This window comes from Haliotis rubra, unplaced genomic scaffold (genome assembly GCF_003918875.1).
Source record: "Haliotis rubra isolate DU_JTF1 unplaced genomic scaffold, ASM391887v1 Scf2236, whole genome shotgun sequence".
NCBI classification, from domain to species: Eukaryota; Metazoa; Mollusca; class Gastropoda; order Lepetellida; family Haliotidae; genus Haliotis; species Haliotis rubra.
Genome location: NW_025766266.1, coordinates 1 through 52,907, shown reverse-complemented (window position 1 = coordinate 52,907; position 52,907 = coordinate 1). Strand labels below are relative to the sequence as shown.

At 39.9% G+C, this 52,907-nt stretch overlaps 1 long non-coding RNA gene across 1 annotated transcript; it reads right to left on the bottom strand.

Annotated features, from left to right (window-relative positions):
• Window positions 1–25,313: 25,313 nt before the first annotated feature.
• LOC124277579 lies at window positions 25,314–30,599 on the bottom strand. Its single transcript, XR_006898863.1, has 5 exons — window positions 30,091–30,599; window positions 27,666–27,947; window positions 27,102–27,414; window positions 26,847–26,957; window positions 25,314–26,585 (listed from the first exon to the last, which is right to left on the bottom strand). It is a non-coding gene; the product is annotated as an uncharacterized LOC124277579 (long non-coding RNA).
• Window positions 30,600–52,907: the final 22,308 nt, after the last annotated feature.

Genomic DNA, 52,907 nt, shown 5'->3' with positions numbered 1-52,907 from the left:
AAAGGATTGTTATATTAGGAATTATAAAGTGTTGGCTCCAGACATATAGTTTAAATATTTGCTCTAAAATTGACAGCTTTCGAACCTCCAAACTCTACATATTTCATTTTTTTCAAATACCGGGAAATTTCCCATACAGGGAAATAATATCAATTTAACCGTTTGAGATCTCGTCGAGATGTATCATGTTAAATTGTGAAACTTCAGGACTGTGGGGTATGAAGGTGCCCGGCAGCAATATTAAGTTAAGAGAGAGCGTTTCGATCGTAACGTACCCCTGAGTACTTGCTGACGTTATGGAGGCTGGAGTCGCTTTTTTGAGGTTTTGTTTGACCAATGGTGGAAGGTACAATACTGGTTGAGACCTGTGTACTCTTACGATCTGAAAAAAGGATACATTCTAAACAATTCAAGTCTGTCAAGTTTTTATTCCTCCTTATAAACTAAGGATTTTTATTAGAATACTGACAACTTTAGTGATGTGATCTCCCCATTCTGAATCTACATCTAAAACATGGTAGTTTAGCTTGATAATTTGTTTGACAAATGAAAAACATGAAGGTTCTTTAGCAGTGGCCACATACCTGTTTCCACGTACATACACATATGACGATATTTTTACTTTCAACTTATTTTTGAAGGATGCAAAAGCCACTATTTATTAACCCTAATAACCTCTTAGTTACCCTGCCAAGGAGAGAGTCGTGTGTTTTGTATTTCAAAACAACTTCCTGGTAAAACTGATCAACTGCATCCAATACAGTTTGTCCTGTAGTACCGTTGAACATATCTTGAGCCCAAACTGGTTTTGCATCACAGCGATTTTCAATTGCACATGTGTAACATTGCCCAGAATGTGTTATCGTAGGACGTCAGGTGTAGATGCCGTAGGACAAAGAACGGCACTCTTTAAGTTGGTAATGTTTTTAGATATTCAAACACATACTCGAGAGACTTACCAACAATAACAAGGTTGTGGCCACCATAAAATGATTTTCGCTTGACATCGCTCAAGTAATAACGGCCACCGTCATCCTTCTTCGTAACATTGCAGATCACCAACTCAACTGTTTTCCGGTAGGATGAAGTGATCAGTCTGATGACCTTCACTTTCGATCGACTGTTTGGCCAGATATAGATATATATAGATTGTATGGTGGCAATGAGTCCACCACTAGGAGACCAAAACCTCTTCACATCATCCATCTCCCTCCATGTCAGGAATATGGCGACATCCTCACCTTCACTTGCAGTTGTGGTGGTATTAGATGGGACTGAAACATTGAGAAAGTGTCCTTTAGCAATTGGCAGACAACAAAAATATGGCCATGGTTTTGCATAAATGTATGTCAGGGTATGTATGTTTTAACGGCAGTGTTTATTGTGAATACCGATGAATATTGTTCCATTATAAGAGCATAGCATGTAATGTTTATATGGGACGTTGCACAGGAATTGTCCGCCCTATGGTTCTTGACTCTTTGTTCAATAATGATGATACCTTAAAATAATTATATCGGTCTCACCTTCTTGTCCAAATATGTACTCCTCAGTGTTTAAGGAAGATGACCATGTTCCAACTGCCACTTCAACCTGACACATGTATCTCCTTCCTTCATCTGTCAGCCTCGTGTCTATAACTGTCAGAGCATTGGTGTTGTATATTTGTATATGGTGTTTACAAATGACCTGGACCCTGATCTGATCCCCTAATTCCCTCCATGGATTAATCGTTCATCATGTTTTCTTCCACGTGAAGGAGATGAACGTGAAGAACACTTTACTTCAATTAAAATACAGCATGTCAGGTTCACATCACTGCCATACTGGACTCTCTCTGGAGACACGATGTAAGGATCTTGCATGTAATCTGTAAACACAGACATCACAGACATGGTAATACAGATTGTGGCAGCCTCAAAGGGTAAATGTAACATATCGCATTTAATACAGCTGTTTTACTCGATACATGTGTGATACTCTATTCATATTGAAATTATGCTTACGAATAAAACTTATAGGATTTGTTATATTTGTAAGTAGGCTGTATTAAAATGATATAACACAGCGATACCAATATAACATAATAAGTGTGGAACTATTTCCCGATAAAGTTACAGATTGCTTGCAACGCACTTATGTGTAAGTGAATCTACAACAATAAAATCGACTTACTTTTGCGTATCTGGTCCACATCCAGCTACAATCCCAGAAACACAAAAAGCCAGCAAGTATCCACATCCAGATGAATTTGTTCCCTCACTTTGACCTAAAAGAAATATTTTGTATCCTCAACTCCACATTGTACTGCATATCATTACCGTCATATTTACAGTTTGGAATAAATTATCTTAACAAAGTATACCAGTTTGACCTCCCTCTGTCTGTCCACACACTTTCTCTCTCAAAGGCGATCCCAATCGAATTGTATGATAATGTTCATTGAACGAAGAAATGATCTTACCAGGTCCATGGCAGCTCATGTATATTGTGAAATTAATATGCTAAGTCAGAACATACTTCCTTATGAAAGTTTAAGGTCTGATAGTACAATATCAACATACTATCGGCATGTTGTTCAACGACAAAGCAGGAAATATTAAACAAAAGACATTCTGACACCGCTGGTCAATGTGATCCATGTCAGGGCAAAATGCAGCATTTATTTAGAAAATAAGATTTTCGATTTTTCAAGCTTGCTGAAATGCCGGATGTTTGAAAAGAAGGTTAAAGGAGTATACTTTAATTTTACTTTAAGCATGTATGAGCATACTCTGGGTGATGAAGAATGGATGGTTACAAATGATTAAGAATCTGAAACAACGACAACGCTTTCTAATGTGACTTTTTTGTGTCGAAGCTTGGATTTTGATGGGCTCCTGGACCCAAGGGGACACATGCTCGTCATATCATATCATATCTGATCATATCTTGCCAGGTGATATAATGGCCACTTTAAGATAAGATCGATGACCCATTGTATGATGTTGATGCGCTAAATTAAATAGGGGCCCTAAAGGCAGGTCACGACACTTCGCGAGACCTTATTACTTCCAGTGACAAACAACGTTTGATACACTTTCGATCGGTCTCATGGTTTGTCACCGGAAGTACTAAGGTGTCGGACAATATGAAACAGATAATCCTTACAGAAATAACAAAGTGAACCATCCCAGAATTGGCCAACTATTACGACTGTCAACAGCTGGTTGTACACCTGATCCAGTCTAGTAAAGTCATATTTGGCGGTCGCGCAATTTAGAACCAGAACTGGTTCTTGAATATACGCCTATCACTGGAAATCTGGTACCGTAAAGTACGCTGGGCCCCGTCTCGCATACCGTAAGTTGGCACGCAGAGGCTGGCACTGGGAGATGCACCTATTGACCAAGTGTGAATACATATTTTGTATTCAGTGTACTTCCAATTCACTCCCCACCCCCACCCCCATTCAAACACTCGAGTCGGGGTTTCTCACAACCCTCACACAACGTCCTTTAAAGGGCCACTGATCCAGAGCAATTTCCGTGGACTGATTGTTGCTTTTGTTATTGTTTATCTCCCGTGAGTACCGGATGATATCCCAGGTGAATTCTCGACTGGTTCGTGACCTCTGCTGCGCCACCCAAATGCGCAATTTACAGTACATGTATTAAAATTAATACAGACTAAAAGTTATAGCAACAATGTCAGGCTATTACCTTGTTCGAGGAATGTATCCATCAATATCCACATAAAGGAATGATATGCCATTCATCTGCAGCTGACAAAGCATCCTGTTCCATATCATGCGTCTTTTATCAATCTAATGTGCGAAACGGTGATACATCGTTTCAGGTTTTTCACATTGGTGTATAGTCTCATTTGTCACCCAAAATAGCACACCTGGCACCTAATGATGTCCGCTATACTTTAAAAAGTAATTGTGCTAGCCTATAATGAGCAATCTAATCAATGTATTGGCAGTTAATCCCTTTGAAGGACGTTTTTACAGAGGTACTTTACGACAGGGTGTATTCAGTATAGATAAGTTAATCTACATACTTAATACCTATGACTCCTGCTACTTGTTTAATGCTGCCGGTGTCACTGCCCTGCTATTGAATTTGTACTACCATTCAATTGTGCGCTGCCATAGCAATGGTTTTCCCATTGAATGTTGTACTCCAACTCTACTGTATTGCAATTTCAGTTACATTGTAATTTCCTGCTTTGATTTGTAAATTTATTTCATTTTACAACTGAGGTGATAATTGTGCAACATGTGTTTTGTAACTTGATGGTTTCACACACTGAATAATTTGCGTGCGTATTTCAGGGTCAACTTATTGTTATTGCAATTATTTACTTGTATGTTAGTGGATGAGCTTCCTAAGATCAGTCCATTATATCAAGGGTTCATTTTGTCATTTTAATTAGTAAGATACCGTATTTCCTATAATAAGAGCCCGGGCTTTTTCATCGGATTTCCACTGCGCTTATTAGAGGCCCGGCGCTTATTTGAGACGCTTATTTGGGGTACCGTAATTAATTGTCAGTGAGCGTTACGTCAAATTTAGGGACCATTCCTGAATAAATATGTTTTGGATCAAGGGAGAAAACATTTATAACAAACGTACCCGTCGCTTATTAGAGGAAATACGGTACATTGTGACTGGAAGATAATGGTAAAGAAAGCTCTCGTTGCACATAATTTCGTATTACCCCGTTTTGAACAATCTATCAAATATGTATTCAGGGAGTCAGATTTGTCACGTTATTGAGACTTACTATCATGTTAATCAAATGATCACAGCCATTGTTATATCAAAATATAAGCGAATATCGTAACTTATAATTATGAAGTTTCAGGCACCCATGAAGGGCCACCTCCTCGTGGTGGGTGCTGGGTCACGCTAAGCGCCCTTCAACCCCCGTTGTGGGACCCGGGGATATTAGGTCCACCAACCCGTTTGCCGTTTGCCGGGTTGCGCCCCTGTGTCGGTGGAGGACGGATTCTGGTGGTTGAGGGCAAGGGCTCCAGGAACAGTGTTCCTTTGCCCAATACACCACTTCGACCCTTACTTCACCTAGACGGGTGGTAGAATGGGCCCGGTTCTACCAATCGGCTGGTCATGCCGAGCCCTGTGCATGTTACTTGTTTTGCACAATATTGATATTTTCTAGTGCTTGCCATGGGGTCTTGGTCAAATCACTTATAGACCTACAATGTATATATTGATTCTACATAGATCAAAATGTAATTACCTAGAGTCTTAATGCCCAGAAGGCGATGGCTCATGGGTCAATCTGGTGGATTTATTGATCTTGAATTGATACTTCTGCTGGAGTATATCATCCCAGTATCCTTGGTGCTGCTAGTTGACACCCACTGGCATATGGCATTGTCTTCCTGATACTCCGTGGTGGGTGGGGAGCTGGGATGATGAACCTTTATTAACTTACCATGATACCTCCAAAACAACTCAAACGTACTTTAGAAGATAGTACATCTTCTGATGATGACACTGTCTCAAAAACAAATCTGACCATTGGTCTCGATTTTTGGTGATTTCTTCTCCGGATGATGGTCCATTGAAATTGAATCCGTTTGTTCTATCAAAAGCGATTTATGGTATCGCTGGTGATGTTGTGTCAATGAAAAGGATGCGATCTGGCTGTATCTTACTAGAATGTAAATCAGCCTTCAATCAGCTACACTATTGGCTGTCAAACATCTTGTTTCCGTACCAGTTACTGTGTCACCACACAAAACTCTCAACAGTTCCAAGGGCATTGTCAGAGATAGAGACTGTTGTCTTGCAGACATGTCTGAGGATGAGATAGCTTCTGAACTGAACGACCAGGGTGTAACGTTTGTGAAACGTTTTACAAGCAGGCAGAATGGTCAAACTATTAAGTTGAATACTTATCTGTTTACCTTTTCTGTTCCAGTTCCACCACCATCCATCAAAGCAGGTTACTGTAATATTGGTGTAGACAAGTACATACCAAATCCACTTCGGTGTTACTCATGTCAAAAGTTTGGTCATGGTGCCCAATCATGTACCAATAGCAAGAAATGTCACCGTTGTGGAGAACCTGCGCATGACACTTTAGACTGCCCAAACAGCCCTAAATGTGCTAATTGTTCTGGGGACCACGCTGCTTCATCAAAATCCTGCCCAGTCTGGCAACTACAACATCAAATTGTTAAACTGAAGCATGAAAAGAGTATCTCTTTTGCAGAGGCTAAACGTTTGGTAACATCTGCTAACACTCCAACTGCATCTGTATCATACTCTGCAGTAGTTACCCGTCAGCCTACTAAGACTGTTAAATCTGTAGAGTGCCAGACCGATATCACCTGGGTGAAGACTGCGAAATATTCAATACGTGAAACGAAAAATGTTGCATCTACGCAAACAAAATCACCATCGCGTCAACAATCTCGTTCACCGTCACCTGTAATAGTAAATGCCAGCAAGTCAGTCAACTATTCCAAAAAATCGGATCGAGTACCGAAAGGTCAACGGGATCCGGTACAAATATTTAACAAATATCAACTTCTGGAGGACATGGATGTCACTCCACATCACCGTGTGCGTCACAATAGTCATTCGCCACGGTCCAGATCCCCTGTACTACCACCTAATATAACATGAGTCAGGGTAATACACTTATCCAGTGGAACTGCAGAGGACTTAGAGCCAATTTAAATGAACTACAATTATTAGTACAAGATTTTCAGCCATCAATTTTCTGTCTCCAAGAAACATACCTTAAACAGACAGATACATTTGACTTACGTCAATACAATTCTCATCATTCCTTTTCACCCCCGGGTGGCAAAGCCAATGGAGGCTCCTCTATCTTAGTGAGGCAGGGCATAATACACAGCCCTGTTCAACTTACTACGAATCTTCAGGCTGTTGCAGTCCGACTAACTTTACACATTGCATTTACTGTATGCTCTTTATATATCCCTCCATCTTCAAACCTCCAGAAATCTGAACTTCAATCTCTATATGACCAGCTCCCTCAGCCCTGCATACTCATGGGGGATTTGAATGGACATAATCCTTTATGGGGAGGTAATGGTATTAATACCAAGGGCAAAGTATTGGAGGATTTCATTTCTGACAATAGTCTTTGTATTTTTAATGATGGTACTCATACATATTTACACCCTGCAACGGGTAGCTATTCTGCCTTGGACCTTACACTCACTGATGCGACCCTTCTACATGAATTTTCGTGGTCAGTTCATGATGATTTATGTGGCAGTGACCACTTTCCTACATTTCTAACAGTAAATAACCTGTCTGACGTTCCACCCTCATCAAGGTGGAATTTTTCAAAGGCTAACTGGTCTCAATTCAGTTCGTTATGTACTGAGAAATTGAAACATGCAAAGTTCCAGAATATTGCTGACCCCATTCAGTTGTTTTCAGATGAACTGAATGCTATAGCTACCGATTCCATTCCTAAGTCCTCTGCAAATCCATTACATTCGTAAGCCATGGTTTGATGGCGACTGCAAACAGGCTAGGAAAAATAGGAAAAAAGCGGAAAAATATTTCCGCAAGCATCCAACTGTACATAATTTGAATAACGTTAAGGTAACCAGAGCTAAAGCTCGCCGTACCTTCAAACAAAATAAACGTCAATCATGGAGAACCTACGTCTCCAAGATTAATTCCCGCACACCTATATCAAAGGTGTGGAATATGGTCCAAAGGATCAAAGGCAAAGGTTCTAAACCGAGTGTTAAACATATTAAGGAAGGAGATCACTTTCTTGAAGATGCTTCCGACATTGCAAACAAACTTGGCGAAACATTAGCTCAACACTCGGCTTCATCAAACTATCTTCCCGAATTTCAGAAATATCAGAAAACTGAGGAAAAGAAAAAAATTAATTTCCACTCCGAAAACGGAGAAGATTACAACGAAGTATTTTCACTACATGAGCTACAAGCTGCCCTTGGGCAGGCTCATGATACAGCAACAGGGGCTGATAATATTCACTATCAGCTCCTGAAACATTTGCCTGCATCATGTCTTGAAGTGCTTTTAGACATTTTTGATGAAATTTGGACTTCAGGGAAATTCCCTCCTTCTTGGCGAAATGCTATTGTTGTTCCTATACCTAAGCCTGGCAAAGACCATTCAGATGCATCTAATTATCGACCTATATCCTTGACTAGCTGTGTTTGCAAAACTATGGAACGAATGGTAAATAATCGTTTAGTGTGGTATTTGGAAACCAATAATCTCATTACTAATATTCAATGTGGTTTCCGAAAAACTGAAGTACTATCGACCATTTGGTACGATTAGAATCCTATGTAAAAAAATGCAATTGTAATAAACAACACGTAGTATCAATTTTCTTCGATCTGGAGAAAGCGTATGATACTACTTGGAAGCATGGCATTTTGAAAGATTTGCATGATTTCGGTTTAAGAGGTCGTTTGCCCCATTTTATCTCACAATTTTAAAAAGACAGGCACTTTCAAGTCCGAGTGGGTTCAACCTTGTCTGACCATTACAATCAGGATCAGGGTGTCCCACAAGGCAGTATTTTGTCTGTCACTTTATTTAGCGTAAAGATCAACAGTTTATCCAAGGTTTTAAACGATTCAATTGATGGATCACTTTTTGTGGATGATTTTAATATTTCATGTCGCGGTAAGAAAATGCATACTATTGAACGGCAACTGCAGTTGTGTTTAAACAAGATAAATAAATGGTGTCTTGAAAACGGCTTTAAATTTTCAAAATCCAAAACTAATTGTATACATTTCTGCCGTAAATACAAACCGCATAAAGACCCTGAACTCTCTAAAATGGCACTCCCATTAAAGTTGTGAAGGAGGCCAAATTCTTGGGTATTATTTTTGACTCGCACTTAACGTTTCTGCCACATATTAAATCCCTTAAAAACTAAATGCCTGAAGGCACTTGACTTGTTGAAAGTTGTTTCCAACACAAAGTGGGGAGGGGATCAAGCTACCCTCCTCCACCTATATCGCTCATTGGTCCGCTCGAAACTTGATTATGGCTCCATCGTATATGGTGGAGCTTGCAAAAGCAATCTAAAACTACTTGATTCTGTCCACCACCAAGGTCTGAGACTTTGTCTTGGATCTTTTAGAACTTCTCCTGTTGACAGTCTCTACGTCGAAGCAGATGAGCCTTCTCTTCCCATCGACGTATAAAATTATCTTTACAATATCTTACAAAACTATATTCTAACGAATCGAATCCTGCATTTCATTGTATCTTTAATCCTCTTTTATGAGGATTTGTACAACAATAAATCTTCTCTTGTTCCGCCCTTGGGGCTCAGAATGAAGCCATTCAATACTGCTGCCGGCATTGAGCTGGAGAATATAGCTCCTTCCCGTCTTCTTTCTTCTCCTCCTTGGCAATTGGTTAGGCCTGAAGTTGACCTAACTCTGACAAAATTTAAGAAATCTGGAACTAATGAATTACAGTATAAACAAGAATATAATCAATTAAAAATCAAATATAACACATACAAATCCTTATTTACAGATGGGTCCAAGGACGGTGGCGCAGTGGCATGTGCCACTGTCATTGGAGCCAGAACAATATCTTCTAGACTACCTGATAACAGCTCTATATTTACAGCAGAAGCAAACGCCATCTTAACAGCTCTTAAATATATTCAAAGACATCCAAAACATAACCAGTATATAATATTTTCTGACTCTCTTTCTTGCCTTCAGGCTATTAAAAATCTCTCTGCAAACATCCACTTTTAATTGAAATAATCGAATTATATAATGATCTTGCTACAGGCCAGTGCGACATCGTCTTCTGTTGGTTACCCAGCCACGTTGGCATTTCTGGGAATACAATGGCCGATCTTGCTGCCAAGGCAGCACTCAATAAATCTGTGACACCACTTCTTCTTCCTTACTCTGATTACAAAGCTTGCATTAGAACCTACATCCGTGATCTGATGCAGAAGAAGTGGACACCCAAGTAGGTATCAATAAATTACATGCAATAAAACCCTATATCGGTTACACTTACTTGGGTTGTCAGTCCAGATTTGAAGAGGTCATCATGCGACGATGTCGTATTGGCCATACAAGGTACACTCACAAATATTTGTTAAATGGTGAAGATCCTCCGTTTTGTATCCCTTTGTGATGAGAGAGTCACGGTCAAGCATCTCCTGCTTGACTGTGTTGAATTCTCCATCATAAGGGATAAATATTTCAATGTTAAAACTGTTAAGGATCTTTTTAATTCTGTTCATCTTCATTTAATTCTTGGTTTTTTAAAAGAAATTGATTTCATTAATGAATTTTGATTAATATGTTCTGTAAATAGCTGTGTTTTAATAATTGGTAGTTTGATTAGTAACTTAGATTGTTAGTGGCTGTACTCTCAAGGGGGGTTGAAGAATCGTAAAAATATTGTCCCCCTGAGAGGGTACGTAAGTCCAAAAACTTCGAAAGTCAATTTAAACTTACCAGGATTTTTAAACGTAGCATTTTTGTCATTTTAATTGTAGCTAACATTTCTTACAATCGCCAGCAGCTGAAGGGATGGTGTAAATCCAACTAGGGTCCATGCAGGTAGCCAAGGTACTGTAAGTCCCCATGGTCCCTAGTATGGTGATCGACCTTCAGTTGTTGGCGATCTATAGCCTGTTTTTATCTTGTATTGTCCTAATAGTGCTATTAGTTTTAACCTTCCACACTAGTTTTAAATCCAAGTGTGATATTCTAGTTGTTTTACTGTCCTTCGATGACAGGTTTTATAATATATACATATTCCATTACAATGTCAAATGTTCTCGTCACGATATGGCTGAAATATTGCCGATGTGACGTTAAATAATAACTCACTCACTCTGATTTTGTATCAAATGCAAATTATCACAGCATGTCACAGTCCAGTAGTGGATGTTGTTTCCCACAGTCCCATCTTCTAAATATAGAACGTCAGTGCAAAACAATATCCTACAGACATTGAATGCTTTGGATTTAAATTAGACTGTGATAATTTCGGTAGAACAATTAGTAGCATTCGCTTCTATCAATGCATTATTTTCTATTCCCATATGATGCACATATTTACATAGTCGACACAAAACAAATTAAAATTACAAGGAAACCGCTATAATATTATGTCACTAACAGAAATATTAAAATATTTCAGTCATATCGTGACGAGAAGAATATATATAAAAATAAGGAGTACGTTGAGACTATAAAACCTCTCTAAAATTGACAGTAAAACACCTCAAGAAATAGAGGATATTATATGAGTGCCCATCAGTATACTATGTTTACGACACGAGTGCCTAAATGTTGGATATGCCGATATTTAGGCACGAGTGTCGTAAACATAGTATGATATTCTGTTTATTACCGAAGTCGTCAAATTGAGGGAAATAAACCCAAATCTACTTTCAAACACAGGTTGGCTACCCGCCGTCGCCGCATGTAGAACGCAACGTCACAGAAGAAACGTGACGTCATAGCCTTGTTCATGACGTCACGTCACCATGACAAAGTGATATTTTGCCCCAGCGTTGGCACACAACGTTTAATCAACGTTGACTTTAGGTTGTTTGGTTGATCAACCTTCATAAGCGTTGATTCAACGTTTATCATGCGACCAAAGAAAATTAATCGAGATTCGTTTAGTTGTCAACGTTGTTTCAATGTAAGGAACCAACAAAATGTCAACTAATTGTTTCCTTTGGCAAATTTGATACATAATTTATATTAGTAATAGGCATCCAACTTAGCAACTATCATTTCTGAACATTAATTTCATAAAAGATCCAGATCGACCTAGTGACAGAGATATAATCTAATATATTGTTTGATTGTGCATCGATCAACGGACGGAGAATCTTTCTCAGATCATGCAACAATGATTCACATCAAAATGTCTTGTGAAAGTCTCTGTGAAGGGTGAAATTGTATATAATTTATTTGAACTTTTAATTTATTTACAAAATGTGTAACTTCACTAATTAGTTTTTGATGGGACAATTAACAAAACTGCACCCATAGACTTTCATTCTTACTCTGGTTTGGAAGGGATGTGTTGATTTATATTTCTTAATGGTTAAAATGTTACATATAAAAGAAGTAATTTAGTGAGGAACAATTAATTATTAAAAATAAGATTTATTTTTAATGGAATTTGCAAAAATCTCATTTTCGACGATTGGGTGGAATTAATTTTGTGGATGACATGAAAGGAGCAATGCTAAGGGAACAAGTTTTTAACATTTCACTTGTTTGCCAGTATATCCATCACAAAGTTGAAGAGAAAGATGATAATGCTCTTTCATTACCACCCACTTTGTTTTCATCATTTAATGTAAAAATTGCTTTTGTTACAATTTATGACTCCTGTTAGCAAAATTGCTACATCAGTACAACTCCTATTTAATTTGAAATAATCATTTCCGGGAATCTCTAAAGAAAACTAAATGTGACAGAATAACAACAAACTTCCATTGTTTTGCAGGACAATGTCAAACAATTTGATGTCAAGAATGAATGTTGATGCGCAAAACGGCAAGTTTTCTTTTAAGAATACAAAATTGTATTCAATCATCTCTGGTATGTTCATTACCAAATGCTCTTTGTCAGCATTTTCATCATGACCATAGCAAATAATATATGACAGTAAAGCATTGTCTAATTCCTCATAATTCATAGTCTAATTGAATAATCAACTTGCAATTGAGCATTTTCTTTGAAAATGTTTTTCTTAATTTGGAATACTCTTTCCTTGTTACTGGAATTATACGTCCAACTGACATAAAACTTAAATAAACATTACATTGAATGTGGAATTTTAACCAAGTATTTTATCAGGTAAATAATTTTGCTGTAATTTTCTGTTTGAACACTGTTTATTGCAGGTAGCTTTTTGGGGCATTTTAACTGGATGCAGGAGTTTGGTGCTACTTTAGTGTAGTTTAAAGTTGAAGTGCGAGTCTATTTACAGGAAAGCGAAATACAAGTATTGTAACCTTGGTTGAATTTCGATGTGTTTACGTTAGATTTCTAAAAAGAACTCCCATACACAACCACGGAACAAACCATTTTCACCGTTAATAATATTTCAAACTTCAACGTTGATTCGACGTCGGATATCTACGTCTAAAACTTTCATATACTTTTTTTCAACGTTGATAATAGGTCAGCTTCAACGTTGATTCCACGTCGGATATCAACGTCTAAAAACTCATATACAACCTATTTTCAATTTTTTAACGTTGAGGACCAACCTATTCTCAACGTTGAAACAACGTTGATGTGCCCGCTGGGGCCCTAGGGCATCGTATGAAAAATATTAACCCCGATATGTTCGCCTTCGTAGGTAATAAATACATTTACGTAACTTGCCACCAGTATTAGACTACAAAAATCTTTTGACAACTGACAGGAAAAACAATCTCATAATATCTACATTATGTACAGTTTACTTATAACAGCTTTCTGTATTTAGTAGCACATTTTCAACATGTTAAAACACATGCATGACAATCTTTATTTGTATTTAAAGCTAAACAGGTTAATATTCACAGACATTAACTAAACATCTAAACAAAGAGCACGAAGCACTTGGTCTGCACATAAGACGGAGAGATAACTGTATGCATTCTCCTCTCCTTATCTTTCTAAGTGCTTGTAACAAACATCAAACTGCTAAAAGCTGGTTATACCACAATTTTAGCATCAATATTTTCTATTCCCATATGAAGCAAATATTTACACTACAACACTAACACAAATCACAAAAGAAGACATGATATAGTTCATTGTAAACCAAACGTCACCGTGTTCTTAAATCTGATTGGTTAAAAATCATGATCGAATGGTATTCGATTCCCGGAAATTGCAAGACTATTCACTGCTTATTGACACGTACAAATATCGCACACAATTCTACTGTTGCGTTGTCAGCAGTGGTGACGTCATTCAAATCATACTATGACGTAATGTCGGAATGACGTCACAAATGAGCAGTTCCAGATGCTACCATGGGAACCAGCTGAAACGGCCTGCTGATGACTTTTCACTCTTCAAAAGCAGGTATTGCTCCATTTTGGGGCCAACCAGTATGGTTGGATTTGGATTTTGACGTGTCATGTGATTATATATAAAGTCAAACTTTAGAACACCTACTATTAACCTTCCTCAGAAACCGGTTTCGTTTGGTGTGAAGGAAAAAACAGCTTTGAAAACCATATGAATGGACGGTGATGACATCAGATCTTATCTAAATGGGAAGACATGTCCCGCCCTATTCGACATTCACATAATTTGCTTAAAAGATGCAGGTACTAATAAACTATACAGATTTAGGTTCAGTGTTTCAGTTACCAGAATCCTCACAGAATCAATAGCTCATCTTTACGTCCTCGCACTTGAGTGTTTAAGGATTCAAGTTTCTCCTTGCATGAATGGAAGTATAGACGTAAACAAGAAGCTGTGAAAGTCTACCTTTTCATCTTTGGATTGTAGTTATGTTTGTTGACTTCAATCTTCTGATTAAGGGGTGGGGAGTGGTGGTGGTGGTGGTTGGGTTGGATGGAGCTTTACTCGGGTCTAGTGGGGTCCGGGGGCATACTTTATTCCCCGGGAATTTTTCAAAATAGATGTTCTCAGATGCAATTTCCTGCTTTCTGAAGTTAAAATTACTCCATTTATGTCATGTCCAATTTTACATAAAATATTAATTTCTCCTGGTACGTTTGACCAAGCTTTTTCATGTTTTTATATTTTCAAACAAGATTCTTTGCTCAAAATTGTAGGATCTGTACGTAATGTTCTGAACGAAACTTCATAAAAATGTTTAGACATATCTGTATATATGCAAAACAACCGTTTTGTTCAGTTTAAGTATTAATATACAATAGTTATATTATTGCATTCAGTTGACAGTCCATAAATTACATGTGCCATTTACATCATATATGCATGATATCGTCAGGATTGTACAATATTGCTCACTTACTCAGTTTAGTCATTGCAACGTAAAAAGATAAGTCAGTCAGAAAGATTACTTTATCTATGATCAACCATGAAACCATGAAATTAACACATTTACATTGTACAGTTCCAAGAGAATATCAACAATGATTTTGTCTCCTTTATAAAATTTTAAAATTAACGACATTAGAACCTATATCGAAACGTCGCCTCCACAGAATAAAAGAAGTTGTATATCCATAATAATTGTCATTAGTCTAATTTGATTGACTGGTAAATCAGTCTATCCTGGTCACAAACATTTAAGATGAGATTCGTAACAATATCTATATAAACTATCAGGCAAAAGAAAGAATACGTCCGAGCTTAATGGTAATGAGTTGAAAAAGAACCGGTTTAGAATTGGTTTTCAGCAAGTCATGCTTGTGAGAGGCGACTAACGGGATCGGGTAGTCAGATTCACAGACTTGGATCATCAATGCTATCGTATCCCCATTGTCGCAGATTGAAGTAATAATATCCTTCACTGATTAGTATAAACATTAAAATGCCGATAAGGCAATGCCGGAAATTGTGCGGTGTAGGGTTTCTGCCTTACGATCGGGAACTATTCCAAGAAACGTCAATGCAGATATAGCAGTCACTTTATAACACAAGCCAGTCACTTGTGGGTGTGTTTGAACCTAAAACCACGTAGTGCATGGGCTCCACGTCATGTTCCACCGAAGTCCAAGTTTCTGTGAATTCCCTTGCACATGAAATCTAGGTTCCTGTTTACATCACTAAACTAATAATAAAACATGAACAGTCAGTGCGATAGAAGGCCCAGTTTTGACAAAACACAGAAACCCATTTGGTGTAAAGGACAAAATTACTTCGTAAATAGTCTAACCAAACCCCCAAGATCAACGTAGACCCAAGGTGTAAGGGTGTCTTGTTCAACCTGTAGTACCAGCCATTCACACCCGTGTCTGGAAAGTCAGTATTGGTATCCCGACGCCTCACACCAGTGGCATCTGGCGGCATCCTGAATAAAACCAAAGTCACGTGATTGATCAACCAGAACATCTAATTTTGAAATACGATTATATTGTAGAAGTTCAGAAATTCCGTAGCTTTCAATGACAGATATAAGTTTTCGAAATGTATTTGTTTTCAAACACTCTGTTTACATTTTTTTCAGACAAAACATTATTTCACAGGTGATTCAGCAAAGCCTCAGGGCCAGGCCAATTTTATACGTAAAATCACAATGACGTTGGTGAGAATCATCACACCCAGGTGACAGAAACCCATGGTGTTTGTTTTCACCATTCTTTGTGTGATCGGGTGAACTTTGTGTCAGACATGTAACAACATGTAAATGCTTGTGACGTGGGAAGAATGTATGGAGTGAAACCTACAAGTGTAGATATAGTGCTGAGGCGCCCATGATCGTTATTGGAGAATCTCAAGATCAAACCCAACCAATTGTTTGCAACTACACAACAACACGCGCATCAGTTCAAAGTTTAATTGAACCAAATAAAACTGATACCATCAATCATATATGAAAGTATCAAACTCATGAAATTCATCCCGCTAAGAGTATTTCAGCATCACCAATATTATTGCTATTGTCTTGATGAGGTTAGCAGTGCTAACATGAAACCTGCACTAAACTGGAACAAGAACCTAAATGACCACATGGAACACTGGAATGTATGGTGCTGCTGTCAATGTAAGGCAACACTGAAACTGGGGCAACTGTAATATCAATATAAACGTTGAATGATAACTTATGTTTAATCATGGACGATTACAATCATCTTGTGACTGGACTCGTTAGATTGGAAAACATCGTTCAGTGTGTGATGGAGGTTCATTCTATAATATGATCGCGTCCGGTCCAGGGTTAAATATTGTTAAAACCTGGTTTCGGCTTTCTTTCATTTCATTCAGTATTGAGTCCTGACCAGGGCCTAGATTTTCGAAGCTCTCTTAGCGCTAAGATAGTCGTAAGTGCCATACATTAACATTAACTTACGACTCATACTCTCAAGAAACTTGTGAAGGGTCGCTAATAAAGGATCCGCTCCCAGGTAAACACACACTTATATGTTATGTTTTTACCCGTGTGAAACTTCAGTTTGTACAGTTTGTACAATTGGAGTATCTTCCGGTTTCCGTTTTGAAACATGACTTATCGTTCCAAATGTGCCTCGGTTATTGAAACCATGACTCAACCTGCATAGTTACAGTGGGGAATGAGTCAGTTTAGTTTCACTCAGCTTTTAGCAAAGGTCCTGCAATATCACCGAGTGGGACATCAGAAATGGGCTTCACACATTGCACCCATGTAGGGATTCGAACCCGGGCGTGACCCGCTTAGCTACGGACTGATATTCCTCCAGTCGGAATGCTTGTAGAATGTACTGTGTCTGACAGAGGTGCTCTTCTTATGAACATTGCATCATATTATTTAGATAAGGAAAGGATGTCGGACTGACGATTGAGACCTATAGTACACATCAGGAGATACAGTAACATGTTATCTCTCACTGGAAGCAATTCATAATATTAAACGAATTCACAATAAATGAAATGAACACATGGGTAGCTTGAGTAAAACGGGTGAAGCTTAAGTGTAAACATGGGATGCTTAAGGTGAGGTGAAATTGGGTTTAACGTGGCGCTTGAGAATATTCCGCTCATATGACGACGTGCTTGCGTGTGTATGTGTATGTGTATGTGCGGCTGCTTGCACTAGCCCAGACTTATGCTGGTTTTATAGTGCTAGCCCACTGAGATACCATGCCGCAGTGAAGCATGAACACCCAACTCAGACACATTATACTGACTCCGAGCCGACCAGTCCTTGTTGTACCCATTAATGCTGAGCGCCAGGCAGGGACCAACAAGTACCATATTTTAACGTGATGGTATGACGCGGTCGGGGATCGAAACCGTGACCTTCCGCTCTCCGGACGCTCTAACCATTACACCACGTAGGCGGTCCGGGGATGCTTAAGTGTAAATGTGGGTAACTTAACTGTACCCGTGTGTAGTTTGAGTGTAAACGTGAGTATCCTGAGTGTAAATGTGAGTAGCTTGAGGTGTACACGTGTGTAGCGTGAGTGTAAACGTTGGTAGCTTTAGTGTAAACGTGTGTAGCGAGAGAGTGTACACGTGTGTAGCGTGAGTATAAACGTGGGTAGCGAGGCGTAAACGTGTGTAGCTTGTAGTGTAAACGTGTAGCATGAGTGTAAACGTGTGTAGCATGAGTGTAAACGTGCGTGAGTGTAGCGTGAGTGTAAACGTGAGTAGCGAGTGTAAACGTGAGTAGCTTGAGTGTACGTGTGTGTAGCTTGAGTGTAAACGTGTGTAGCTTGTGTAAACGTGTGTAGCTTGAGTGTAAATGTGAGTGTATAGCTTGAGTGTAAACGTGAGTAGCTTGAGTGTAAACGTGTGTAGCTTGAGTGTACACGTGTGTAGCTTGAGTGTAAACGTGTGTAGCTTGAGTGTACACGTGAGCTTGAGTGTAAACGTGAGAGTGTAAACGTGTGTAGCGTGAGTGTAAACGTGTGTAGCGAGTGTAAACGTGTGTAGCTTGAGTGTAAACGTGTGTAGCGTGAGTGTAAACGTGTGTAGCTTGAGTGTAAACGTGTGATAGCTTGAGTGTAAACGTGGGTAGCTTGAGTGTAAAACGTGAGTAGCTTGAGTGTAAACGTGTGTAGCGTGAGTGTAAACGTGTGTAGCGAGTGTAAACGTGTAAACGTGTGTGGGTAGCTTGAGTGTAAACGTGTGTAGCTTGAGTGTACACGTGTGTAGCGTGACACGTGTAAACGTGAGTAGCTTGAGTGTAAACGTGAGTAGCGAGTGTAAACGTGTGCGAGTGTAGCGTGAGGCTTGAGTGTAAACGTGAGTAGCTTGAGTGTAAAAACGTGTGTAGCTTGAGTGTAAACGTGTGTAGCTTGAGTGTAAACGTGAGTAGCTTGAGTGTAAACGTGGTAGCTTGAGTGTAAACGTGTAGCTTGAGTGTAAACGTGGTGTAAATTGAGTGTAGCGTGAGTAGCATGAGTGTAAACGTGGGTAGTTTGAGTGTAAACGTTGGTAGCTTGAGTGTAAACGTGAGTAATTTGAGTGTACACGTGTGTAGCTTGAGTGTAAACGTGTGTAGCTTGAGTGTAAACGTGAGTAGTTTGAGTGTAAACGTGAGTAGCGTGAGTGTAAACGTGTGTAGCTTAAACGTGAGTAGTGTAAACGTGGGTAGCTTGAGTGTAAACGTGTGTAGCGTGAGTGTAAACGTGAGTAGCTTGAGTGTAAACGTGTGTAGCGAGTGTAAACGTGTGTAGCTTGAGTGTAAACGTGTGTAGCTTGAGTGTAAACGTGTGTAGCTTGAGTGTAAACGTGTAGCTTGAGTGTAAACGTGAGTAGCTTGAGTGTAAACGTGTAGCTTGAGTGTAAACGTGAGCTTGAGTGTAAACGTGTGTAGCTTGAGTGTAAACGTGTGTAGCTTGAGTGTAAACGTGTGTAGCGAGTGTAAACGTGAGTAGCTATGAATGTGTACGTGGGTAAACGTGTGTAGCTTGAGTATAAACGTGAGTAGCTTGAGTGTAAACGTGTAGCTGAGCGCATAAACGTGAGTAGCTGAGTGTAGCGTGAGTGTAAACGTGTGTAGCTTGAGTGTAAACGTGTGTAGCGTGAGTATAAACGTGAGTAGCTGAGGTATACACGTGTGTAGCGTGAGTGTAAACGTGAGTAGCGTGAGTGTAAACGTGATTAGCTAAACGTGAGTATGTACGTGTGTAGCGTGAGTATAAACGTGAGTAGCTTGAGTGTACACGTGTGTAGCATGAGTGTAAACGTGTGTAGCTTGAGTGTAAACGTGAGTAGCTTGAGTGTAAACGTGAGTAGCTTGAGTGTAAACGTGTGTAGCTAGCGAGTGTAAATGTGTGTAGCGTGAGTGCATGAAAAACGTGGGTAGCTTGAGGTGTAAACGTGTGTAGCTTGAGTGTAAACGTGAGTAGCTTGAGTGTAAACGTGTGTAAGCCTGAGTGTAAACGTGTGTAGCGAGTGTAAATAAACGAGTAGTTTGAGTGTAAACGTGTGTAGCGTGAGTGTAAACGTGTGTAGCTTGAGTGTAAACGTGGGTAGCGAGTGTAAACGTGTGTAGCGTGAGTGTAAACGTGGGTAGTGAGTAGCGTTGTAGCATGAGTGTAAACGTGTGTAGCTTGAGGCGTAAAACGTGTGTAGCTTGAGTGTAAACGTGTGTAGCCTGAGTGTAAACGTGAGTAGCTTTAGTGTAAACGTGAGTAGCTAAGTGTAAACGTGTTTAGCGAGTGTAAACGTGGGTAGCTTGAGTGTAAACGTGAGTAGCTTGAGTGTACACGTGAGTAGCTTGAGTATAAACGTTGGTAGTTTGAGTGTAAACGTGAGTAATTTGAGTGTAAACGTAAGTAGCATGAGTGTAAATGTGAGTAGCTTGAGTGTAAACGTGTATAAACGTAGCTTGAGTGTAAACGTGAGTAGCTTGAGTGTACACGAGTGTAAACGTGAGTAGCTTGAGTGTACACGTGTGTAGCGTGAAACGTAAACGTGAGTAGCTTGAGTGTAAAGTGTAAACGTGTGTAGCTTGAGTGTAAACGTGGTTAGCGTGAGCTGAGTAGCTTGTAAACGTGAGTAGCGAGTGTAAACGTGTGTAGCTTGAGTGTAAACGTGAGTAGCTTGAGTGTAAACGTGTGTAGCAGTGAGTATAAACGTGTGTGTGTGCTTGAGTATAAACGTGTATCTTGAGTATAAACGTGTGTAGCTGTAAACGTGTGTAGCTTGAGTATAAACGTGTGTATCTTGAGTATAAACGTGTGTAGCTTAAAAGAGTATAAAAAGTGTGTAGCTTGAGTATAAACATGTGTGTGTAGCTTCAGGTATAAACGTGTGTAGCTTGAGTATAAACGTGAGTATCTTGAGTGTAAACGTCAGTAGCTTGAGTAAAAACGTGAGTAGCTTGAATTTAAACGTGTTTACCTTGAGTATAAACCTGGGTGGCTTGAGTATAAACGTGAGAAATTTCCGGTGTACACGTGAGTAGCTTGAGTATAAACCTGGGTAGTTTGAGTATAAACGTGAGTAATTTGAGTGTACACGTAAGTGGGTAGCATGAGTATAAATGTGTGTGTAGCTTGAGTATAAACGTGTGTAGCTTGAGTATAAACGTGTGTAGCTTGAGTAAACGTAAACGTGTATAAACGTGTAGCTTGAGTATAAACGTGAGTAGCCGTAGTTAGCCTGAGTATAAACCTGGGTAGCTTGAGTATAAACGTGAATAGATTCAGTAGACTCGTGAGTAGCCTGAGTATAAACGTTAGTAGGTTCAATGTACACATGAGTAGCGTCAGTGAGAAACAGTTTCCGGAATATTTTGATCCGAGAGTTACATTTGTCACTACATTAAAATGTATTTAAAAGACGACAAAAATGTTTTACGCAAAACACTGCATCTGATGAAAATTAGGCAGCTTTTTCATCTTTTAATTTGAGATATTAGATTAATGAATATGTATCAGCACTGACTAAGTTGCAACGATCGATAAGTCAGTAGTTTCTTTGTGTTTGAAAAAGAAAACCCTGCTATAAATGATGCATCTCTACTACCAGTATTTGTTCCGTCCAGGATTCAAGAATATAAGATACATAGTGCATAGTGTGTGTGTGTGTGTCTGTGTGTGTGTGTTTTCTGGTTATTATGTTCAAAACTAGACGGAGTGTATCTAATAGTATATGTTATTCACTTTATATATATGACTCTACCAAATTCAATGTGCGAATCAAAACGGAAATGTTAATGTTGCGAATGATGCCAGTTTTAGTCTCCGGGTGAGTCAAGCGATTTTCTGTCTGCCACTTAAGGGTTTGTTAGAATCGTGTTTTACATTGTTGCACTGTCGTAGGTATCTTATAAGTTGACAACAATACAAATTTGGTATTTCTGGTGACAAGTTAGGTCCACAATCAAATTTCGTTGACACACAAACACATACAAGGAACCGTTTAAAGTATTTATTAAAATACACAGTTGAATACAAGCCGGAACAAAAGCTAATGTAATGTAAATGTAAACAGGAAATCATTCTCATAATGAAACAGATCAGTACATGCAGCGTTACAGGTGTTGCCCAATCATCGAAAGCTGAAACTAAATTTTAACTTGGGAACAAAGTAATTCTCTCAGTGACTATGTAATACTTTGTGGCATATGTTGAAACTATTACAAAACAAATAATTTATCAAATAAATGTAATTATATGTATCAGTTAAATGTACATATTTCTGTTGTAGAATTCGTAAAAAGATACTTTATACTAATCTACATCGTCGGCGTGTTTATGACGAGAAAGTAAATGTTTCACTACATTGTTTGAATATTTTTCAAATTAAACGTTCTCAAACTCAGATTTCCGAAAGCTCGCACCGTATTATCATTCTGAACAGTTTGTAATTTGAGAGTTAATGATACACACGTTATGCTCCGGATCATGAATGCGGAATATCATGTTCCATGTAATTGAGAACAATTTGCATAATAAAAGGAATATGTTAACACCATAAAAATACGGTCGAGAATTGACAGTGAGTTAAAATGTATAGTCACATCGGCAATATTTCAGCCATATCGTGACTAAATCAAATTATAGATTTATAATGATAAAAAAGTAAATCAACGAAGGACAGTTAAAACAACTAGAGTATCACATATATTAATTTTAAAATTTGTAATTTAATCTTAAAGAAGATAACTATACACGACGATACAATATAAAAACAGGCTATTGATCGCCAAGAACCGAAGGTAGATATCCACCCAAGTGACCATGTGTACTTATAGTACCTTTGCTACCTGCATGGACCCTAGTTCGATTTACACCATCCCTTCAGCCGCTGGCGGTTGTAGGAAAAATTAAACCGAACTTTAAGAGAACAAATATACTACGTTTACAAATTTGCTAAGCTTAAATTTAACCCACGTACCCTCTCAGGAGGACAATAATTTTACGATACTTTAACCCTCTTCGAGGATACAGCTACGAACAATCGCAGTTGCTAATGTATATTACCATGTTTAAAATACCATTTATCTATCTATTGTCACTAAATGACACTTAACATTATGAAAGAGATCCTTAATTGTTTTGACTTTGAAATATCTATCTATCCCTTGTGATGGAAAAATCAATACAGTCAAGGAGAATTGACAGTAAAACATCTGATAATATATACGGTATGTACAGTTTACTAAAACAGCTTTTAGTATTCAATAGCACATTTTCATTATGTTAAAACACATACATGAACATTTGTAAATAAAGCTAAACTGATTAATATTTGAAGAAATAAACAATCTGCAATATATCTAAACAAAGACTACAAAACACTTAGTCTACAATAAAGACAGATAACTTTATCTTACCTTCATGTAAAATACTTTAATTTCATTGGTCAATGACGCTTTAACAAGTTTCCGTGTCACCCCTCAGGAGGAGGGTGACAACTGGAAAAATATTACCCGCTACCACGGTAACCACCAAACTCTCCGCGGAGAAGCTGTATCGCTAACAATCGTATGACGTCATACTATGATGCATGCAATGTCCGGAGTTCGAAAGCCGTTCGATTAGCTGTTTTTGAGTTTACAATGTACAGATTTATTTTACGGACTTTCACTGCTTTATTTAAACTATTCTATATATTGAATCGTTTGCACACTCAACTTAGACATAATTAACAATTTTATAGCAGTTTTAAGCTTGTCAGAATATGTTTCACTGATTTTAAAATTCCAGTCGAGAGGCAGACGCCATTTTGTTTACATGTCATATAGTCAGTGGCGATCTTCAAAATAAAATAAAATGATATTTTGTACATTTAACATGGCAGTAAGATAAATACGCTGTATGCTTCTCCCTCGGGTAATACGGTCTGAGGTACGCCTCTTTGTAGCAGTGTCATCCCTCGCCTTCCGGCTCGGGTAACACTGCTACAAAGAGGCGTACATCAGACCGTATTACCCTCGAGAGAAGCATACAACTTATAGTATGCATTCTCCTCTTCCCAGCTTTCTAAGTGCTTGTAAAACAGCAATCTGCTAATTGCTGGTCAAACCACAATAGCATCGGTATTTGGCACATAATCTGTGTACATTTTATACAGTTTATAATATATCAACACAAACATACACAGAATATATACTGAGAGCTATAAAAGAATGTCAAAATGATAAACTCTCTGGGCCTTATCGCAAAGCACTCATTACAAAAACACAGAGTGATACACTTGTGTGTACCCATCGGATGTATATTCATACGAAGTACTTGTAACACATGTCAGAGTACCCGTCATGCCTCAGCTCAGTACAGCACTGTATATGTGCAATGGATTTCTTACACGGTTTTATACAATTTGTGACAGTTGTCCTTCGATGAATGCACACAAAACGTAAAGCAATTCTTTAATACAAGTCATGTTTTGGTCATAGTTAAACTATGTACAGTTAACGCATATGCACACATTTTCTCCATGTAAACAAAGCTACAAAAATATACCTTGTATGCCATGTAGTGATAGCAAAACATATTAACACCCCAAAAATAAACACTTGGGGTTCATCTGAATGTCGGAGCAAATTCTATTTGGTTCAATAGAAACATGTACGTATACTCAATAAAATCAGCAACTTGACACTCACATTATTGGATTGCAAGCGCACAGACATTGTTAACCAGGAAATCGCATCGAATATTACAAATTTAATCAGAAATTAAATTCAAAATATGCTGTGAGACAGTCCCCAGCGTGAGAGTGCCACGAGCTTGGTTAATGCTGGACAATGCCTTGCCTGGACGAACCTTGGGCTGTAGTCGTCAGATAATAACATTGAAGAATATACAGTCAGGAGTTGGGATTTAGAACAAGACAGGGCCAGGGAGGCCAAAGACGTTTACTACTACGGATCGCCGGCGACTTGGTCAGATTGTGACCAGGGGAAATTTGAAAAACGTTGAGAATATCAGAAATGAGATGATTAATAGAATACGTCCTTAGGTATGTAATGAAACCCTCTGACAAGAATTACACAGACTTAACTGTGTGAAAAAGTGCAGAATTCCCTCACTATTGATGAAAGATGCACAAAAAGAAAGATGTTTGAACTGGTTTAGGGCCTACGAAAACCAAGATTGGGAAAATGTTTTCTTTTCTGATGAAAGTTCTGTCTGGCTTTTTCCGAACTGGGTGAAAATTTGGACGAAAGATACCGTGAAACCTACATGTACCTATCAACGCCCAAAACATAGCCCGAAATTTCACATGTTGTGTGGGATATCATTATGTGGAGTGGCGCCGTTGTGTATTTTCACTGGACATGTGACGAAGGAATGATATCTTGACATCTTAAATGATCACCTCCTTGCAACGGCCCGAACACTGTATGAAGATAATTGGATTTTCCAGCATGATAACGACCCAAAACACACTGCGGTCTACACAAAACAGTGGTTGTCGGACGAAAATGTTCAGCTTTTTAGACTGGCCTAGCTACAGCCGTGATCTTTATATACATGTATTAGATATTTGCCGAAACGAAATTTCTCAATAATGTCTGGGAATACTATGCATCTATTTTCATAATAAAGCACACACTACTTCCATTGTGTGATTAAATTGAAAAAGTCTCGCATTTGAATTCTGATTGGGTAAACTTCCCTCTTTTAGAGGCTTTACACAGTAGCTTGTGACACATGTTTGAGTACTAATCATGCATAATGTCATCATCTTTGTCCAAGGCTGTGTAATTATCTTGAGATTGGCGCGGCATCAGACTCTCATATCTGTTGAAAGGCAAATCATGCTGTTCACTTTCATCAAAATCCTCTCTTAATTCCACCAAAGGCTCAGTTGCTTCTGCCTCAGTTGCCGTCACCCCATCTGTTCCAAAATACATTCCACTGGCCGTGGGTAACTTGTCAGTGTCTGTTTCATCAGGTACGTGAGTCATGAAGCTTGTTTCCGCAGACTGATTTATTATCGCTGCTGCCATATTTCCAGATTCTCTTCCACCAGCCGACCAATCAGCAACTACAATCCTGGGTTCTGAATGAGTATTGGAGCCAGATAATGTCATGAACATCTCATCCGTGTCTGGCTGCCACATTTCAGGTCTCCTTTCATGATCCTCTCTGTGTTCCTCACTGTTGATAGGGTCCAGTGGTCTCACCTCTTCATATTCATCATCTTCACCTTCCAGCTGCTGCCGTTCCAGTCTGTGACTTGCACTGCATGCCGGTGGAATGTTGTTATCATCCGGGACATTAACAACAGGTTGCACAATGCTGCCTTCGCCACGTCAGGTAAATCAGCATCGTCGATTTCAGCATACTCTCGATCATCGATATGTTCTGGCATGTTCTGCATGGGTGTGATGTACGATCGAAACCTATGGATTATAGTGGGATTAGCAGAACGTTCTCTAATGCATGCATAAACACGATCACACTTTATTATATATGAAATGTTCAAACAAATGAAGAATAACGATATACTACTTGCCTTAGGTTCCAATAGTCTGAAACATGAGAAAAATTAATGAAAATACGTGTAATACTGAAAATGCTCGAAGATAATTAAAACACGAAATCAAGGTTGGACGGATGTACACGATATTCTGAAAAATGATCTCTATATTGCTTTCTTGATATCTGTTAGAAACACTATGGTTTTATAGTAATTTACATTTCAGATTTCCGTTGTGAAATATCACAAGTATCATATCTCACAAAGGGTAATGGTGTAAATTATTTGTTATTTGAAACGGCATTTATCTTACCTCTTAACTGGTTGAGTCGTGACATTATCACACCAGCAATGATGACCATCGTTACAATTGCAGCAACGACTGAACAACCGACAACCAGAGGAAGACTCGATTCTGGAGTACCTGCAAGTGTACCAACATAATTTGCTACAGGCTTAATACCACCACTTGAATATGCAACTACAAAGTTGCCAGTTGGCATGTTTTAGAGATTCACTTACATCCAGGATAATTTATAAGTGGATATATGATTTAACCTCTTCGTACCTGTTATTCTGGAGGCAGGAATAATGAAATCAGTTGAAGAGTGATTATATTCCACACTGAATATGTATACCCCAAAGTCTGCGTCGGTGATATTATTTAAGACATGAGCGAATATTCAAATACATTGTGTTTTATATTCTTGCTTTCCAGGTGACACTTCTTCAGGTCAGTGATGTCTCTTAGATTTCCTGACTGTGTGAAACGCAATGTTGGTTTCGATGGTGCTGGGTATGAACACAGCGTAATATTGATGACGATTGAAGGAGTCTTTCCATTGGTCACAAAACATGTGATGCTGCTTTTCGTGGCATTCCTGAAAGGAAATGTGTACATTCATATTATCATCCATGACACCAGGAATGTACTTCACACATTGTACCCATGTGATTAATCGAACACTAGGCTTCAGCGTGATCATCATATATCTATCCTACTGTATATATAATAACGAAGAGAGAATGGTTGGAGGAGAAATAGAAGCGTTTGAGGGTGTAAGTATTTAAATTTCTTCTACTATGTTGAAAAGAATGACCATGACATATGGATTTTAAGACGGCGACACACCTTTCAAGACAACTGTATGTTGTTCATCTTCTGATGTACCAGCAACATTCGTGGCTCTACAAGAATACACCCCAAGCCGAGAGCACTTCCGTACAACCATAGCATGTTCATACACATTCTGTTGTTTCTTCCACATATTCACTGATGCCAAGCTGTTTTCCTGAATAAGAAATACAGCTGGGGATAGATAATCCTGAACCATGCATCTGAAGACGACAACTTGATTTTCTTTCACAGTTATATACTCTGTTCCATTCACTGTTAGCTCTCCAACTTCAGGTTCTGGGGAAAATGAAATCAAGAAAATAGATTCATTGAACATTGTGGTGAATACGAGCAGAAGTAATATTTCTGTCCCAGGGCTAACAGTTTAAGGTCCGTTGATTACCTGACGTAGTAATTGTTTTAGAGTGCATGTAACACTCACACGACATCGTGGTTGATAAGAGTGAAAACGAAAAAGCTCTATCCTTGCGCTGACATTTTTAACCCAGCAGTTTTCCTAAAATCGAAAGTAGTATTTGATCATACATGGAAATTGATATTTCAATTTATGTTACGGTTACGGTTATAACTCGAGGAACTCTTTATCCTTGCTACTATGGTATCACTGACGTTATATAATGCAGATACTTCAGGACATCGCCTCGGCATGTCATACCAAAGATTTGAGTTCCATGCTTAACGAAAATAACATTAGGCTTGTATCTTGTATTCCTTTCACGGGCACAAATACATCCATCTCAGCAGAAAGTGCTTACATTAGTGAACATTAAAAGTCGAGGCACATGTAAGATGAAACTTCTTCTAAATCCTTATTTCCACAAAGGTCTTATGTTGGTACCTTCCAAGTCGCAAGCTATGGATTGCTGGGTGAAAATACGTCGCCACATTATGTACCAAGACAGGGCACAGCACATGGTTTGTAAGCAGCAAGGCGTTGTGTAGCATATTACATTCAGGAGTACACCTCTTCAAACTGATCTGCTTTTATTGCACTCTTAATATATATGGACTATGACCACAAAACAGCAATACCATGGAATCACAGTAATTCGAATCTCGTTACCTTCTAAAACTTTCTTTAAATTCAAAAGATTATTTAGAATGTGTAAAAACTTCGACCCGGAACACGTGAGCTTTGTTGAGAACAGCGCACCACGCATTTCCTTAGGTTTTATTTGAAACGGAACGTTTTTGACTGCTTCTATAGTCCGTTTGGCTCAAAAGCGGACCGATGAATTGCAAACACAGGAACAGAGTACAAAGACAGGAACAGCAAGGCATACGGCAAGCACGCGCACAAGTGCCGAGAAGTTATATATTCATTTACCTGTGTTGTGCCGTCTCCATCCTTTCTCGCACACCTGGCTGTCCCTTTCTTAGCACTCCTCCCTCGTAAAAACTTATGAACTGTTTCAATATTTTAATGATTGTTTTTCATCAAATGTTTTATGTTAAGGACATAAAGTCTGCAAAAAACTCACAGAGTTGGTATGATGTTTTGATTATGATCAGCGTTTCATTGAGTATTATAGGTAATAGTTTTTAGTTAGATTGCAATTCATCGGTCCGATTTTGAGTCAAACGGACTATGACTAGTTCTCTCATGCCTCTCAATGGATTGTTTGAGCTCTGTAATTTGTGTTCCCGACACGTCAGATTTGGCAATGTCTTCTACATGTTTTCTGTAACACTGTCATAAAAATGGAGGACATCGTGACAAGTAGCCATTAGTGAATTCACCATGCATCATGCTTACAATCCTGATTGTAAATCCACTTCACAGCTGGACAAATTCGAATTGAGATCATACCAACCTAGCCGTGTTCGTATTTACATGCCGTGACAGTAGGTAATCGGTAGTTCCGTTTAAAATGAGTGCTTTTATGAGCATCTGATAGCTAAACTATCAGTGTGTGCTGTTCACAATAAACCGGGTATTGTAAATAGCTATCTGAATTCGAGAAGCCCTCGTGAATAGTATTGAGAAATACATTTCATTCATTTCAAAATTAATGAATTTCCATTGAACTTTTCACCGTATGTATATAGATATTTTATTTTAGAAAAAATGCATCTGCGATTTTGTGTACTTTATTTGAAATCCTAAAAACCGTATCAACATTTACTTTTGTACGTGTACAAGGTTGTGTCACGTGAAGGTAATTGTATCGTCTCTCACAAGGTATTGTTTGAGCCGGTTCGTATTTAACTGAATTGCCTTTACACAGAATTCTTTTGATTGACAGTTTCATCAGGTTTGTAGGATAAACGTGAGCTTCATGGAATCTTTACATGACTGAACATGAGATATTTGTGAGTGAGGATCTGCATGTGCATGAAGACATAATGAAACATTAGTAAGGTCAGCTGCAAGCAAGTTCTATAATGTATCTGCCTGGTTCTTGCATTCAGCACTTACTTGCTAGCATGTTGAGATCGACTGTATCACTCCAGTTGGATGCGAGACCTTCCTCTGTAGCTTGACATGAGTAGTTACCCAGGTCCTCTTTCTTCACATCAGTCACAGCCAAGCTTTGTCCTGAAGCGTGGAACCTCCACTAGTCTCAACATCTTGTCCGTTTCTCTGCCACTTGTATACCCTTGCAAGATCATGGTCAAGGGGTACAATGGAAGAGTTGGTTTCGCATGTCAAAACGATGTTGTTGGTGTTGACAATGACCCTGACTTTGGGGTGAGCCTGTTTTCCTTAGTAACAAATAATATCATTTGGCGTAAATTGAAATTGTTAAATATAGAACGTCACTACAAATTAATACCGTCTCTTGACTTTTACGGAAAATTATATGAATGGACAGCAGAATATGAATGTCACTATGTGTTCACAAACAGTGTAAGCATGCGCTGTCCTATCTGTAGCCCCCACCATTCACACAATTTGGCTAAAAATGGAAGTACATCAGAACTATAGCCGTGATACAATGGCAGACATTACAAAATATGTTTAGTTTAAATGGGAAATAGCTGCGAAAGTTGTATGAACGGATCCCTGCACAACAGTGATGACACCAGGTGTTCACAAAGAAGAGGAAGCATGTCCTGCCCTACCGGTAGCAGCCGCCAGTCATAAGATATGCCTCAAATGAATCTATGTTTGCTTGACATCAATACTATAGCCATGACACGGCAGACTGTAAACAAACCAGACAATCAAGTGATTGATGGAGAGGAATGTCCTGTCAGACACACTAGAATCTCGACTGCTGTGCAGAAGCACAGAGATAATCAGCAAGAGCTCTGATAACAACTTCATACGAATTCTTATACGGTTGAGATGCACCTCACGTTTTTTTCTGTGACATAATATTTTGAAACTTTGTAAGTCGCCGGTGAAGATTTTGAAGTAATGTACCTACCTTGAACATACAACATGTGAGAACAATTTGGTATGGGCTCATTACGCCGTGTGGAATAGTAGTATTTCCCCGCATCTTCTGATGTTACACGATGTAGCCAAAACTGGAGGATGCCTGCGTCAGCTGATGTTGTGACCTTCGTTATATTGACTCTCAGGGTGTAGGTTCTAAAGATATAGACCCTAGGAAAGTGTATTTCAAAGATGTGTCTTTTACCAGGGCCCAATACTGAAACCTCCTCATCAGTTAACGACATCTTCCAAATAATGAAAGCACTGTGTCCTTCACGAACTACTGTGTAGTTTGCATAAGACCGAGCTGAAATAACACAAGTATAGCATTAATATCTGCATAACGTTGATCTAGTGAAAGTTGGAGAGGTGTGTATGTTGTACCTAAGTTCAACGTTACACATTCTAAATTCATTTCAATCATAAAAGAATAACAAACTTACAACTGAGCAAGTCAAAACTTGTCCTCTTTTGGTGACAGTACAGAATAGCACAATTCAGGTCTCAACTCTTGTCACTTCCTTGCGGATGTACGGTTTTGTCATAAATATGTAATTACCATTTCCAAGGTATTACTCACATTCCAAATACCTATCTTAATTATCTTCCGTCCAAATTCCAAATTAGCTTTGATGTTTAATTGTCATGTTCAAGTAAACACCGACATGCCAAAACCTTTCTTTTTATTTTATTTATTTCAGTTGATATTCAGGCCAACAGCCCATTAGAACATAGAATGCATATACAATATAATAGCCTAATGCGCATGCGTAAAATATGCATATTCATATGTGTAGTAACAAATTGGTACAATGATTCATATCTGTAGGGATAATATAGAAGTTCTCAAATTCATTACATGATGTAAATACATTGATACATTTCTAATAATGCTTTCATTTATTTTTGACATTAGTAAATAAACTGATTTATAGAAATCGTCCCGACATCGATATATTGTTTTCTAATGTGTGAAAGTGATCGACAACCCAAAAGAAAATGGTATTCATCCTCTATATCTCCTGATTTACATAATTTACACAGTCTGTTTTTTCGCTCGATACCGTTCATCCTACCAATTTCTATTTCTAGTGGGAGTGTACCGCAACGAAAGTTTGCCAAAATACTCCTGAATTTATTTATTTGTATTGAATTGATATACTCTTCAGTTTCAAATTTATACTTAAACAATTTGTATCTATGTAGTTTAGATGTACTATTGATTGAATTAAACCACTCTGATATGAATACATCTTTCATTCTTTGTTTGAATTCCTGGAGAAATAAGTTTATGTTTTGCACCCCTTGATTTACCCATACATACATAAATCCATTAGAGCATAAAATGTTTCTTACCTTGGTAACCCAGTTTACTTTTCCGTTAGTATCATAAAGAAGTGACATTCTGTAACATGTTTTGGCATATCTATAGTCAGGCATCCTGTTTATTTTAAGCCAGTATTTAATGACTCTTACTAAAGTGTTAACAAATAGAGGGAAGCGGCCACAATCACCAAGGACAGCATAATTTGGTGTCTTAACTGCCAGTTGTAAATATCTCTTACAAGCTGTTAACTGAATTCTTTCTAGTTCATCGTATTGCTTGTATTCCCAAATTTCACATCCGTGTGTTAGGATTGGTAATATTTTGGTATAAAAATATGGAAGAATATCTTGCTATTTATAGTGCAGTTCATATTCAATGTCTGTAGAACACTATTTAAAGCTCGCTTCCCTTCCTTGGCTCTTCTACTAATAGCATTTTTCCATGATAACTGAGGAGTGAAATATATACCAAGGTATTTATAATTATTCACAACTTTTAACTCAACTCCTTCAAAGTTCCATTTCTCATTTGTACATAACACACCTCCCTTTCTGAATACCATTATATTTGATTTTGCCATATTAACTTTCAATCCAAATTCGATCGAAAATGAAGAAAGAATGTTTAACTGTTTTTGGAGGTCCTTACCCACATTAGAAAACAGCACAATGTCGTCTGCAAAAGAAGTAAATATATATGTACAAGATCAGGCATAAGTTGTAGCCCATAGCAGTCTGAACATTCAATACTAGTCGCTAATTCGTTTATGTATATTGAAAATATCAAAGGGCTCATAATGCATCCCTGTTTTAAACCGACATGACATTTGAAGAATTCTGAATACGTGCTGTTATTTCTTACACAAGCAGAGACATCATTATACACATTATGTATTACTTGAAATAACTTGCCTTTTATTCCGATGCGATTGAATAATTTCCACAGTTTTGGTCTCCTTTACCGTATCAAAAGCCTTCTTAAAGTCTATGAACGCTGCATATAATTTCCCTCTTTTCTTCGTTATTTGTTTCTCAATCAATGCAATCAAAATAAATATGTTGTCAATAGTAGAATACTCACATCTAAATCCACCTTGTGATTCAACAATTTTATCAAATATCTCTGTCCACATTCTTAGTCGGTTACATATGATTGAAGTAAATATTTTACTAAATATGCCTAAAAAGTGATATCCCTCGATAGTTGTTTGGATCATTTGACGGTCCACTCTTATGTAATGGAATAACAATAGACTTTGACCATTCATATGGTATGCATCCCGTGTCAAAAATCTTGTTGAATAGCTTACGGAGAGTTGGGGTTAAGACACCAGCACCATGTATGAAAAAATCAGCAATTAATTTATCATGACCAGCTGACTTATTCCTCTTCAAACCATTGATAGCCTTAGTTATTTCTGCCTCAGTTATTTCATTGTTTAAAATCATTTTCGAAACTTCATCAATATCATTATAATCACTACTATTGACTGTCTCCAGTGGAGTGGAAGTATTCTCGATTCCATCATTGAACAATTTACAAAAGTGTTCCTCCCATGTATCTATGGATATGTTATTTTTATGGGTGGTAGTTTTTCGACTGTTTAATATGTCCTTTACTGTTTTCCAGAAACGATTTGGCTCATTAAGATTTTCCATCAATATCCATGGATGCTGTGTCCCTCTGGATTTGCTTTTGTTGGTAATGAAAACGCATGCGCATGCGTAAGGATAGACACACACACATTCAAAACTGAGAGAAAGAAAGGAGAAATAACACCAATTACTCCTACGTGGTTCGTGTTGTTTACTGAAGACGTTGATGTAGATACCATGGGGATCACGTTGGAACTGTGGAGGTCACGAATCGGCCGATTTATACCACCGAGGGGCTGCAGACAGATTGACACGATCCTACCCTACCGACATGACACCCGATGGACGACGGGTACAGAGCTGAGCTACCGACTCCTACTGTGCTTTGTAGTGTGGGAGACTGTGCTTGTCGCTGGCCATGGACTAGTAACCAACTACGAGGACATAGCTGAGGTAGGATGGCAATTCATTTGTCCCGATTTTTCCAGCCCAAATTGAAATGACAGATGTATCCCGAACGGCCTTGACCCCCTGTTTGTTTACAAACAGCAACACACTGCTACTCCGAGCAGGCGACGTGGAGAGTAACCCAGGCCCCATCGATCAATTGGATTTCGAGAAAATGTTCGATCAAATGAGAGAACATATGCAAAGGGAATCCGAACAAATCAAATCATTTGTAGGTGGAAAATTTGACTCCATCGATCAGGAACTTAAAACTATTAACAGCAACTGGGAGAAAGTAAGTTCAGAAATAAAAGAACTCTCATGCTCAGTTAACGTATTAAAGAAGAAAACAGATATACTAGAACTAGACACATGTGGACTAAAGATGACATCAACAAACATAGCCTTGATCTGGGCTCGACTAACGATACGGTGAAAGACAATGAATACCGAATAACTGTTTTAGAGAGAACTGTTTCAAACCTTACTAATGAGTTGAACAGAATGGAGGCGTATAGCAGACGTGAAAATATAAAGTTCTTCAGTATCCCAGAGGACGAGGGAGTATACGCATCTGTGAGTAGGGAAAAATACTTAACGTTCTCAACGAAGCTATACCGTTTAAGACTTGGAATGAAAGAGACATTTTAAGAGCTCATCTTGTAGGGCGCCAATCATCGGACATGAATAGAGGCAGTAGTAGGGCAATCATTGTTAAATTCCTCCATCCTGACGATAAAGATCTTGTGTTCAAAGAACGAGAGTGCCTCTCACGTAGGAATATTCGTGTCGCTGCAGATCTTACTGCAAGACAGCGTGACGCAGCCAGTGATGCTCGTCGCGAGGGTAAGGTGGCATTTTTCAGGAGAGGGAAGCTGGTTGTCAGGGAATCTAACAGACCTTCATTCACGTCTACTCAGAGATCTGTGCGTCAATCAGATGAGCAACATGTGTCTTTCGTCCCAGCAGCGTTCACTCGTAGAACTGATAGATCTACCCCTGTTGATGTCGATTGGTCTTCTCGCATGACCCGGGCGTGCTCTTTCAATTCGGATCTGGGCAAAGAGGACCTCCCCTGCAGAACAGATCGGAGGACACTAGACCCAAGGAATACGCCTCAGCTGTGAGTCAAAGTCTGTTGATGACGAGATGAGATCGGTCGCTAGGGACGCCTCACAAGGGACAGATAACTCTAACGTGGATACGCCACAGGGCATTGCACACAATGCTGTCGCTGGTCGCTGGACGCGACACGGGGCAGGCGGAAAACTCTCAGGCAAACATCACTGATAAGAAAATAGCGGGAGGCCACGGCCAGTCTTGTTGTAATGTGTGTGCTTCCAACATTAAAATAGGAACTTGGAATGTTTCTGGACTTATGTCTAAACTTATTTTTCCGGACTTCAAATCCTACTTGTGAACATTTGAACATACTTGTTATATCTCTTTTAGAAACATGGATTGGTAACGGCGACTTTGATATTGGATTAACTGAATATACACATTTTGATAAAGTTGGTGTAAAATGGCACGTTCAGGTAGGTATATGGGTGGCATCTGTTTGTTAATCAAAAACACTATCCTCAAACATGTAATATTACTCAACTGTAAATATGATAACTTTTATGTTCTTTAAAATTTCAAAGGAAGTATTTCCAATGAATTGTGATGTTATCTTAGGTGGAATTTACATACCGCCTCAATCATCACCTGCATTTAATGTACCAGGAGGTCGGTATGGAGGGTATGAGGAACTAGATCAAGAAGTGTTTGAACTCAGCAATCGATATCAAAATTGTGAAATAATATTATGCGGGGATTTTAATGCCCGTTTGGGAAATGAAAACGATTATATAGTTTTTGATGACTCAGATGATGACAAGCATATACCCAGCTATTATGGAAAACTATTTGATATACAAAGAGTGACCGTTGACGACACACTGAATAACTATTGGTGTTATCTTGTGAAATTGTGCATTAGCAATGACTTACTGGAGGGTATACGTTTATATCGCATATTGGAAAAAGTGTTATTGATTATTTTATTGTTTCCCCAAATATGTTTGAAAGCATTGCAGATTTTACTATCGATGAACGAACAGAATCTGACCACCTCCCTCTGTCTTTAACATTAGCATCAGAGGGATATGCCAGTGAGGTTGGTGATCCGTGTGTAGCCCCGGAGTTGTATAAATATAGATGGTGTGTATCAGCTAAAGATATTTTTATAAAATCATTAAGTGAAAATGTTGAAATCTATGAAGGAGATATTCTAGAAAATATTAGAGATGTGAATATTAACCAAGCCGTTAGTTCATTGAATGATTTAATTCTGAATTCTGCTCAGTTAATGAAACGGTGGACACAACAGAGAGTGGTTAAACAACCTGTTTGGTTTGATAACGATTGCCATAAAGCCAAGAGACAAAACCTTTCTTAATAACGTGCTACGTTGGAATTTCGATAACGTACACTCACATTGTTTAAGCAGTGCATACACCTCCTCCATCCTGAGACGGCAATTTGTCCTAACACAGCCTGACACTGGAAGTTATCTCCTTTGGCTGTGCTTACGTCACTGACTGTGAGGGTACTTCTGTGGTATTTCGTCCCCAGTTCCATGAATGACTCTCTCTGTGTTTGTGTTGTATTTTATTCTGTCATTTACAGATAAACCGTTCTTCCTCCACCTCATTGAAACCACTTCATCAATTGGGCCGTGAAGGTTAAAGACACTGTAGCACGACAACGTTACACCGCTGTCCACGTGAGCTGTGTGTCTGGTGCAGCGATGTACGGCTGTTGGAATTCTGTAACATCAAATGTTTGTGTAGCTTTGACTTAATTACAGGTGCCGTGGACATGCAAACTTAAGCAGCCACCAATGGATGGTTAACGACTTAGAGAGTCATTTAGAGGTAAGAGCTGTGAGGAATGACCTATAGATGAGCAACGTCTTTATTACAGTGAGGGCAATGTAGGCTCAACAAATGTAAGCAAATGTCATGTAAAGCAAATGGCTTTGTTGGAGTCATGTGCAAACAAGCTGACATATATTTGTGACAATATTCGTCTCAACCAATGTTGCACTTTGTTGGCTCAAAAGAAGTTCATATAACCAATGGCAATCGTGAAAATCGTCTAACGATATTTTGATGAGTTGTGATGCTATCTTTGCATTTCCTTCTTGGCTATTTGTGAAGAAATCACCAAAGGTTCTAAATATAATGTTTACTGAGTTGTCTTGGCAGAGTGACTGTGAGTCAGACATACACTAGGGTCCGGCAGTGATATCGGTCTTAAAATGATTGAATACTTGGCGCGTAGCAAGCTATTATTTTCGTATAAGCCTGATAGGTTGTAAAGCTTTATATTTAGATAGTACTGCGGGCTTGCACAACATTTTTAGCAACAATCATGTGTAAGCCCGGGCTTTTTTCTATAATGGTAGATACGCCCTGAATGCATATGCTACTTCATAACATCGCAACTCATCAAAATATCGTTAGACGATTTTCACATTGCCATTGATTATCTGAGCTTTTGAGCGTGGTTGAACGAATATTGTCTGAAATATGTCGGCTGTTTGCATGACTCAACAAGGTCATTGCTTTACATGTTTGGGCTTACATTTGTTGATCACTGTAATAAAGACGTTGCTCTCACTGGAGTCATTCCTCACGGCTCTTACCTCACAAATGACTTTCGTTAACCCATCCGATGATGGCTGCTTAATTTGCATGTCACGGCACCTGTAACCAAATTAAACGATGTTCTGAAATTCCAACAGCCGTACAGCATCGCTACGCCAACACGGCTAAATGGTCTTGTTTACAGTGTCCGCGTATTCAATGAAGTGGTTTCAATGAATGAAGAATCTGTAAATGACAGGGTAAATACGGCACAGCACGGAAATCATTCATGGGCACAAGGGGACGAAACTACTGCAAATACCCTCACGGTCATTGACGTAAGCACGGCCAAGATAACTTTCCGGTGTCGAGCGACAGTTTCTCCGTGGAAGATGTATGCACTGCTTAACAATATTGATATTGCGTTATCGAGAACTAACGTAACTTGCGTCTGAAAGGTTTTGTCTCTTGGCTGTAACGTCGTTATCAAACCAAACCGGGCTGTTTACTTCTCTGACCGCCTCGCCGTTTCATTAACTGAGCGAAATTCGGGAATGCATCGTTCGATGACTTTGGTTAATACATCTCTAATACAGAATATCTCCTTCATGAACTCGCCAGCTGTTTATAAACTGATACACACCATCTATATTTATACAACTCGGTACTATACGATGCTTGTGTTGGAACGGAGAATGATGAATTCGTTCATCGCCAAATCTGCAATGCTTTCGAACATATTTGAAGCAATATCGTATTGTATGCGTGCTGCTGCCCTCCGGTAGTCTGCTGTGCGCAATTTCGCAGACTGTACCAATGATTATTCGGTGTGTCGTCAGCGGTCGCTCTTTGTATGTCAAATAGTTTTCCATAACTGGTGTATGCTTTGTCGTCATCTGGTCGTCGAAACTGTATCGTTTTCGACTACGAAACGGCGTTAAAATCATCGTAATATTATTTCCGGGTACATCATTGCTGATTCAACTGTGATCTGTCTCATGCCATACCGACATCTGTTACGATAAATGCGGTGATGTTGAGCGGTAAATTCCACTACTAGACAACATCTGGTCGTGGAAGCTTTCCTTTGAACACCGAGAACATAAAGTTATCGCCGATACGGTATAATATTACATGTTTGAGGATAGTGTTTTTGATTAACAAACGAATACTACCCGAACGACCATTTTACGCCGGCACCATCAGGCTGTCGATTGATCAATGACCTGTTTCTAAAGAAGATTATGGCTGAGTATGTTCAGGCGTTCTGAAATTAGGCGGTCGAGAAAATAGTTTAGATAAGTCCAGAAACATTCGAAGTTCTATTTTTAATGTTGAGTACCTGCATTACAACGAAGACGTATCCCCTTCTGACCTAATATCGTGATGTTTCCTTTTCAATTTCCGCCTGCCCCGTGTCGCGTCAACGACCCGGCTACGACGGCATTGATGATGCCAATGCCCTATTGGCATTAAATCACGTTAAGAGATATCTGTCCTTGTGAGCGTCAGCGACGTCTCGTCATCAACAGACTTTCCAGCTCACCCAGCTTCAGGCGTATTCACTGAGTCTGTGATACTTCGATGCATTCTTAGGGGAGGTCACCTCTTTGCTTAGATCAATTGAAACGCGCCCGAATAAATAGCCAATCGTCATCGGCGCGGAACAGGTGCCGGTTCTACGGTGAACGCTGCTGGTACATGTTAACTTCATCTGACGCAGTGAACGATGAAGGTCTGTTAGATTCCTGACCAGCTTCCCTCTCTGAAAATGCCACTTACCCTGCGACGGTATCACCCGACTGCATCGCGCTGTCTTTGCGGAAAAGATGTCGTTATTACGTGGTATCTAACTTTGAACACAGATGTTTATCGTGGGATGGAATTTGGCTGCCTACTACTGCTATTCATGATCGACACAGATGAGGAAACAACAAATATTCTCTTTCATTCGAATGTAACTCGTTGAAGAGCTTTGATATTTTTTCTGCTCACAGTAAACCTTCCCTCGTCTCTGAAGTTACTGAAAGAACATATTTTCGTCTCCTTATACGCTTACTCCGTTATTCAACTCGTGTGAGTTTGAAACGGTTCTCTAAAACGGTATTCGACCCATTCGACCCGATAACTTTCTGCGGCCGAATCAGGTATGTTTGTTGATGTCGTCTTTGATCACGTATTGTCACAGTTCTGGCACTTTCTTCTTTACTACGTTAACTGGCATTGAGGAGACTAACATTTCTGAACTCACTTTCTTCCCGGTTAACGTTAATGATTTTTTGAAGTTCCGCCTACAAATCGATTTGATTTGTTCATCCCCATGCTGTTCTTCTCGTTTGATCGAACGACTGCTCGAGAATCAGTTGATCGATGAGACACAGACCCGCCGTCGCCTTTCGGAAACCAACGTGTGTTGCTGACTGTGAGCAAACGAGATGCGGCGTTCGGATGTCATTTCGAGCGGGCTGAAAATCGGGACAGGCTAATTGCCGTCTACGCGGCTTGCTGATTGACCGCAATCATGGCCAACGACAAGCACGGTACGCTACAAAGGTAGAGAATCGACAGCTCGCTGCCGTCGTTAAATCATGTCGCTGTCGTACCGAAGGTAGGATCGTGTCAGCTATCGCCGATGTTGCTCAAATCGACGATTCGTGTTTTACTCCACGGTTCAGCGTGATTATTATCTACATCGGCGTCTTCAGTAAACAACACGAACTGCGGCAAGGAACGGTGATGTTATTTCGCTCTCGGTTTTGAATGATATTGACGATCTATCGCCCCACGCGTTTTCGTGCCAGCACAAAACAAATCGGAGAGGTTTACGGCATCCATGGTTGTTGATGGAAAATATGATAGGCAAATCGTTTCGCGAAGAACAACCGAACGCGGTAAACGGTCGGCTTACCGCCGCAAATAACGTATCATGAATACGTAAGGAGGAACGCTCAAATTGTTCGGTGATGAGATCGGAAACAACCGCTCCGCTGACGATCAGCTATTGATGATTGTAATGATGTTGATGAAGTTTCAATGTTAAACAATGAGGCTTAACTTCGGGCGAAAGCAACTTTAAAGATTATCAATGGTTTTGAAGATAAGTCGGCTGATCTGTTTAAATTAATTGCTGATTTTTCATACATGGTGTTAACCCAAACTCCGTAACTATTCAACAGATTTTGACGCGGATGCATACCGCTATGAATGGTCGAAATATTGTTATTCCGTACGCGGAAGTGGACCGTCAAATATTCGGAAACTATCGAGGATATCGCAGGCATTTGAGTATTTACTTCAATCATGTAGCAACAAAATGATGGACGAAGATATTTGATAAGGTGGGCCGAATCACGAATGGTTGATATTGATGTTCTATTGACAACATATTTATTTTGATTGCGATGATTGAAGGCAAATAACGAAGAGGAGGAAATACGCCAGTAAACGTTCATGAAAACGATATTGAGGCAAGGTATTCAATCGCATCGACTCAAATACGCCAATGTGTATGATGATGATAATAGCATTGTGAAATAACGGCGTATTCAGGAATTCATCAAATATTCGTAATCGTTCAAACTGGGGATGCGATATGAGCCTTTAACATTTTCAATGCCAAACGATGTGACTTAATCCTGAATGTTCGAACTGCTGCTGAAACTACAACAACCTGATCTGTACATATATGTTACTTCTTTTGCAATTTATTTTATTATTCTTTAGATTTTCTAATGGTGGAACTCAAAACTGATTAAACGACTAACTTTCTTCATTTTCGATAAATTTAACCAATTAGCTATATTATTCAGGAGGTATTGTTGCAAATGAGAAATGGAACTTTGAAGGAGTTGAGTTAAAGTTATTGAATAATTATAATGCCTTATTCGCTCCTCGGATTCCCATCGTGGAAAATGTATTATCAGAAGGCGAGAGGAAGCGGGCTTTGAAATGTGTTCTACGGCATTAATTATGAACTGCGCTAGCGAATCATGAAGCTATTACCAATCTAACGGATGAACTGAGGCCTGGCGCACAATACGATGAACTGAAAAGTCGGTTAACAGCTTGTGGCTACAACTGTTGTTATCGCGTCGCTTATTGATTACCTTCCATTGTTAACGCTGTGGAAGTCATTAAATAACGGCTTAAAAGCAAACCGGGATGCTTGACTATGAATATGTAAAACACGATGCTTCTTTATGATGCTAACGGAAAACTGAGTTACCAGGTGAAACATTTTGTCTTCTAATAGTTGTAATGTATGGGTAAAATCGGGGATTATAGGCTTATTTCTCCGAAATTCAAACAAGGGAATTCTCGAGTGGTTTAATTCGATCAATGGTATCTAAACCACATGAATACTGATTGTTGTGTATTTGAGACTTCGAAAGGTATGTCGATTCAATGCAAACCGGGGTGGCGGCGCAAACTTTCGGGCCCCTTCCACTAGAAATAGAGAGTTGGCAGGATGGTGTCGAAACCGAAACTTGAACTGTGTATGATCGGGGAGGTGCCAGAGGATGAATTTTCTTTGGGTTACGTCGTCGCTTTCGCATTGAAAACTGTCGATGATAAGGACATTCTGGAAATCGGTTGTTAATGTCGAAACAAAAATGAAGCGTTATTAGAAGGAAGTAACAATCGTCTGTTACGTCGTATGATAATTCAGAACTTCTATACGAATATGAACGTTGGCCAATTTGTTACTACGTATGGTCTAATGCGTATTTTACGCGTATTATCGATGGCTTGTCCCATATTATTGTATGCGTTCTATGTTCTAATGAGCTGTTGACTTCAATTCATCAACTGAAGTATAAATAAAGAGGTTTTGGCGTAAATGTTTGCCAGACGTGACTGGTGAAACATCGAAACTGAACTGGAATTTGAGCGGAATGAACAGACGGTATTTGAGTAATGACAATACCTTTGGAAATATTGATTATGTTATGATGGAAACATGCATCCCTGAAGATTATTCTTTATTCTGCTGTCTCTGGAAGGACGGTTTGCGGCTTGCAACCGGTTATGGTTTGTTATTCTTTGTGATTGAGAATGGTGGGTAATGAACCCGATTTTCTTCAACTTTCTTCGTCAGCGTTAACGAATATTCAATGCTATGCTATTGTTATTTCAGTTCGCTGACTTACGCAGTGAAGGTTTGAATAACTTTCGATATTTGGAAGATGTCGTTAACTTTTATTGAGGATGTTTTGTATTGAGCCTGATAGTACGTCGCTTTTCACAGGATATGTCTTGGAGACCTGCACCGAATATGAGATGCAACATCATCTCCGGTTTTATTTTGCATCGAGAGATGCCGTGATCTGCGTGACGTATGGTGTTCTCGCATGTTAATGTTCCGAATTGGTGACCATCAGGTACCGGCGCATTTTGAAGTTTCGAAATGTTATTATGCGAAAGAGCTTAGTGATTACGTCTCAATCGTATGAACTAGGTAATGATTGTTATCGAGGAAGCCCTTTGATGATCTTCTGTTCTTCTGCACGGCGTCGGATTCTGGTATTGTCTGACGGGTTCTCCGTCAATCGCCGTTATTCTGTTTTGTTACGAACTTATGCATCGATAAATATTTCATCGCCCGATGTCAGCTGAAACAGCATAGATTCGTTGAACATATCGTTGTGCCGTGAGGGCTGGTGTCTTTCATAATGGCATCGCTGGCTGCGGGGATCGTTCGCGCAACTTTCGCAGCTTATTCCCATTTAAGCTTCAAACATGCTGTATTCTGCCGTTATTGTCACGGCTATATTGTACTTCCGTTTTTGGCAGGTGTATTGATGAATACGAATGGAGACGGTGCGTACTTTACATGACGGTACATAATTGACGATTCGCTACTGCTGTCATTAATATAATTTTCGTGAGGATCGAGACGACGACAACTGGCCGGTGACGGATACCATGTTAACGGTTCGGTTGCGCCGAATGTCGGTATTTTGTTACTGAAGGCTGAGGCTCGCTAAGTCGGGGTCGTGTCGGCACCAGCATGCGAAAACTTAACTCTTCCATTTGTGCTGATACGTGATGCTTTACTGGTATACGAATGACGAAGAAACGGGCTGAATGTTGAACTGGTGGTTCCGCGCTTCGGTGGCTTTAACGAACTGGGACGCAATTAATACTTTCGTAATCAGCACGAAGGAGGTCAAACGAATTACGGTCGTCTCAACATCTTTAACGAAGTAGTGCTGAATGCGAAAGAGCCGAGCGAATATGCGATTATGAAGACTTGCTGACCTTTATAATGTTTCGTGGCTGTGCGCATGCGGATCACGCTCGCAAATATCTCGTGTTCGGTCATGTCGAATTCCGTAAACTCGCATCAACAGAGCTGATGAACTTTGGCAATCAAAATTGCAGTAACCGGAAGCAATTCGGTTATACGAACCGGTAAAATATTGCCTTGTTTGACTACGATTACCTTTCGTGAGCAACCTGCTCGTACGCTAATAACAAATGTTGATGCGATTTTAGGATTTCAAGTAGTACCGTCACGGATATTTTTTGAATGAAGTATCGCGGGTAATTCAATCGAAATTCGTCGGTACGAAGATGAATGGTATGCGAGGGCTTCTCGAGTCGAATAATATTTACAATGCCCGGTTTGTTATTGAACGGCACGCGACCTGTTTGTATCGAATTAACAATAAAAACTCATTTAAACGGAACTGCCGATTACTACTGTCACGGCATGTAAACTGCGACACAGGTGGTATGATCTCGATTCGTCCGGTGAACCCTGAAGCAGTTGTAAGCATGATATGATAATTCGCGTACTTGATGCGATGTCCTCCATTCTTATGATGATGTTACAGAGAAGAGCATGTGAAAGAACATTGCCAAATCTGACGTGAACACAGAATTACAGAGGCTGCGTTGGCATGAAACTGAATCATCAGTCGGTGACAAAGTCGGACCGATGAGTTGCGATCTGGCACAAACTATTACACTATATTACTCGATGAAGCACGCTTCGATCACAAACATCATACCAACTTCTGTGGTTTTTGCGAGCTTTTATGTCGCTTAACATAAAACATTTGATGAAAAACAATCATTAAAATATTGAAACAGTTCATAACTTTGCGAGGAGGAGTGTGAAAGGACGGCCGAACGATGCGGAACGACAACAGGTAGTATATAATGACGCTTGTGCGCGTTAACACTGCGTATGCTGCTAACTGTTCCTGGCTATACAATGTTTACTATTCATCGATCGCAACCAGGCGAACATAAACAGACCGCCGTTTCAGAAAAACACAGAGGCGATGATGCGCTGTTCTCAACGAAATAAGTTTTGCATTCTAAATGTCTTTTGAATTTGAAAGTTTTGAAACCAACGAAGATTCGAATATAACGATTCCAATATTGTTGTTTATTGATCATGATCTGAAGGTGCGATAACGGGTCGGCAACCGCTCCTGGTGTATTATGCTTTACGCAACATACAAACTTCGTAACGACAACCTATTCAACTGACAATATTGGCGACGTTTTGCCCGGCAATCGCGCTTGCGACGGAAAGAACATAACATGGTGCTATTGAAGATGGTACAAATGCTTACGTATTATCGTACAATATGTTCGCTAATCAACTTTCTGCTGAAGACTGGTTGTATTTATTAGCGTGAAATTAATGTTATTTTCGTGGCGACTCAAATCTTTGGTATGATCTATTATCTGCGTTATAACGTCGGTGTTCGCGTAGCGGATAAAATCGAGAGTTACTGGCATCGACGTAACATGGAATTGATATCGAGCTTCCGTATGATCAAGTACTACTTTCGTTGGAAAACTGCTGGGTTATGTCGGCGCAGAGACTTTCGTTTTTCATAATGTACGATGTCGTCGTGGTATGCGCTCTGAAACAGTCGAATTATCAACGGACCTTAAACTGTGTACGCTCGTATTCGCCACGGTAATGAATCTGTTTCTTGTTTCATTTTCCCCAGAACTGAAGTTGGAGTAACGATGAAGATGAACGAATTATATAACTGTGAAGAAATCGGGGTGATATTTAGATGTGGTTGAAGGATTACCTAATCGAAGCACGGCAACGCGGCATCGATATGTCGGAAGAGCAACGAGATGTGTGAACGTGTATGGTTGTGCGGAGTGCTTCTCGACTGAGTCAATGTTAGCCCTGGCCAGGGCGATGTTGTATTACATCGAAGATGAACAACATACGGTTGTCTTGAAGGTATTGATAAGCCGTCTTAAATCATGTCATGGTCATTCTTTCAACATGGTAAGAAATTTGGCTGCCCGCCCTCAACTGTCTCCTCAACCGATCTCTTCGTTATTATAACGCGGTAAGGATAGATATGATGATGATCGCGGCTAGTGTTCGATTAACGTAATTTTATTATTAATTATTCTGGTGATAAATGAAGATGGCTATTATGGTCTATTCGCACATTTCTAAAATAACACAACGGCATCGTGACCGAATGAAGACGCTCAATCGTCATCAATATTACGCTGTGTTCATACCCGGCACCATCGAATAATGATTGCGTTTCACTGTCGAAATCTGAGAGACATCATGACGAAGTGTCTGAAACAGATATAAGGCTGCAATCTGTTGAATATTCTCGTAAATATTGTCGCCATTTTAGGCTTTGAGTTCGGAATATAATCATCTTCAACTGAACTTCATTATTCCTCCCAATATTAACAGGCGCGAAGGTTATAACTCATCACTTATGTATCCTGGATGTAGTAGATCTCTGAACATGCCGAACAGGCTGGCTTTGTATGATTTACTTCAGGTATTATTGATAGCTGTAACAAACCATCGTTGATGCGGGTGCTCCCGAGATCGGGGTCTTCTACGGTTGTCGACTGTTCGTCGTTATGCTGCAATTATAACGATGGTCTCGTGCTGGAACAGTAAACCGGTAAGAAGATAGCCGTTTCTATGACGAATAATTTTGCCAATGCTGAATATGATACTGACTACGGCGGAAATCTGAAATTAACAAAATTTTAACAAAACCGTAGTGTTTCAGCGAATATCAGAAACGGCTATGAAGATCATTTTTCGAATGCTCGCGTACATCCATCAACTGCCGATTTCGTGTTTTAATCTTCGGCATTTTCGGTATTACGCAGCTGTTTTCATTAATTTTCTCGTGTTATTGAACTTACTAGACAGTATTATATCGTTGATTCTTTCATTTGTTTGAGCATTTCACGGCAAAGTGCGTCGTGTTGCTGCATGCGACCGAAGGCTAATCATCCGCGGGTTTCGATCGTACATCGCACCGCTGAAACATCGCGTGACGGACGTGGCGGCATGCAACATTGTTAATGTCGGTGACAGCATTCGCCGGCATGCGGTACGGAGCTGGAAGGCGGCGGCTGAAGACGAATGATGAATATGAGGTGGACCCTGTCGGCAGTGAGGAACACAGAGGAAGATATGAAGAGACGCAATGTGGCGACCTGCGCGAATTCATGACGTTAATCGTACATACCATTCGAAGGCCGGATTTAGTTGCTGATTGATCGGCACGATGAAATCTGGAGAAATATGGCGGCGGCGATAATCGGTCTGCGAAACAACAAACCGACACTGAACGCTGTTGGGGCCACGCATCCTGATGAAGTATTTTTGGGTTTCCGAATGAAGACGACTGAACGGCTCTTTAACGAGCGCACAGTGAACAGGAAGTTTGATGGTGAACGGCATGTTGCGCTTGTGAATATGGTCTGATGCTGCGCGAAGATAATTACGCGGCCTTGGTTGCATTATGCGTGATTGGTATGTAATACCAACTTTACTGTGTAAGCAGAGAATTTACCCGATCAGAATTCGGACTTTCGGGCCCAATCACGCAATGGAGGAAACTGTTGATAACAGTATGAAAGTAGATGCATATTTCGAACGACGAAGTCGTTTCGGCAAATATTAATACGTAATGTAAGATAGGCTTTAACTGAGCCGATCTGGTGTTTTCGACATTGTTTTGAACACTGTTTTGAATAGATTATCGTGCTGGAAAATCGGTGTCTTCATGCGAATTTCGGGCCATTTAAAGATGTCGAGATAACTCATTCGCTAGATGCATTTCGATGATGCAGCATCGCCAACCGACGGCTGTCACACGGCATGTGGTATGTTTGGGCGCGGAAAAGTGCATGTGGGTTTCGCGGCAATCTTTCGTCCTTTCGCCCGGTTCGGAAAAACCGGGCAGAACTTCGTCGGAAAACGTTTTCCCTGATCTTGGATAAACATATTCAACGTCTTTCTTTTGTGCGTCTTTCATCGATGAGGGGAATTCGCCTTTCACCCGGTTAAGTCTGTGTGCACGATGTGAGCTTCGTCGCAGGACTTCCTACTGATGATATTGTTGACGTTTTCAGTACCACGGTGTTATCTGTTTCCAGATGTGACTTCGTCATCGTCATCGGCCTCGCTTGACGCCGCAAACTGTCTTCGTTAAATCTGTTGTATATTCTTCAATGTTATCTGACGACGGCGCGAGGTTCGTCAGGCTGGGCATTGTCAACATTAACCAGCTCTCACGCTCGGGATGTCTCACAGCATGTTTGAATTTGAACACTACGATTGAATTTGTATTATTCGTGCATTTCGGTAGCAATGTCGCGTGCGCTTTATCAATGGCGGTGTCGAGACCCTTTGTTTATTGATATGCGTACATGTTCTATTGATAGGGCTATACGACATTCGAGCTTGTATTTATTTTGGTATGTTTTGCTATCGCTACGCTGACATGCAGGTATTTTTGTGGCTGTTTACGTGAAGACTTTACGTATTATCGTTAACTGTACGTAATTTAACTATGACGAAACTGACTGTATTAGTGCTTTTGCATTCATCGAGGACAGCTTGTCGCAAGTGTAAAACCGTGTGAAATCCATTGCGCATGTGAATACCTTGCTGAGCGAGCATGACAGCTGCTTCTGACGTAATGCTTAACAGTCCGATGGTACGCACGAAAGTCTTATCGCTCTGTGTTTTGTAATGGTCTTTGCGATGGAGCGGTATCATTTGACGTTCTTTGCCAACTCTTTCGGTATATGATACTGTTTGTCGTTGATATATTATGAGCTGTAAAATGTGCGTTATGTGCTTGATACCGATGTAATGGACGACTTAACGATTAACTTAGTTGCTGTTTTGACGACTGGGAAGAAGATGCGTACTGCTAAGTTGATGCTTCTCGAGGGTAATACGATTCGCGATTAATGGCGGTGTTGCGGGCCGGGCGAAGGATGGCGCAATTGCATCGAACGTATTACCGAGGGCAATACGGCGTGTCTGTGTTAAACAACGCAGATATCGATTTTATTTTGAAGATCGCCGCTGATTGCTGTTTAATAATGGCTAAAGTGTCTGCGCGGAACTGGAATTGGTGTCCTGACGAGCTTAAAACTTTGTAAAATTGTTGATTATGTCTGGGATTGGTGTTACTGAAGCGATTATGGGAATAGTTTAAATGAAAACGTGAAAGTCCGTAAATCTTGTACGTGAAACATTAATCAACGGCTTTCGAGCTCGGGCGACCATGCGTAATGTGATCATACGGTGTTAACTGTCGGCTTTCTCCGCGGAAGTTTGATGATCTGCGTGATGGCAGTGATATTTTTCCATTTGTCACCTCGCAGAGTGACTTATCGGAAGCGATGACAATGAAAGTGAAGTGGTACACGTAATGAATAAGGGTATCTGTCTTTGTGGCGGGCAGCGTTTTTGGCGGTCAACTGTTTAGATATGTTGTTTCTTTAGTATTAATCCCGGTTTAGCTGTGATTTGAAATGTTCGTGGCAATGTTTTAACGTAATGATAACTGTGTTTAAAAGCTGTTTTAATGCCATGCGTATTTATTATCGGATGTTTACTGTCGGTCTCCTTGACTTATTCGATGATTTTCTGGGGATATAGATATTTCGAAGTCAAGAGCTGAATGGATCTCTTTCATCAATGTTAGAGGTGTCGTTAGTGTCAAATAGATACGTATTATTTAACGTAATATCAACGGCTGCGATTGTTCGTAACCTCGAAGAGGACCGAAGCGATAAACCAGAACTGACCCGATACTCGGTTAAATTTAAGCTTGTAGAGACTGGCCAGGGGTACAAAGTTCGGTTTTGTTCGCTATCGCCGGCGTGGCATATTCAAATCGAGCAGAACTCCGTACGGAAGATGCTATGAAGCTGCATGATTAATGATATTGACGATCGGCCAACACTATTGTTATGACCCGGCAATCGTCGTCGTTATGGTCAACTTCTTTAGCAAATTACAAAATTTTGGAATCAACTTCATATGCTCTATTGTTTTACTTTGTCGGCTTCGTTGATTTACTTTTATCGTTATGGAAATCTGCCAATTTGTTTAGTCGCGTGTAATGGTTATACGTTTTAACTCGTGTCAATTCTCTGTATTTTATGATGGCTTCGCTTTTGACCAATGCAGGTGTTCTCAATGCGTAGTTTTAGTATTCTATGATCGGTAACGCTAACAATGATATTATCGTTAACTTTCAAATTACGATCGGTGCGGCTTTCGGAAAATCGGTTTGAAGGTTTAGTCGAAAATATTCAAACAATGTGTTGCTTTCGTCATCAAACTGCATCGACGACCAGACCAGTATAAGTATATCTTTTTGAGATTCTGCGAAAATGTGTGCATTTAACTGATACGTATACTGATTGTTTGTTTGATAATTACTTTGTTCGTGATAGTTCGACATGTGCTCCTGGTATTACATAGTCGATGGTGAAGTTATTGCTTTTCAGCTTCGACTGGGCAACACCTGACGCTGCGTAATCTTCTGTTTCTATGAAAACATTTCACCTGTTTGTTACGTGATGCTTTGTTCAACTGACGACTGCGTATTTTAATAAATACTTTTGAGCGATTTGTATCCAATAATGTTTGATGATGATCGGCAATTTGTTATTGAACTGGAGACTATTGATACAAGACCACTACATTGAATACGTAATCATAGTACGGTTTTAATAATTGGTAAAATCGGCATTCACCCGAACGACAAAGGCTTTGGCGTCATTCAACGGCATTAATAGTTTTTGATTTCGCACCTTTGACGGAGTCTACATAAAATTGAATATCGCTACTATTAGATTTTCCGTTTTGGTTACCCAATTAATAACCGGAAATTTTACGCGAACTGCACTTCACATATGCGTTATTGGCCATCTTTATATTCTTGTGTCGAGACGAACATACTGTGAATGAGAATGCGTCATTTATAACGGTTTCTTTTCGAACGCAAAGAAACTACTGACATCGTCGTTGGCCTCAATTCGGTGATATATTCATTAATCTAATATCTTTCAGGTAAAGATGAAAACTGTATTGTGATCGAATGCGGTGTTGCGTAAAGGTACTTTACGATAAACTCGGATCATATTCGAAATTTCTCACTGACCTCGCGATATTAACTCAGAGCTGTAATTCCACCCATTCCTTCCATTCCATTCCTCCATTCCATTCCTTCCTCCATTCCATTCAAGTTATTCACTCCATTCCAGCCTCCATTTTCCACTCCATTCCATTCCATTCCATTCTTCCTCAACTAAGCCACCCCGTTGTCTCCACGTTTTCCATTCCATGCTTTCTCATTCCTTCCGTTATCCATTCCATTCCACTGTTTTCCATTCCACTCCATTATTCCTCCGGCTTCTTCCATGGCTTCCTTTTCACTCGGGCGTTGGCCTGTGTTGTCCACCCTCCATTGGCTATTTTCCTTTTCCATTCATGTCTGTTCCTTCACGTGTGTCCATTCACTCTTCCTTCCTTTTTCCGTTCCGGGCCACGTCCGGCTTCCGGGCGTTGGCCACGTTTTTCCTTCCGTTTTTCCACTTTGGCTTTCATTCCGGCCACTGGGCTTCCTTCACTGTTGTTGCACTCCGGGGTTACGTCTTCCATTTTCCGGCCACGTTCCTCGGCCACACGTGTTCCGTGTGCCTCGGGCTTGGCCACGTTTTCATGCTGCGTTCACGTTTATCCTGTTGGTCGTGTGTCCGGCGGCCTCCTGTGCTGTTGGTCCACTGTCTGGTCGGCGTCTGGTGTCCTTTCCTTGGCTTCTTCCTGTGGGGTTGGTCCATGTTGTCAGTTATTTCGTTGTGGTTCCGGTGTGGCTGTCTCGGTCCGGCCATTCATGTCTGTCGGTGTGGCGTTCCGGTGGTCGTCCTTGTGTGTCCATGCCTGTGTGTGTGTTCCGTGTCTGGTCGGTTGTTGGGGACGTTTCCACTGTGTTCTGTGCCATGGTCCGCTCCGTTATCCTTTTCCTTGGGCTCATGGCTCGTTCAGTGTCCATGGTGTCCGGTGTGTCGTCCATGGTCGCTGGGGTCGTTGTGTGCCGTGTGCGTTCTTCCGTTCCAGTTGTTGGCTGTGTGTGTGTGTGGTTGGTGTGGTCCGTGTCCTTGTGTGTGGTCTGTGGTTGGTTGTCTCCATTTGTCCTTGGCTGTCCACTGTTCCACTCCATGCATTCTTCTCCTTCCTGGTCTCCTGTCCTTGGGGTGTGTGTTCGTGGTTGTGCTGTGTCTGTGTGGTCAGTTGGTCATGGCTCTGGGATCTGGTCTCGTGTTCAAGGATGGAGATTCTGTTGATCTGATTTGTCAGGCCATGGGCCTGGGAGCGATCGGAGGTCTGTGGTCGGCTGGGTGGGCTCAGTGCCCGCCCTGCTGGATCTGGGATGGGGTTGGTGGATGGTGATTTGATCTTTACATAGATGGGTTTTCTGTGTTTGTCAAGGCTGGCCCTGGTTCCTTTCGTTGACCAGTTGGTGGATTAGGCTGGGAGCTTGGGTCAGGTGTCCATTGACT